This window comes from Marmota monax, unplaced genomic scaffold (genome assembly GCF_021218885.2).
Source record: "Marmota monax isolate L192 unplaced genomic scaffold, Marmota_monax_Labrador192_F-V1.1 WCK01_AAM20220418_F8-fsc00226, whole genome shotgun sequence".
Lineage (NCBI taxonomy): Eukaryota > Metazoa > Chordata > Mammalia > Rodentia > Sciuridae > Marmota > Marmota monax.
The window spans coordinates 1233543-1303867 of record NW_026693142.1 but is presented as its reverse complement, the minus strand read 5'-3'; the positions used below and the strand labels follow the sequence as shown (position 1 = coordinate 1303867).

The window sequence follows — 70325 nt, the reverse complement described above, 5'->3', positions numbered from 1 at the left end:
GACTCAGGGTTGGAAATAGCTTTCGGCTTCGATGCCCTCCGGGTGCTGCCCTTCATCCTGCTTACCTCCTGCCCAGACCTGCTTACCAGCCCTGCTTAGAGGCCCTGAAATCACTTGGTGTCCCCCGGGTAGCTGTTTCTGCCAGGACTCTGCTCCTCCCGTCCCTGGCTCAGGCCCCTGTCCAGCCCCTCACGCAGACAGCAGGCATGCACTGGGCACTGCCTCTCCCTGCAGCTCCCAGCCTCCACTCTCGCCCTCTCTGGTCCACACCAGTCCTGCTCTTCCTGTGTAGGCCTAGACAGGCTCCCGCTAAACACAGGCACCTCTTCTCGGTTTTCCTCGGGGGAGTACACTGTAGAGCATAGGGTGGGGCAGGGGGAAAGGGCACACAGGAGCGGCTGCCTCACCTTCCTTCCTCATCCGAGCTGCTGCCTAGGGCTTCCCTGGGGCTGTCCCTACACACACCCCACCACAGGGAGGCTGCCCGCCTCTTCTCAGCCAGGAGGGGAGGCTCTCTTCTCATGCTCAGCTGAGCTAACTGCCCAAGGCTCTTCTGCTCCCAGGGTCCCTTCTGGAATTGTGCAGGATGGGCATGCCAAGGACACATCCCCTCCATTCTTAGCTGACCCAGTTACCCCTTCTGCCTGAGGTCCCGTGGGAAAAGGGGGTCATTTTCCTGCATGGGGTGCAATGCTGTTTCCCCACATTGGTGTCCCTACATTCCAGGTGTTTGTGGATCTCTAGACACACAGGGCTCACACTTTTGTGCATTTATTTAAAGCAAGTGATTATAATTGGTTATGCTCGGGGCTGCAGGGTCACATGGTCACATTGGAAACCCACCCAGGCGGTTTCCAAATCTAAGTAAAAGAGACAAAACAATTCAACAAAAGGAAAATACATCTCCAGTAAGTGAGATGCTCCTTTCCACCTCAGAGGGCAAGGCTATTGGCTTTTTCTCTTTTTATTCATTCTTTCTTGCCTGGGGGGTAAGCTTTCTATGCTACCTGTGTGCGGTGCTATGTTGATACAAGATTCTGGAGGGAAAGGCCACCTAGCATTGAGAGACCCAAAGCCTCCCCATCTTTGTCGTTTCCAGGGCAGTAGCCCAGAACACAGAGTGGTGGGACCTGTCCTGGTGCCACCTGTGAGTCCAGGCCCCACGCCCTTGCTACCTGTTGCTGCAGGAAGGAGCAGAGGCACCAGGGTATTTGCCTTGGAAATTCCACCTTCCTCCCCAGTGGCCTTCCCAGAAACAGGTGCACACCTGCAGGGCAGCACCAGCATGTTGGGCTCCTCGGGTGGCCACAGACCAGGTTGTCCCAGTGATGGCCTTGAGCAGAAGGTGCAAGCCCTGTATGTACAAGGGCCTTAATCAAGGTTTGCTGAAGATGGATGGAGCCGGGGATGAACGGCGCCATCCCAGGATGCTTGGGTGACCACTGCTCTCACGGCCCCCTCATGCTGCCCGTTTCATGCCAGTCCTGGCATCCAAACCCTCCAGGGATGGAAACTCAGACTGCAGACCCCTCACGACCCTGGGACTCAGTCTTTCAGCTCTTCCTCTCTGAAGCCCCAAAGGCTCACAGCTTCCCCAGCACCTCCAGCCCCACCAAAAAATCTGGCCCAGTTCCCTGGGGTGCCCCTAAACACACCCCACCACAGGCTACTGTTCCCAGGCAGCATCTCACCCTCTCGGGAGAGGAGGCACCCAGGCCTGGCTGCCTTCCTAGGACTTGGAAAGGGGAAAGGACAGGGAGTAAATAAAACATCTGTTTTCTCTCAATGTAACTCTTCTGCTACTGGACTTAGTCCCTCGTCATGTTCTTTGGAAAGCCAACGCTTCATTTAATGCTATACAAAAACAAATTCGACTCAAAAGCACGTCAGGAACTGCAGAGCTGCCCGGGCAGGGGTCCCACGGAGAGCTGCCACCTCTGCTCCTGAAAGGAAGCTCCCTGTCCAAACACCTCTGGCCCTGCCCTGCCTCAACCTCTGCCCTCCTCCTGCTTCAAACAACTCTTCTGAAGTGGGCTGTTGTTCCAAATACCAGCACTGTTTCCTCAATTTGCCTTCACCATTGAGTAAAATGTAGGCCCAGAGACCCTCAGGCAAGCTCTGGGAAGTCTCTCTTATTCTGCCAAAACGAACCTCCCAACATCCATTGACGGAACACATTACACCATCATTAAAATCCTCAGCAGTGTTGGTGGCACGCTGACTCTGGGCGAGGGACTGGAGCCCTGCAGTCACAGCAGCACAGCCTGAGGGAGGGAGGGCATTCTTATTCCTGTGCATTCGTCAGGATTCTCCAGGGAGCAGAACCACTGGGCGCTCCATGGTGTAGACACAGAGACAGAACTGAGAGGGGTTACGAGGAGGATTGGCTCATGTGATCACAGAGGTGGGAAGTCCCACATCAAGCTGTCCATGAGCTGAAGGACCAGGGAAGCTGATGGTGTCCTTCTCAGTCGGAGGCTGAATGCCTGAGAAACTGGAGACTACTGGTGCTCAAAGGTCAGAGAACCTGGCATCTGATGTCCAAGAGCAGAAGAAGTGTGTCCCAGCTCCAGGACATCCAGAGAGAGAGAGAGAGAGAGAGAGAGAGAGAGAGAGAGAGAGAGAGAGACCCCCTTTCCTCGCCTCACCACTGTGTTTGGGCTTATGGCTGGCTGATGGGACAATGCCCACCCACAGCAGTGAGTGGGGGTCTTCTTTTGTCTAGTGATTCAAACACCAGTCTCTTCCGGAAACAGTGCTTTATCAGCTGTGCTCCTGCGTCAGGTTGGCACCTAAGAGACACCAGGCTAGGAAGCTGCCAAGCTGGGACAGGACAGGAGATACAAGATGCTGCTGGACAGTTTCCCTCCCTCCCTCCTTCCCTGTCCTTTTCTCTCTCCCTCTCACCACCCCCTATTTCCCCCTAAAGGACCCCCACACACTGTCACCTTCATTGGGCCAGCATGGCTTAAGGGACAAGGCACTCAAGCTAGACAGAGCTTGTGTCTTCCAGGCACTCACAGGAAACAAGGGTCAGGTGAGCCCGGAGGAAATGATTCAGATTTAAAAAGAATTTTCCTCAGTGCACAAATGCTTGTCCTCTCCTCTCCACCCGCCTCCGCCCCTTCAGCAGCCCCGACACCGGAAATGCACAGTGAGGTGCTGTATTTGGTGGCCAATGCAGGGGACCCACAGTGGCTTCCACCTGAGCAGTGGTCTCCAGAGCCCCGGGCAGCGGGCGTGGTGACCCCTAAACAGAGGGGCCTGATGGTCAGCGGTTTCCCCTGGTTTGGGGGCTGCTGATTCTTAAGGCAGTGGAGGGACAGGTGGGAAGGGAAGGGGGCTGATGGAAGGGGACAAGGGAGGGAAGGAGACAGGGGCTGCTTGGGGAGGGGGCAGGTTGTGGGAGGAGAACAGCCTTTCTGGCCTGAGGGTGCCAGGAGGCAGGCTGGGCGGAGAACACTGCCAGAGCTTCTCAGGAGGACCCCTCACAGAGCAGCCTGGGGACTAGGGGCCTTGGGGACATGGGGACTTAGGAATTCACACCTCTACCTGCAAGTCAGGGGCTCTGGACACCAGGGCCACTAGCAGGGCAGATGGTATCTCAGGACAGAGAAATGGGCATGGGGACCAGGGGACCCAGCTGAGTGGGGCTGGGTGTGGGGACAGTAGCAAAAGTAAAACCTGGGGGGCTGGGGGCAGGGGTGGGGATGGGCAGTGACCCACCTGAGGGGAAGTCCCCCACCCAGCATTAGGTCCCGCGGTAGGTGATGGGATAAGGGCTGGGGGCGGGTGCAGGGGGGTGGGGGGACCGGCCCCAGGGTGGAGGTTAGGAAGGAGGTGGGTGAGGCCTGGATTGGGGTGTGGAAGCCTGAGATAGTTGTGGAGACGCGGAAGTGTTAGAAGACCCAGGGATGGGGGACCAGGGGCGGGGACGTTGCAGCGTGAGGAGGTAGCAGCCTGCACCTGGGAGGGGCCCCAGGGCGGCACCTGCCGGGGCGGGCCTCGCAGGAGTGTCTCCAGGCACCGTGGGGACCTTTGCAAGCCATTTCCCTGCCTGAAGGTCATGGGACTCACGCCGCTGCCTGTGGCCCTGCTGCTCCTGCCCCCACTGCTGCTGCTGCTGCTGCTGGAGCCCGTGCCTTCCCGCAGCACCCAGGAGCCCTATGGGGTCTGCGGAGGTGAGTGCGCGACCCCTCCCCAAGCTCCTTCCCCATTGTCCCCGCCTCTGGGCACCCAGCCGAGAAGCCCTTTACATTTCCCATTCAGAACCTCCCAGCCCAGTTGGGTCCAGAGCCGGTTGGCAGCCCCTCTGGCGTCGTGTGGGGCTCCAGCCCCGCCTCTGCCTGCCCTGGCTCCCAGAAACTGGGGTCATCTCTCCTCTCTAGGCCGTTATGGGGTGGGCTTGGGCCCGAGTGAGCTGTGGGGTCAGAGGCAGGCACAAGGTGGCCCCTGGATCCTTGGTGGGTCTCCCACACTGTTGATTTGAAGGGGCGCCTCAGGCTTTCTGGGCGTAGGCTGCCCCGGGACTTAGAGGTTCAAGGTGGTCCAGTTGTTGAGAGGGCCTGAGGCAGAACAGGCCTTCTCTGAATTATTCTGGTACAAGAGCCTTGGGAGGATGAGGTGATCGGGAGGGAGGACCGGGCTGAAGAAGAAGGATGGAGCTTGGGGTCTCTCCGTTGTGGGAGGACACTGGCGCATGTGAAGAAGGGGTGGGCCCTGGGACAGGAGCATCTGGGTGCTTCCAGGTGCCTGTGGGCGTGGTTGAATTTGGGTCTTGGTGGACCTGTCTGCTTTTTGCCCTGCATGTCATGGGATGGGGATGGCCATTAGGTCTTTGGGTTGGGGCAGGTCAGCTGGCACTGGGAGGTTGAGTCTGGCTTTCTGACCATGCTGGCTTGCAGCCCAACTCTGGGGCCAGAAGGGGACAGAGTGGGAACAGGTGCAATGCACTGTGTGAGCACAGGGGCTGAGGATGGGGGAGGGGGATGCTGGGAACCTATGGGCACTGCCTGAACCAAAGATCCCAGGAGCAAGTAGAGAGGGGGGATTGGGGCCCGGGGCTGAGGAGAAGAGGGCGGGTGGGATGAGGAGGTGTGGTGTGCGAGTCAGGGGCTCTCCCAGGGGCCATGCCCCAGGGTGTCAGCTGAGCCTTTTCCAGTAGCCTTTCGGGATTGGCCCTCACCCACCCCAGGCCTGCCCCGAGGAGGCTCCCCTGAGAAGAGGTGGTCCAGATGAAGCAAGAGATCCCGCTCCCCAGAACATGTCCTCCTAAATCGTGACCCAGTGCTCTGCAAGTTCTGGCTCAAATGCAAATACTGTCCCACCGCTGTGTCCCTGCCCCAGTGGCCCTAGTGCCTGTGGAGAAGAGTCAAGTCCAGCTGGTCAGCTGACCGACAGAGCAGGGCTCCCAGGGAGCCCAGGAGGAGGCCGAGGCCGAGCTCCCCTGCTCCCCTGCGTCATCCCCACTCCTCAGGGAAGTCTTTCCCATTTAAAATCTCTTTCAGGGTTTGCTTCCATTTGGGGGAACCTGGGAGGGGATGCCTCCTCCAGTTTGACTGAACCCCCCCTCACTGCCCAAATGACCCTGAGCAGGACCGGGTGTAAGGGCGGCCCTGTGCCCAGCCCTGCTGTGTGCTCTCCAGGCCCCACTGGGACTGGCCCTCAGTTGCCCATGCCCATATGCTCTCTCCCATCTGCCTCCCCGCTCTCCCCTCCCACTCCTTTGACCTGAGGAACAGCCTCAGACAGGTAGCTGGGACCATCCTCATTTGTCAGCTGGAGAACCTGAGAGAGCCTCTTCCTAGGGTCGTGCAGCCGGGGAAGGACAGGCGGGGCCTGGGCCAGGGGTCCGGCTCCATGTCTGTGTTCTCGAGCCCGGTGCCGTCTTGCATCCTCAATGATTTATACAACCAACAAACACTGGTGCCTTGGAGCACCAAAACAAGGACCCACACAAGCCATTGGGAAAGTTTCAAATGTGGAGGGAGATGATTAAATTCACAGGAGGGAAGGATCCGCCCCCGTGGCTTCCACACTGCCAGCTGGTGGACCATCTCCGGAGCCCCGAGTCTCTCTTGGCCTCCACCCTGTGGATTTTCTCGGTGAAAATGTGGCTCCTCACTTTCCATTCTCCCTTGCTGGCTGTCCCCTGCTGACCCCTCTCCATGCTACAGCCTCAGGGCTCCCTGCAGGTGAGCCCCTCTGCTGCCCATGTGTTGGTGCCAGGTCCTCTTGGATAGCCTCATGGTGCCTGGGCCCCATAAGTGAAGTTGCTTTGGAGACGTGTTCCTTTGCTGGGCCAGAAGGTCCCCTGGCGTAGTGAGCCGTGGCTGTAGCCGTGGAGCTGGCCAGGGCGGTCTGAGCACAGTGCAGCTGGGTGGACTGTGGGCGGGTCTGAAGACCTGTTTCCCAGTCGGCCCACCTAGACACGCAGTGGCCTGATGTTCATGAGTTCCTGCCCCCATGGCTTGTCCTTCAGGACGAAAGGCAGACTGCACCCAGCTGGCCCTGCGGCTCTCTCAGGGGCAGCCTGGGGCAGCAGATCCCATGGACGTGAGTGCCATTCTGAGCTGCCCGTTGGCAGGCACTCTCTTCTCTCAGAGGCTGTGCGTTCCTCGCCGCCTGTCCTTTCTTCCCTGCTGGGCTCTGGGGACGAGAGGCAGAGTTAAAGGTGGCTGGTGCCATGCCTAAGGGTGAAGACGCCCTCACCCAGGGGCCAGGAGCCCTCTTCTCTCCCAGGAATGAGCAAACCCGTGCACTTGCCCAGGGAAGGGGGTCCCAGCCAGGTGTGACTCTGGACATCCCTCACAGGCCAAGGGCTCCGTGTCCTTCTCTAAGCCTGATCTTCCCTGGGACTTCCCACTTACATGCAGACATGCCCCAGCTACTCCCTGACGTCCAATATCGCCCAACCTCAGTATGTCCAGTGTGGGCCTCTGATGCCACTGCTCCCACCTGTGTCCCGTGGAGCACGGTCCTCTATTCCTTCCTCCACCTCCCCCAGGATTCACCCCATCAGTCCTTCCTGTTGGTTCTACTCCCAAGACACTAGCAAGGCTCACCCCTGCCACCCCAACCTAGAGAAGCTGTGTCCCCTGGAGTCCAGCCTCCACGTCCCTCCTGTTCCCCCAGTCCACTCTGCACACAGAAGGCAGAGTGGCTGTTAAAAAAACATACCTAGATCGGATCATTTATTCCCAATTTTGAAGTCATAGTGGAGCTCAGTGGTAGAGCATTTATCTAGCAAGGGAGAGGCCCTGGGCTCAAGGCCCAGCACAGAAAAAATAAATGAACAAAATAATAATAATCATAAACACAATGAAAGTTGTCAGCAGCTTGCCATTTTGAACACAATCCAGGGCCTCACCATGGCCTGCATGACCTGCGACCTGCCCACCACCTCTGTTCGGCCCTGACCCTGCGTGCTGCTCTCTAACGGCCAGGGCTGCCTGCCGGACCTTCCTGCTGCCAAACTCATCTGGCTCTCGGGAGGCTCTTCTCGGCTTTTGCCTTCTGTTTGGCTCCTGATAGCCCGCCAGTCCACATTTTCCTTTTGGTAATGGAAGCCCATCTGACCATCTGCTAAGGCTGAGGCTCCTCACCCCCGCCGTTACCTCACCGTGTGGTCTGGGGTCCAGCATGACGCCTGCAGCCCCCAGAGCTGCTCACTCTCCCATTCCGCTTCCTGCTCCCCTGGCTGGAGCAGCCGCCTCGGACCTGGAGGTGGAGGCCACCTGTCACATTGCAGAGCCATACCCCAGTCCCGGACCTCTCACCTCAGAACTCTGACCCTCTGGAACACCTTCCACTGTGTCCAGGTCATTCTATTTGGAGTCCCAAAGGCACTGTTGCTTGGCAGTGCCTCCGTCATATAAAAATCTTCCACAGTGACCTTCTCCAGGAGACACTGCCGGAATACTTTCACTCGCAAAACCCAGTTTCTTTAGAGCAACCACCACACTGTCGTCTTAATCTGTTTATGCAGTGGCTACTTAGTTGTAATTTCCCTGGCTTGATGCGAAGCTCGACGTGACCATGAACCTTGCCACACTCACTGCCATGCTCTGGGTACTGTGACACAGAACAACGGTGGCCCCAGGTGAACACTTACGGAAGGGATGAGTGGGCCAGATGTTCACCTAAGTCTCTGTGGGGGTGTGAGAAGGGGGACCAGAGGCCAGGCTGCAGTCGGGGTCAGGCCACCTCCCAAGCCTTGCCCCGCTGCTAGTGGCCTCTGCAGTGAATCGACCTGAGGCTGTCTTCAGCTTATAGTCTGCCAGGGTCTGGCAGGAAGGGACAGGGTGGAGCCCTGGACTCTGGGAGCCAGCAGCCCACCTCAGGATGGTGTGGACGACGCTCGCGGACTGCCCGCAGCGGCAGCTGCCCTCTCCCCTCACAACCTGCCCATTAGAGTGGCTTGTGTGATTGCCAGGAGGCAGCTGTCTCCCCTGAAGACTGGGGGTCCTGAGCAGCAGCGGCACCCCGTACCTGCCTGGCACTGTGTGTGGTGTGGATGGAGGAAGCATTATCAGGCCAGGAGGAGCGTTCAGGAAAACCCTGCCTGCAAGCCGAGAAGACAAGCTCAGGACCCCCAGGGCTTGGGAAGGGGCATCGCCTTCAGGAGGAGGCCGCAGGCCACCAAGGAGCCAGGGAGCAGGTGCAGACGAGGGGAGAAGCTGCACCTATCCAGAAGGGTGGTGGCTGCTCCAGGAGGGGGGCTGCCACCGGGAGAGTGGGGCGGTCACTGTCCAGCTCCTCTGCCCCAGAACGCGTCACCGCTGAGCACAGAGCCTGGTTCCCACTGGTCTCTTGGATTCCAGGCACATTTTCCTCCCGGATAATTACATATGGCTGTGGAGGCTGCTAAGGCCTCGCCTCGGTACCCCTCCCAGCCCGGCCTCCCAAGGCAGGCTGACTCTTGGCAGAGCCTGGCGCAGCACAGGCGTGTGATGGGTAGGTCTGTTCCTGACCCACACGCGAAGCTGACGTCTTGCCATGTGAGGGGGCATGGTCACCCCTGTCCTCCTCCAGGACCGGCCATCCTGTGAACTGAGGCTCTGGCCCCTGCCCCCACCCCCACCCCCACCCCTGCCAGTGGCACTTGACTTGCTGCCTCTGAATCCGCCTGCTCCAGAGCCTTGCCTGAATGGGGGCACTGGGTGTCTGTCCCTTTGTGATGGGTTTATTTCACTTTGCACAGCACCCTCTGGGTTCATGACACAAGTCAGATTCCCTTCCTGGGGTGGGTCATGTGACCTTGCACGGAAACCACGTTTGTTCACATGCCCACCTGCCCTGGGCCCTGGGGGGCAGCAGCCTGGGCCCGAGGGCTTGCAGTTTCCTCTGAGCTCCTGCCCCCAGCTTGTGCACATGCCCTGACGTGGAACTGCTGGGCCAGGTGGCTTCTCCAGACAGCAAGCTGTTTCCCAGGAGCTGGATCTTTGCGTTCCCTACGGTGTTCAGGATTCTGACCCCTCCGCGCCCTCACCAATGTTTATTATTTTCTGCTATTTCAGTAGAGGCCATTGTCCTAATGGTAGGCTGTGATTTGCAGGGTATTTGGGGTTTCGTTGGTTATTTTTTGTGGTACTGGGGATTGAACCCAGCATGCCACATCCTCAGTACTTTTTATGTTTTATTTTCAGATGGCGCCTCACTAAGTGGCTGAGGCTGGCCTCAAACTTGTGACTCTCCTTCCTTGGCCTCCTGAGCCCCTGGGATTACAGGTGTGCGCCGTCAGGCCGGGCTCTACATAGAAGTCTTTGACTTGTGCTTTTCACTAACTAGGTCTTAGAGATTTTTTTCTTGACTGTTTTTGTGAATCTTTCAAAGTTCATACAAGCTTACATATCTCAAATTCAGTATGACAGTTAGTTGCGCATTACTGTCTACTCACTTTAAATTGTCCGCACTCTGAGTGGAACTAGTACCTCACTCTCCTTTGCCGCTCTTAGGTCATGGCAAGGTTGGACATGGTCTCCCCTGCGGAGGCCTGTTTGCTAGTTCTTCCCTAAGATCAACCTGGCTTTGCCCACTTCTTTATTGGGCTGTTATTTTTTTCCTCAATGATTTAGAGAAGTCTTGGGAAAATTTTAAAGTAGTTTTTTTCCGTATATATTACAAGCTTTCTTTTACTTTTTCAGTTATCTTTCAAATTTTGCACTACAAATTAAAAAAAAAAAAAATCCATTGCAATGCAGTCATACATAACAGTGGGGCTCATTTTGACCTATTCGTAAATGCATATAATACAGTTTTTCCACTTGCTCCCTGTGCTATCCCTTCCCTCCCCCTCCCTCCCACTGGCCCTTGTCCTCTACTCTGTTGGTCTTCCTTCTATTTACCTTTTATTTATTTTTAATTCTTTTGGCTGTAGATGGAGACCTTTATTTATTTATTTATTTCTATCTGGCGCTGAGGCTCCAGCCCAGTGCCTCATACATACTGGGCAAGTGCTCTGCCCCCGAGCTGCAGCCCCAGCCCCATTCATCTTCACCTGGTGTGTTTAGTTGGGCGTTATAATCGGAGTGAACTGTGGTAGAGGTTTACACGCACTTCATTCCCCAGTCCTTCCCTTCTCCCCTGCTTTTTTGTTTTAGAATTTTTTATTCTAGTTTGTCGCATATGACAGTAGAATGCATTACAGTTCATAGTGTACATACAGAGCACGATTTTTCATATCTCCAGTTGTATACAAAGTGTATCACACCACTCGTGTCTTCATACATGCACTTAGGGAAATGACGTCCGTCTCACTCCACCATCATTCCTACCCCCCTGCCCCCTCCCTTACCCTCCCACCATTTACCCTATCTAGAGTTGGTCTAATCCTCCCTTGCTCCCCCTCCCAACCCAACTGTGAATCAACCTCCTTATATCAGAGGAAACATTCAGCATTTGGTTTTTGGAATTGGCTAATTTATCATTATCTTCTCCAACTCCATTTACCTGAAAATGACATAATTTTATTATTCTTTAAGGCTGAGTAGTATTCCATTTGTGCATATATACCACAATTTCTTTATCCATTCATCCTACTGAAGGGCATCTAGGTTGGTTCCATAGTTTAGCTATTGTGAATTATGCTGCTATAAACATTGATGTGCCTATGTCCCTTTAGTATGTTATTTTTAAGTCCTTTTAGTATAGACTGAGGAGTGAGATAGCTGGGTCAAATGCTGGTTCCATTCCCAGTTTTCCAAGGAGTCTCCATATTGGCTGCACCATTTTGCAGTCCCACCAGCAGTGTATGAGTGTGCCTTTTCCCCCACATCCTCACCAGCACTTACTGTGGTTTGTATTCTTATTAGCTGCCATTCTGACTGCAGTGAGATGAAATCTCACAGTAGTTTTGATTTGCATTTCTCTAATTGCTAGAGATGTTGAACATTTTTTCATATATTTGTTGACTGATTGTATGTCACCTTCTGAGAAGTGTCTGTCCAGTACCTTGGCCCATTTATTGATTGGGTTATTTGTTTTTTTGGTGTTTAGCTTTTTGAGTTCTTGATATATCCTAGAGATTAGTGCTCTATCTGATGTGTGAGGGGTAAAAATTTGCTCCCAAGATGTAGGCTCTCTATTCACATCACTGATTGTTTCTTTTGCTAAGAAGAGGCTTTTTAGTTTGAATCCATCCCATTTATTAATTCTTGATTTTAATTATTACACTATAAGATTCTTATTAAGAAAGTAGGGGCCTAATCTGATATGATGGAGATTTGGGCCTACTTTTTCTTCTATTAGATGCAGTGTCTCTGGTTTGATTCCTAGGTCCTTGATACACTTTGAGTTGAGTTTTGTGCATGGTGAGAGATAGGGATTTAATTTCATTTTGTTGTATATGGATTTTCAGTTTTCCCAGCACCATTTGTTCTCCAACATATATTTTCTGGTACCTTTGTTCAGTATGAGATAAAGGTAATTATTTGGGTTAGTCTGTGTCCTCTATTCTGTACCATTGGTCTACCATTCTATTTTGCTGCCAATACCATGCTGTTTTTGTTATTATTGCTCTGTAGTGTAGTTTAAGGCCTGGTACTGTGATGCCACCTGCTTCACTCTTCTTGCTAAGGATTAGCAATCCTTCTTCTTAGCAATCCTTCTTGCTAAGGATTGCTTTAGCTATTCTGAGTCTCTTATTTTTCCAGATGAATTTCATGAATGAGTTTTCTACTTCTATAAGGAATGTCATTGGGATTTTGATTGGAATTGCATTAAATCTGTATAATTCTTTTGGTAGTATAGTTATTTTGACAATATTAATTCTGCCTATTCAAGAACAAGGTAGATCTTTCCATCTTCTAAGGTCTTATATAATTTCTTTCTTTAGCATTCTGTAGTTTTTGTTGTAGAGGTCTTTCACCTCTTTTGTTAGGTTAATTCCAAAGTTGTTTTTTTTTTTTCAGGCTATTGTAAATGGGGTAGTTTTCCTTGTTTCCCTTTCAGAGGATTTGTCACTGATGTACAGGAATGCCTTTGATTTATGAGTGTTGATTTTGTATCCTGCTACTTTGTTGAATTCATCTACTAGTTCTAGAAGTTTTCTGGTGGGATTTTTTTGGATCTTCTAGGTATAGAATCATATCATCAGCAAATAGTGCTAAGTTGAATTCTTCTTTTCCTATTTGGACACCTTTAATTTCTTTCATCTGTCTAATTTCTCTGGCCATTGTTTCAAGAACTGTGCTAAATACAAGTGGTGAAAGAGGGCATCCCTGTCTTGTTCCAGTTTCTAGAGGGAATGCCTTCATTTTTTCTCCATTTAGAACGACATAGGCCTGGGGCTTAGCATAGATAGCTTTTTACCATGTTGAGGGAAGTTCCTGTTATCCCTAGTTTTTCTAGAGTTTTGAACATGAAGTCTCCCCTGCTTTTACTTTACTGCTCTCCCTTCTATTTTCACAAAGATCCCCCTTTTATCATTTCTTTTTTCCCTTTAGCTTCCACATCTGAGAGAAAACATTCAATTCTTGGCTTTCCGAATTGCTTGTTTCACTCAACGTGTTCCCCAGTTCCATCCATTTACCAGAAAACCAGATAATTGCATTCTTCTTTGTGATGGAGGAGACCTCATTGTGTATATGTACCGCTTTGTCTCTGTCCATCATTTGTTGATGGGTAGCTGGCCTTGTTCCACAGCGTGGCTATTGTAGATTGCCCTGCTATAGTCACTGTCATACATGTAGCACTAGAGTGACCCAACTATGACACCCCTTGCTATTTACCCAAAAGATATAAAATCAGCATACTGTCATCTACATAATTTATTAGTGTTTTTCCTTATGATGTTTTTGTTTCATCTCATGCTTATAAAGACTTGACCCACTTGAAGATTGCTTTTAAAATCATTTTGGTTCCACCTGGCATTAATTTTGGTGTTGAGTTACAGCAGAAATTGAGGCTAATGAGTTGGCCTTTGGCATATAATTTATGCTCAGAGTTTGCTTCTTACCACTGCTATTATTTAAAATATCATAATTAATCCCCTTATATATTAGGATCTATTGCTGGACTCTGCTGCTTTTTAACTGCTTTTTAACTTTTTAACTGCAGAGTTATTTCTCATTGTTATATTATTTTTCTTATCATAGCCTTATGATATGTGTGCATGTATGTGTTGTGTTTGGCATTGGGATAGAGCCCAGGGCCTCATGCATGCTAAGTGCTCTGCCATTGACCTACATCCCAGCCCTGCTTTATGTTTCAATATCCCATGTTACACTTACATTTTCTATTAACTTTGTGTGCATGGTGCTGGGGATTGAACACAGGGCCATGCATGTGCTAGGCAGGTCTCTACCACTGGGCAATAGCCTCCAGGAACTCTTTACTTATTTTGCAAAGGTCATAAAATCCTTATTATTGTGATCTCATTGAATGAATATAGACTAATTTGCAGAGAATTTACATTTCCACGGTACTTATTCTTCCTATCCAAGTACAAATTACTTTACCTGAATCTTTTCACTGTCTCCCATTCAAGTTACAGGTTTTCTTGGCATACGTCCTGCACATTTTTCTTTTATGTAGACTTTATTCTTAGAGCGATTTTAGGCTCATATAAAAATCAAGTGGAGAATGGAGTGTTCCCATACCACAGTCCCCACTGTCGACGTCCCAGCAGAGTGACATTCTTTATAGCCGTGGCTCTGCCTGACTCACTGCTAGCCCTGGAGCCCAGCTGGCAGCAGGGGGTCGCACCTTTCCTTGCTTGGGTTTGGACAAGGTAGATGGGCCGTGGCACAGTGGCTCCACTGCCTGGAACTGGTAGGGGTTTTTTTTGTGGGGGGAGCAGATAACCAGGAATCGAACTCAGGGGCACTTGGCCACTGAGCTGCATCCCCAGCCCTGTTTTGTATTTTATTTAGAGACAGGGTCTCACTGAGTTGCTTAGTGCCTCGCTTTTGCTGAGGCTGACTTTGAACCCACCATCCTCCTGCCTCAGCCTCCTGAGCCTCTGGGATTACAGGTGTGCGCCACCACGCCCGGCTCTTGGAGCAGGCTGTTTCTAAGTGTCTTCTGGCTGCTTAGTCTTGCCAACACCAGTGAGGCCTCCTTCCTCGTGTTTTCCGGTTTGCCAGCACGTGCCTGGAGGAGGATCGTGTTTTTACCTGTGTGTGTGGAGTTCTCAGTGTCCGACACCCTTTCCAGGTCAGTTTGCTCACAACTTGTGACACCTTTGCCCTTCTGGCTTGTTCCACTCCCCAGCCAGCTCTTTCCCCACTCTGCCTTAGACTCCAGACTTTCACACCCTCATCTGGCAGTCTCTGTGGGGCTCAGAATTACTGGGGTCCCTAGGCTCACGCAGACGCCTGTTCTGCTGAGCTCTGGCTCCACATTCTCCGTGCTTCTGTCTTCATCCCACGGCGAACTTGATGCCATCCCAGGTGCTGTCTGCAGATCGCGTGGGCATGTGCAGGAGCATGTGTGAGCATGTACCAGTCTGTGCATGTATGTGGGGGGTTGTGTGGGCATATATATAACTGGGTGGTTATGGGGCAGCTCGCCTGCATGCTCTGGTGTGCTGGAAAACAAACAGGCTTGTCCTCCCAGCCTGTCCCTTCCTCTTGGGAACAGATCCTTTCTTAGAAAGCCCCAAACGTGCAGCTTCTGGGTGCAGCCGGATGGTTCCTGAACCCCTGCTTCCTGGTGGACATATCGGGCTGCTGCTGGAGGAGGCCCTGCCTGTGGACAGTGAGCCCGCCCTGTGGGGGACCTCGTGCTCACCTCAGCCCACGTTGGTGGGCTGGTTCCTGCCTTTCCCGTCCTGCTCTCCTCTGGTCTGTGTGACGCATTTGGAGAGAAGGCAAATAGGGCACGTGGTGTGAGGTCCTTGCAAGTGCAGCCTCTGCACCCCACGGAAAGCCAGGCAGCTGCCCCCCGCCAGGCAGCCCAGAGAGGCAGCCCCACCCCTGTCCTGGGGAGCTGAGGACGCCGGCACCTATAGAAGACCCACCTGCTTCTCCCTCTCAGCCTTCCACACCGCCACCCGGGCAGGTTTCCATCTCTGCCCCTCCGCGGTCGCTCCAAGGAGGCCACTTCTGCGGTCCTGCTGTTGGCAGGCCCCTGCACGTCAGCCCTCAGCCTGACGGCTCCACAGGCTATTGATTTAGTGACACCGCCCCTGCTAGGAGTTGATCTAATGTTTTCATTACACTAAAAACGCTTTAACAAGTTCATTCGGAATTAGGCGGCAGGAAGGATCTTCTTGGTTTGGATGGTGTCCCTTAAAGGAGGGTGACTTTTTGGAGACCTGGACAAGAGCCACCCGTGATGCTGTGCTGTGCAACCTAAGCTGAAGAGGCCAGAGGTCTGGGAGCTCGGCTTGGCCTCTCCTCAGTCAGCACTTCTGATTGAGAGACAGCAGCTGAGACCCGAGCCCTCGTCTCTGGCCCTGTCCTTCCCTACACCGTCTCCTGTACCACTCAGCCTCCTCGTAGGGCCTTCTCCACCTGTTCTCTGCCCCTCCCAGCCCTGGAGGGGATTCATGCTGGGCTGGGGCTGGGGCTCAGTGGTAGAGAACCTGCCCAGCATGTATGAGGCCCTGGGTTCGAGTCTCAGCACTGCATATAAATAAAATAAAGGTCCATTGACAACTAAAAAAAAAAATATTTGGAGGAAAAAAGGATTCGTGCTTACAATAAAAGCCCCGTGTGGCCCTCAGCCCTCCCACTATCTGAGGACATGTCAGGAAACTTTATCTGTGAGCCAGGAAGTGGGCCTGTCAGACTGAACCTGCCAATACGGGGCCTTGGGCTTTCAACCTCCAGAACCAGAAGTCCAATTCTACTGCCTTCAAGCCACACAGCTTGGGGTTTTGCTGCAGCAGCCTGAGTAGACCGACTCTAGCCCTGTCCTGGCTGGAGGTCTGCTGTGGGTCACTCAGCACCCCTGTGACGGACTGGCTGTATGGTTTGTGGGGCCCAAGGCTCTTGTTCAACACCCAGTGAGAACTCACGACCCCGCAGCAGTGAGCATGTCAAGGGGAACACAGGGCGCTCCTCCCGCTGCCAGGTCTGGAGGCTCCTTGGAAACCTGCATCCCAGGGAGCTGGCTGTGGATATGGACAGCAGGACTTCCAGGAGTGTCCCCCCCAGGTGCCCTAGCCACACACTACTTCTGGGGACCCTTAATTTTCCCAACCAGGCCTGCAGAGCCCTGGATTCTGCGCCTGGTGGGTCTGATGGACTTGCTCCATCTGCTTCCCACCAGGTCCTGTCAATTGGCAGGGCTGAACATGAGACCCCGCGTGCCTGCCCACGTCACACCAAGCTGAGTCACATGTCGTGCTGTTTACCTCTGTCTCAGAAGAGTAGTTCTCAACATTGCCTCCCATGCCACAGATGCAGTTCATGCGTCTCAGTAGGCAGTAGGGGCCCGCCTCCTCAGGGCCCATGAGGTCAGTGAGGACGCTCTTGTCTGTTGAAGGGAGTGAGGTCCATTCTGGTGTCTGGGTACAGGTGCCCCCTGTCACACAGGTTGCTGGATCTGAAAAGCTAAAATGAAGGCAAACCAGCATCTGGCAGCTCTCCCCAGCCTCCTGTTTCCAATGCTCAGCTGCTTTGGTCATACGATTCCAAAGAGGGTTTCCCAGTGAGTCCAGTAACATGTCTGAGGTTATGAGGCAGCAATGCAGTAAACGCCCCAGCCAGTTCCTTCTGTGACACCCCCCAGCCCCGCTACTCACACACTCATTTCTTTCCTTAGCACGGTGTCCCTCTGCTGTTGCTGCGTAACAAGCAGCACAAAGACCTCAGTGGCACTGTCCTCCCATTCTGTCAGTTGGTGGGGGATCAGTGTCTAGCTGGCTCATCTGGGCTGCTCTACGCTGTCCCTCATGTGACTTGTCCCCTCTGACTGGTGGGCCAGAGTGGGGGTGTTCTTCTCATGGCAGAAGCAGAGGTGCAGGAGGGCAGTGGAGACCTGGGGCTCTGAGGAGGCTCTGGCTCAGAGCCAGTGGGTCACCACTTCTCTAAGAAGCATCCCTGGGTGCCATGGGGGCTCAGATCCAGGACTCCAACCTCCACCTCAAAGTCTGCATGTGCTCAGGTCCCTCTGTTGAGTGGCGAAGGATTTGCATCAGCCCCCCACATCCTCCCACGTACTGTAAGTCATCTCTGGATCACTTACCATGTGCGTAGCCATGTGAACACTGTGTAAATATTTGCTGTCCTGTACTGTTGGGAGAACAGGAGCGTGAGGGGGATGCTGTGCGTGTTCAGTACACATGCAGATTCCCCAGGTACCTCCCATCTGCTGTTGACTGAATTTGAGGACATGGAACCCAAGGATGAGGAAGGCTACTGTGTCCCCTGAAGTCACATGGCTGAGCCCAACATCAGGCAAGGGCTGAGGACTGAAGATTTACATAGCACAGGGCTTGGAACCTTTTTTTTTTTTTTTTTTTTTGGTACCAGGGATTGAACCCGGAGGTGCTTAACCAATAAGCCACATCCCTAGACCTTTGTGGTCTTAGGGTCTCGCTAAGTTGCTTAGAGCCTCTCTAATTTGCTGAGGATGATTTTGAATTCATGATCCTCCTGCCTCAGACTCCTGAGCCTCTAGAATGACAGGTGTGCTCCACCACGCCCGGCTTCTAACTTCTTTTGACAGTTTAAGGATCAGCAACGGTTGGATAAAACAATGTGACGTGGTGCACTGTTCACCCCGGGTCTTAAACAACCCTGCATGATGTTTAGAATCCCTTTCCTGAGCCAGACCTTCAGCCTGTGTCTGCCTGACAGGTGAACCTGGGCTTCTCCAAACAAGGGTGGGGTCCTTCCTGTTGTCCCTTCCTTGGCGCTGTGCCTTTCCTGGGACCCCTAGCTCTACCCCCCCACACTTCACAAGGAATGCTTTGCTGAGAGTCCTGATCCCAGGCAGCCCTCAAGGGTGCTGCTGAGGGGGGTGGGTCTCGCTGCGCCCTCGTCTTTGGTTTTAAAATGCAAACCCTGCACAAGGCCTGCTCTGACAGCATCTGCTTCCCTGGAATTCAGATCCACACTCGAAAGCCTAGCAATGGCATGTTAACAACGGAGGCCTCGCCATGGCATAGCCCCTTCCTTGATTTGTTTTGTTTGTGGTTGTTGATGGGCGCTGTCCGGGGAGGCTCTGGACCCAAGTGAGCCTTGCGGGAGTGCTGGCTTAGTGAAACCAGGATTGGCCCTGGCCTGACAGGCTCCTCTCTTTTGCGCTGCCCTGTCCTCCCTGCATCCCTCCCTCAGTTCTGAGTGATCTGAAGTGATCAATTTTTCCATTCCAAAGGCAGGCTTTGGAATGCCTGGGGTGTTGACTTCCACTGTAAATTCTGATCAGAATCGCATTTTTCCCAGCCTCAGCCTCCATGGGCATGGTCTACGGGTCCTGAGCATCCTCAGCAAGTCGGGTCAGGAGGTGACTGGGAATTGAGGGGTTCATCTACGGAGGCAGCAGGTGCTTGCGGGCGCCCCCTGTGTGTCCACACCAGAACGGTCGCCTTGCTAGAGGCCCCAGGGAGGGATGGCCTTCTGCAAATCCTTCTGCAGTAGTCTGTCTCCACAGAGATAACCAAGCTGCTCTCCCAGAGCCAGCGACAGTGGGCCACCTCACCACGGCGTGGGGTTACCTCGCCAAACGCTGGGCCCAGCGGTCCTAGCCAGCGCCTCACTCAGGCAGGGGAGCCACGATCTCAGTTGGACTGACTTGAAATCAGGACATCATTTTCCTCCTCATGGCAGGGCAGGTATGGGAGTCCCTGGAGGAGGTGAACTACCTCTGGACGGGTCGGAAGGCGTCCCACCTGCAGGGGACTGTTGCTGATCTGTTGGACGAGGCACCTGGTGGTGTGGTGGTGTCCGCACTGGCTTTCCCAGCCGAGGTACGCTGCAGGACTGCTGCTAACCAGGCTCTTCTGCTGGCCTGAGTCTCCACGGGACCCAGTGTTAACAGGATTTGGTTTTAGGAGCATGCTCTCCCACAGACTTGGAGGAGCCCCGAGAAGCCGACCCCGTTGGCAGCCTGGACACCTTTCTGCCTGCACAGAAGGGGCCTGGGTGGAGAGCGGGCAGGTTCTGGGGCACCTGGTGTAGATCTGGGGTCTGCAGCCAGGTATGGGGCCAGCGACAGCCCCCCTGCTCTAAGCCTCAGTTTCCCCTCCTTGAGATGGGCATAACAATTGCTGCGGGGCAATCTTCCCAGGGTGTTGGTGCGAGGACTCGCTTAGAGGGTGCGTGGGGTCCACCGGATCCACCGCACTAGCTGTTGTACCGGTGGAACCCCAGCTCCCAGGCCTCCGTGGCACTGGTGATCTGAGAGTGCCTTTAATCACACGGTGGGTGGTTTAACTGACCCAGGTGGAGGGACAGGAGCCAACGTGAGATAGCCACTGATAAACAGTCTGCGCAGAAGAGAAGCTCTGTCCTCAAGTGCCGCAGTCTGGCTGGGCACAAACGCCGCAGTCTGGCTGGGCACACAATCACGAGCCACCACACAGCTTGTAGATTCAAACAGCAACTCTTTATTCCCGAACTCACACCAGCCGTCTACAATCACGTTCTGGGGAAATCCACGTTCTCTGCCCAAATCCCCGTTCTCTGCCCAAATCCACCTCCACTGGGCTTCTATCTCCAAAATATACTGTCTGAATCCCGTGAGAACTCAAGGGGAACTCAGGCAGCAGGATACGCCCTATTCCCAGCAGGAATAATCTTAAACCTTAAACCTGGAACCTAAACTGGGAACGCCCTAAACAAGATTATCTTAAAACCGGGAACACCCTAATCTGCCTTGGTCCTTGAGCAAGGTCACGTACATTCAATGTCACTGCAACATGGGGTACGCTGGCAAGGAAATTGTCATACCTACTTGGCTAATGGCTCCCAGCACTCAAGAGCCGTAGAATAAGTACTTTTAAAAAAATCATTCAAATGAGAAGTATCTATTCAAAAGACATTGAAGAAGTGAGACGTAAACGGGATGCTCGGCAGATTGCACTCCGGGTTCCCTAAGGCTGGTCAGACATCCTTTTTGTTTTTTTAACCTGTTAGGATCAGGGGAAAAAAAAGAAGAAGAAAGAAAGAAAAAAAAAGAAAACTCACAACACTTTTCCATGTTTCTGACCAAGTAATCAGGGTTTTCTCAGAACGATCTCTCCCCTTAACAACGCACAGCCATTGTCCTGAACTTAAACATGATTAGGGCTGGAGGTAAACAGAACTGTGATGACGCGAGAATATCCCCTAGAAAACAGACGTGCCATCCCCAAATCCTGATCTTGCTTCTCCTTCCTGCTGGGTTCTGGGTACCAGGTACACCTGTTCCTTTTAAAACAGTGTTTATAAGATGTCTCCCTCTCTGCCACCCAGCCCCCCTCTTTGACTCACAGCCAGAGCGTCCTAAAGTTGTGAAAACAGTTCTTCTTTTCACAGTAGCTCTGATTTTAGACCTGGGAAATATAATTTGGGTTAAAACTCGATGGGGAGTCCCTCGCGCGCATGGGTTGCCGTGGAGATGTGTTGGGGGGACGCATGGCCTGCCGCTTCGGCAGGAGCCTCCGGGCCTGGTTTTGTCTGCACCAGCTGGCGGAGCCTCCTCTTTGCAGCCCCCCCTCCCACCTGCTGCTCCCTGAATCGCTGCCCAGTGCTTGGACTCTCACAGGGGAAGACGGGTCCTGGTCTCGGCCAGGCATGTCCTTGTAAAGGCAGCCCTGATTTTGTTCAGCTGAGGCGAGGCTGCATGCTGCAGGGGATGGTCCTTCCTAGCCCAAGGTTTGCCTGCCTCAGTTGAACCTATGTGCCAGTGACAGGGCTGGGCCAGGTCATAGGACAGTCCTGCCCAGGGACACTCCCAGAAAATGAATTTGGGAGCACTTTCCCTACAAGTGGAAGTTGACAGGTGAGGAGAGACCCCCTAGAGTCTCCAGATGAGGGGTATGAGGCCTGAGGCCAGAACCATGGGTGACAGTCTGCATCCTGCGGGGAAGGCCAACGGCACAGGGAACATGCAGAGCCAGCTGGGGTGGGCCTCCCAAGGCCCAGCTGCACACTCCCCCCCAGGTGGAATACACTTTCCCCTCTTGCTTGTTATGGTGGGATTGCATCCCCCCAAATCCACAGGCTGAAGCCTTGAAGTTGATTTGGAGATGGGGCCTTGGACGACTTCACTGAAGTAAAACGCAGTCTCAGAGGAGAGCCTGACGTCATCTCATTGGGACACAGACACAGAGGAGAAGATGGTGTCCACAAGCCAAGGAGAGGGGCCACGGAGGAGCGAGCGCTGGGACACCCTGACCTCACATGTCCACCCCCTAAACTGTGAGAAAGGAATCTTTGTGTTTTAAGCCTCAGTCTGTGGTATTTGTTACAGCAGCCCTGGGAAACTAATACATTACGAAGCAGATCCAGGTTTCAGAAGCAAATAACATAATCCCTGATCAAAACGGCTTCCACAATGAGGAGGAGATGAGTAAACTCACGTACATGGATTCAGGAAGTGAAAGCTTCTTCCGTCTCCCCTACCTGCCCTGCTCGGCTTGTTGGTCCGAGTCTTAGACCAATGACTGCCAGGCTTCCGACTATCGCCTGCAGAGGGCAGGCCCAGAGGCAGGAATAAGCTGTTGAGGTGTTCCCAGACGTCGGTTTGGCAGAAGAGGGAAAGCCATCCAGCGGGCTGCTAGCGGCCCTTGCCCACCCCGGTGCCTCATCACCATGGTGACGAGGCATGCCTGTCCCAAACCCACGATGGCAGGATGCACAGAATGTCTGTGGTGCAGCGCACTGGGGAGAGGCCAATCTCTCTCCAGATGCCAGGAGCTGGGTGTGAGAGGTGACTTATTAACAGAGAAGCAGCCGTGGGAAGGAGTGGCGGCTGGAGACAACGGGTCTGGCCCACCCTGTGCACCCCATCCTCCTGAGAGCTCTTGGGTGCCTCGACCTTCCTGGTCTCCCCCTCCACACCACTGTAATCAAACCACACTCGTCTGCCTCCTGGCCCCTGGCCCCGAGCAGCAGCCCACCAGCCGCTGGACCCCGCACTTGCCGTCCTCCCTCATCTCCTCTCCTGACTGCGGTCTGACCATCCTGGAAATGAGCTCCCATCAACCGCACTTACTCGGACTCTGCAGGGGCCCCACTCAGCCCGCCTAGCCTGCGGCCCCGCCACAGCAGCCTCAGCAGGTACACAGACCCCTCTCCTGCTCTGCAGGCAGGGCTCCTGTTTCTCTTGACCCAGGCTCCCCTTGCTCTTCCATGTGGTGCCTTACACCTGCAGCTCCCTCTCTTCTTCACCTGCCCAGGTGGACCCATCCTTCAGGTCTTACCGTGGCCTGCGGGGCCTGCCTGGAGGCCCTCCCGGGCTGCAGAGAGGACTGTCCTGTGGGGAGTCTGCTTCGGGTCCTGGCTTGCAGTGGGGCTGCTTGGCTCTCTGCTTCTGTGGTCAGAGCATCCTGGGTCTCCCGCACGCTTCCCTCCCTGTGCCCCTGTCGGCCTGGCTCCTGTCTTCTCACAGGGACACCCAGTACTGGACTTGAGGCCTGAGCATACCTGCCAAGACCCTATTTCCAAATAAGGCCATAGTAGCAGAAGCTTGGGGTCAGGGGACACGGTCAGCCATGATAGAGGGAGGGAGGAGGGAGGAGAGAAGGACAGAGCTGCTCCATCTGGCACAGTGCAGACCAGATCCCATTCCAAAGACCAGCCCCTTCCTGCCCCTGCTGAGGCCTGGACGCTGCGTCAGCTCCCTGCACAGCACCGCGGGCCCGGACTTTCCTGTGGGAGGTCTGAAATGCCCCTGAGTCAACTCCTGAGAGGATCAGTAAACTGCTCGTGGCCACGTCCAAGCCCCTCAGGTCTCAGAACAGACGCATGTCTTCCTGCCCCTCAGCTTGATACCCACCTACCCCTGCCCTCTGTTGGAGGCTGCCACGCCTGGGGTGTCTAGTGACCAGAACTCTGAAGAAGGACTCCGGAATCCGCCATTCCACTTACAGGAAAAAGTGTCTACTAAGGAAGTGGAAGGTGGGATGACCCCTCAGGACGCCCATGTGGCTGGCCTCCTGCCTCCCCGTGGGTCCAGGGCCCCTTCTGTGTTCCTGCCAAGGAGCTTGGGCACACTAACCAGGAGACACATGCTGGACAGTGGAGTCCTGTAGAGCCTTTAGCTGCTATCACTGTAGGGCTACCCCTCGCCGTACCTAACATAGAAAGTTCTAGAAAATGATTTGTTTTAGAAATAAGACATGCTCTCTGAGGCACCAGAAAAGGCATCTTTTCCAGAGAGGTCGGAGAGGGGGAAGACAGCTCTGGTGGTGGCTATCGCGGGGTGAGGCAGTCCTGGGATAGGGTGACCTCTTTGCCAGTGGAAGGGGCCAGCCCAGCGCCCTGGTGCAGAGCTGTGTTTTTAGCAGCTCCATGTAGTGCTGGCTGTCAGCTGCACTTGTGGCCGAGAGCACCCTAGGAGACCCTTCCCAGAGCCTATGCCCAGAGGCGACAGGAACCTAAGCCCCGTTGAGGTACCCTAGATGCCTCTTCCTCATGGGCCTGGGCACTGGAGTGAGCTGGACCGTCTCTCCTGAGTGCCAGCTCCTTGAAGGCTCAGGCTGTGACCCGCACGCACACCAGGACTCTCGTACCTTCCTGGGAACCTTGGAGACAGACAGCAGGTGCTCAAGCTTTTGTGGATTCCTCAACCTCCGGCAGGGTGCAGTCCCCCTGGGCGGGAGGGCAGCTCCCAGCAGGCGCTGTGCCAGTGCTTTCAGCAGGCAGGGATGTCCGCTGCAGAGCGGGGACCACCACGGCCACTGCTGCCCCGCACCTGCGCCCTCGGGGATCGGAGTCGGCTTCCACATCTCCCCGCCTCTCCCCCATTTCCGAATCCTTCTCAAAGGGAGAAAAGGGGAGGGAGGAGGAGGCTGGGGGATGGAGGAGCTGACGGCCCAGCTGGGAGGGGCGTGCCCTCTGGCAGGCAGCGTGACCTGCCAACGCCCCCCTGAGGCTGCAGCCGCCGCCTGCTCTAATAAACTCTAAACTCCAGTGATTTAAGTGAAGATTTCAGATTAACATTTAAATTAATGCCGGACTAGAAATCTGGAGCCCAGGTCGCTGATGTGACTCTCCGTTAACTTGTTCTGTGACCTGGGGCGAAAATTTAAAATGATCATTTCTCATGGAGCTGCCCCTCCGTGGGGAGGTCAGGGATGGCAGAGCTGGAGCCCCCACCCCACTCTGTCCAGAAGTTGGCGCCTTCGGGGATGATGGGGTCGCCTTGACCCTGAGAATCTGCACCTTGAGATCCCAGCAGCTGGCACTGGAGGCAAAGAAAGGTGGGCACCATGGCTTTACTTGGAAGTCCTGTGCTGCGCCAGGCCAGGTGGCCGAGCCCTGGGCTCCCTCCCCAGGCCTGTCCAGGCCGCTGTGGAAGATCTTACGGGTCAATTCCTGTGGAAAGGAGGGGGAGGGCACAGGGTCAGTCAGGAGACGTGGCGTACACCTAGGGACAGTCCTGTGGGCCCCACAGTGGCCCGCCAGAGTGGCTCCCACTGGCCCCAGACAGCAGGTGTCCTGTCCTGCCTTGCCCAGTTCTGGGTGTAGACTGCACCAGGGAGGGTGATCATGACCCCAAGGCCTACATCTGGAAGGATCCCTGGGCCTGGGGACAGACCCTTTCCAGGAGGGACATGGGCAATGCAAACCACTCCGCGCTGCTCTGCCCTCCTCTCCCCTGCCTCCTGGGGACACAGTCCCCTCTCCTCTGATGGTGCTGTGTCCCAATCCTGCCCCATCTCCCATGTGGGGGTGCTCCATAACAGAGTCCTCACCCCCCCCCCCAGGAGGCCTGTGCTTCATACCAGTCCTGTTGCCCCTGAAATGGGGCTGAGAGGAGGGAGGGTGTTGGGACACAAGCCCAGAAGTCCCCAGGACTGTACCTACCCAGGGAGCTCCTGTGGACTTCAGCAGCCAGGGATGGCCCCACAGGCTTTCCAGCACCAGGGGCCCTCAAACAAACCCCGTGAAACAAACGTGCAGGCTTGGAGGGCCGCAGCCAGGCCCGAGCAGGGGCCTGGTTCGCAGATGCAGTCAGTAGAGAGATGGCAGGGCATGGGGTCCCACGCTTGTCACCACGCCCAGTCAGGGTCTCCAACCAGAATCCAGAGGGGCAGGAAAGGACAGCAGTGACCAAGCCGCTGTGTGTGCCAGGAGCTTAGAGAGCCTTGCACCCTCTCCTGTGAGAGGTGGCCTATCCCACACTAAGTGGGGTCTGAAGTCAGGGGCAGCTCAGGACAAGGCCATGGTCTTCTGTCCCACCACTCTCACCTCTACTACCTGGAGGAAGGCACACAGCTCCCTGAAAGTCACCTGCCCTGAAGTTCTTCACCTGATGTACCCCAGAGTGCCCTGCGAGCCCCAGCCAGTGTCCACAATTCAGGAGGGGAGTGGAGGGACCAAGGGCAAGCTGTTCTGCAGGGAGGTCTGAACGGGGCAGGGCCTTGCCTAGCTGTGAAGGGGGTGCTTGCTCTCGGGCCTGGGGAACGTGAGAGGGCCATGGGTGGCAGCATTCCACCTCTGCCTGCTGTGGCCAGCAGAGGGTAGAGGCCAGCTCAGTCAGTCTTCAACGCCTCTGACCATGGGCCAAGCAGAGCTGCCATCCCCTGCTGACCAGGACCTGGGAGAGACCTTGAGCGCCAGAAGGACGGAGTCCCAGAAGTCCCCAGGGCTGCACCTACCCAGGGAGCTCCTGGGTTTACCAGAGATGGCAGTTCACACTGGTCAGGGGGCACTTGGCCGTCAGGGCAGCAGGCTCAGGATGATGGCCCCGGCCTGTGCAGCCTGCGTCTGAGCTTCGGGTCCGGGTGCTCAGAGGGTAGCTCGGAGCTGCAGACCTGGGTGTGCCTCTCCCTCCCTCCCAGCCATGTCTGCAAGACGGGCAGCCCAGGGCCACCATCACAGTGCCACGGCCAGGCACTATGCAGGGCTGGGCCACTGGAAAGACCTGGAGGGCAGCCAGCCTCCCTGGCCACAGTTGGCCTTGTCACAATCAGCACAGGCCATGCCGCCAGCAGCCACGCTCTGAAGAGAGTACCAAATGCAGGGTCAGGTCAACGGCATGTAAAGTAACCAACCCTTTCTAACAAGGAGACTCCAAATATAGGGCTCCAATAAGACATGCAGCCCCAGACGGGCTGTTGGTGCAGGACCACGGCTCCCTGCGCTCGGGGCGCTGACCCACCGTCGTTTCTCCAGCGCCCCTCGGCTGGCGTGCTGTGCTAGCTCCTGGCCACAGGTAGGGCAGGGGCACTTGGTCTGCTTTTCACTTGCAAGGTCTCAGTCCCAGTGCTGCGCCTGGGGGGTCTCCAGTTGGGCAGTTTTGCCCTGGAAGGGGAAAAGGAATTTTAGGGGGACAAAGTGCTACGTAGCCTAGAATAAAAAAGTTTCAGAGGGTCCCCTGCAACTTCAATTCCAGCAAGAGTCAATCTACAGAAACAGGATGCATTTTGGACTGAGTGATGCAGAGGGAGATTGGGTCTGATAGATGCAGCCAGAGGGCTTTGGGGTGTCCAACGGGCTGGGGGTACAAGCACCTTCACTCTGTAAAGATGGTTCTACTGTGAATGCAAAGTAGGGGCTGTGAGCACAGCTCTGTGGCAGATGCAAAAGTAAAACGTGGTTTTCAAAATACAAAGAGTACAGAAGGGAATACAAAGAAAACGGGTCTCCAAGTCTACGTCTGATGGCGTCTGAGGCTGTGAGGAGGGAAGCCCCCATTCCTAGCAGAGTCCCCGTTGCTGGGTCCGAGCAGAGGGGCCTTCCACTGCCCTTCCGAGGCCACTCCCTGGTCACAGCTGTCTGTGTCTTGTTTAGCATGCAGGGCCCTGATGGACGAGGTGGAGTATGACATCACCAAAGCTCGGCAGAAGAAGACCAAGGTGGGCTCCTTCCGAATCAACCCTGACGGGACGCAGGAGAGGAGAAAGGTAGCGGAAAAGAAATTATATGCCAGTGTATAATTGCGGATATGGGCAATTACCAACCATTTATCCAAACAGCAGTTGGTCTTAATCTCCTAACCTTTCTCTTGTTCAGGGTATCAGCTCTAAATTGCTTCTGAGTCCTGAGGGACCCAAAGTAATCTTTAAGCTTGAAATTGAAGTATCTCTCTCAGCACCTAAATTTTGTGTCTTGTCGAGTTGGAAGGCATCGCAGCACTGTTGTTCATCAGAATCAAACACAATGCTGCCATGGTTCCTGGGCAAGGCCAGCGGGGGGCCGAGGAAGGTGGAGGGGTGGGCACCACGCTCTCGGGCACCTCCTCCTCCCTCCGAGATCTGCAAGTTTCTAGTTGGGGGTGCAGGATGCACGTCCCACCCCCCGGGACAGACTCGGATCCTTGGCCAACAGGAAAGAAGAACCGTTTCTGCTCCAAAACAACTCAAGGGGGGCTCACCCGAGGGTCTAATGTGGTGAGAGGGCTGCCACAGGGGAATTGCAGGGGTCAGCAGGGGCCTGCAGACAGGGTCTCGGGGCTCCAGCATGTCTTGGGAGATACCAACCCCTCTGCAAGGCGAGGAGTGTCCAGCACACACTGCCCATCTCAGAGCCATCAGAGAGAAGCAGCATTCAAAGGGTCCTTCTACAATGCCACACGAAGCTGAATGGATGTGGGTCAGGCTCCTGAAGTTTGTCCTGTCCTGCCTGGCTCACACAGCTGCCTCAGAGCAAGCAGAAGGGAGTTGTGCGTGTGTGTGTGCGTGTGTTTCCACTTTCCTGGAAGGTGTCCCTGTCCAGAGAGGACGGGAGCAGGGGTGGAGAAGATCCGCGGGGCTGCGGAGGGTTGAATAGTGGTGGAGACAGGGGTTCCTTGCTCTGTGTGTTTAGTTTGTGTGAGTTATGAAGGGGGGATTCACCCTCAGGTCAGTGCCCCCATGGGGCTCAGGTGCAGGGGTCCTCCTGGGGTCCATCGCCTCCCCAAAGGCATACAGGAGAACAGAACTGGAGAGGCACCTCTGAGGGTGTCGTCAGCAGGACCTTGGACAGATCCCTGGCAGCCCCCTCGCAGGTCTGACTCCTGCATTCAGGAGACCCAAGGTCCTACGAGGCCACCCAAGTGTGGGACATGTCCTTGGCACCAGCTGCAGCTGGCTTCCACCATCCAGCATAGCCAGGAAAGGTGTGTGTGTGTGTGTGAGTGTGTGTGCGTGTGCATGTGTGTGTGAATGTGTGAGAGTGTGTGTGTGTGAGTATATGTGAGCATATGTGTGTGTGTGTGAGCATGTGTGGGGGGTGAGTGTGTGAGTGTGTGTGAGTGTGCGTGCGTGTGCATGTGTGTGTGAATGTGTGAGAGTGTGTGTGTGAGTGTATGTGAGCATGTGTGTGTGAGCATGTGTGTGTGTGTGAGCATGTGTGTGTGAGCATGTGTGTGGGGTGTGTGTGTGTGTGAGTGAGTGTGAGTGTGTGTGAGTGTGTGTGCGTGTGCATGTGTGTGTGAATGTGTGAGAGTGTGTGTGTGTGAGTATATGTGAGCATGTGTGTGTGAGCATGTGTGGGGGGGGTGAGTGTGTGTGAGTGTGTGTGTGTGTGCATGTGTGTGTGAATGTGTGAGAGTGTGTGTGTGTGTGAGTGTATGTGAGCATGTGTGTGTGAGCATGTGTGTAGGGGGTGAGTGTGTGTGTGTGAGTGAGTGTGAGTGTGTGAGAGTGTGTGTGCGTGTGCATGTGTGTGTGAATGTGTGAGAGTGTGTGTGTGAGTGTATGTGAGCATGTGTGTGAGCATGTGTGTGTGTGAGCATGTGTGTGTGTGTGTGTGAGCATGTGTGTGTGAGTGTGTGTGTGTGTAGATGCCAGCTTGACTTGGGGGTAAGCGAGTCTGTGTGTTCTAGTGACCTGCCAGGTCAGGAGGCCGTCTGGCCTGTTGTCAGTACAATGGACCAAGAGAAAGGGGCCTCTCTCTCGAGGGAGAAGGGCACAGGGGCGACCTGGGAGAGGGAAGGACACTAGCACAGGTGCTTGGGAGGAGGGAGGAGCGCCTGGAGCTGGGGGCCGGGAGGGAGCCTGGTGGTCCTGCTGGGAGCACCTGCACCAAGGCCTTTGAGTGATGGCGATCCTGATGATGAGATTACCTTTCCTGTCTCACTGATGAGAACATGCACAGCCCAGGGTGCGTGTGTTGCAAGTGCCTTGGGAGAGTAGGCTGGTGGGATCAGGACAGTGCCAACCTTCCTGTCCCCTCCTCAGCGCTCTTGGGCTGTGTCCTTGGGTAACTTGACCCAGGACCCCACACTTAGGAGGCCTGAACTTTCTCGGGGTGTTTAACCCCAAAAGTGGTTTTAATTTACTTGAAGAAAATGGGCCACCAGCTCCTTTGCTGGTTGTGGTCTTTCCGGTGCTCCACTTTGACATGATCAAGTGAAAAGAACTTTCCAAATTTGCCAAAAACACTCTGCAAAGTAACCGGATGGCACTGGTAGTCTCAAAGGAGCCGAATATGGCCAGACCCGCCTCTCATGGGCCCTCATCCCTGCGGAGCCCCAGGCACCCTGTGGACATGAGGTGGGCGGCTCCCTTCCCTGAGCCCCAGCGACTTCCCTGGCCAGACCCTGTCCCCTGCCCGGCGGCTCCTTCAGGGTGCGGAAGGGGCCACACTGGCTCTGCAGCACTAGGAAAGGGCTCCTCAGGGACTGCCCAGCAGGATACCTTGGATGTGTGTCCTGTGCCTGCCTCAGTGTCCCCAGAATCACGCTGCGTTTCCCCCGGAGACAGTGGCTTGAAACTGCAACCTCTTGGGCTCCTTCCTGAAGGTCTCCCCTTCTCTTCAAGTTTCCGGAGCCTCCCAACAACGGGCCTGGGAAAAGGTATCTGAGATGGTGCCAAAGGTCCCCGGCCGACTGCCCGCGGTGAGATGTGGTTCCAAGTGCCAGGATCCTTGCCTCCTCTAAGTTGATTGTGGAGACCACCTGGAGCGCCAGCGGCACCTGGGAAGGACACAGAGACGTGGCTCCATCAGCATCTATTCCTGGCCTGGGTGGGCGGCAAGACCCTGGGGGCAGGCAGTCCCCGCTCTTCCTGAGCTACCACCAAGCAGGACCCCCACAGCTGCTCCACACTGGGGCTTGGGGGCCAAAAGTGGCGGTCTCCTCCCCTGACCTAAGGCCGACTCACAGAGCAGGCAAGAAGGGTGGAAGGAGAGGTCCTGTGGTTCTGGGAATTATTAGGAATAAGTCTCATTTATTTTAATTGACAGCATCCTCAAGATAGCTCAAAGGTCTTCAATGTTATTGATTTTATGGGGCAGCCCATAAAAACAGAGTTGATGAGGACAGCAGATTGTTTAGTGATACCCTAGGACGCTGCCCTCAATTCCCAGAGACCCCCTGCCTGGCGTCGGTCGGTGGACATGCTCTCCTTGGCCCCGGCTCTCGTGCTGTTCTCTTTTTAAAAGAAGAAATGGAATAGTCATGGAGTACTCGTCCTCTGCTTGCGAATATCACTCTGCAGTGGAGTGGGCAGGGCTTCTGCAGGTGCCCAAAGTCGGGGTTCCCGGGGGTCGGTGAGAGGAAGTGCTCACATGGCTGTGTGGAGTGGGGTGTCCCAGCTGGCTAGCTTTGCAGCGTCCTGGTGATGTCTCTGGGCTTTTTAAACAACAGACTGGAGAAGGGTGTGGTGTTGCACACCTATGATCCCAGCAGCAAGAGAGGCTGAGTGTGAGTTCAAAGCCAGCCTCAGCAACTTAGCAAGCTCCTGAGCAACTTAGCCAGACCCTGTCTCTAAATAAAACACAGAAAGGGCTGGGGATGTGGCTTGGTGTTCAAGCATCCCTGGGCTCAATACCCAGGACCCCCCCCCAAAAAAACCCCAGCCCAGATGGGATTAGTGGCCATTTTAGCAAAACACAAGTGGCAGCCCGCCCCAAGCCTCCTGGAGGTGGTGGTTCATGTTTGCTCTTGGAGCCAGCCCCCTCTTCTGGTCTGGAAGTCAGACCTCCAGGGAGGCAGGTGCAGAGGAGCTGCCCTTGTCAGCTGGACCAGAGCCTGGGAGCTGAGCGTGGCTCAGGTCTGCTGAATACAGGGTCCCCAGCTCACGTGCTGGGCACCCAGTGGGGCCTGGGTGCAGGCCGGGGGCCCGTGGATAGCATGGTGTGAACGAGGCTGGCCCCTGTGACTGCAGGGACAAGGCCCATCTGGAAAACTTGGGGAGTTTAAACACAGGAGGCACCACCAGCCGAGAGGAGTGCTGAGACTGAGGTCTTGTCTAGATTGGCGCCTGACGCCCTTCATTCCATTCTTAAAACAACTACCCGAGGCAAACAGAGCCACTTCAAATTGGCTTCATCTTAGAAATGCAAAAGATGGGCTCAGGGACCACTAGTGACTCGGTTTTGACAAACTGGCGTTAATTTCATTTGTTTGATAGCTCAATTAAGACAAATTCCAGTGTCACTTGCTATCACCAGAGCTACTCATCCTGTGGGTACTGTGGACCACCAGTATCCTATTGTATCCTTGAGTGTTGGTGCACAACCTGTACAACTGTATCTGAGCCCTGCTTGCTAATAAAAAGAGACAGGTGGGCCATTGTCACAGGCCAGTCAGGAGATGGAGGGGAATATGTCCATCAGGAAACTTGCCATTTACTAATGGACCATAAAATCAGTTTAGTGGGGTGTCACCAGCTTTAGGTAAGATGGATTTTATTTGAAAGAAGAGTATTGTTTCCTGACACTTCACATGAAAACAAAGTTTTGGGTGATTTTCTCTCCTGGGAAATGAACTCTGTGCTATGTAGAAATTCTAACCCCTAAAGCGCAGCATGATTCTCACTGAACAAGACGGAAAGCCACACGTGAACACAGGACTCTTTGTACGAAACCTTTGACACAGAGCTACGTGTGTCCCTGTCTCAATTTCCCGGCCTCAGCTCAGTGGCCAGCTGGCCTTTCTCATCCATCACCATGAGCTCGGGTGCTATTCTTCCATCGGCCTTTGGCGCTTCCAGAGTCCAGGAAGGAGGGTGGCGGTGGCCTTCACCCTTCCCTTGGGGCTACTCTCTCTTGCCATGGCTCCAGCCGGCCAAGTCCTCCTGTCCTGAGGCAGGCCGGTCCTCAGCCACCCACCAGGAGATGGCAGACGTCAGTAGCCACAGGAGCAGTGGCCGGTCTCCTCTACCCAGTCACTGCATCTCCCTTTCAAAGAAGAAAAGAAGGACAAATCCTTCCATCCATTCTCCATCCGTGCACCCTTGCTGTGGTCTCTGGGACGGCAAAACCATTATACACAATTTTCATTGTTTATTTTCCCAGTGGTTTTTATGTGCTCCACCTTCTGTTTCCTTCCGTCCCTGTTTATCTGAGAAGCACTGTCACCCACAACATGTGAGGAGGCTGGCCTCCATCTTCATGGACCATATTTGCCAGAAGAGGCCAACGGCTGCAGACCCTCCAGTGTCGGAGTTGGCCCACAGGGCAGCCGGCTTCTGGCTCTGATCACACTCCATCTGGCCATGCAGGGACCAGGCTCTGTGTCTCGGGCTCTACCTTCCTGTCCTCAGAGCCCTGTCCGTGCAGCGGGTGGGGAAGAGGCCTGGAGGACACCTTGGGAACTTCAGGGACAGACTTAAAAGTAAAATCCTGATGTCTGCCCACATTCCATGCTGCTGTTCTGCCACACACCCTCCCCAGCTGCAGGAAGAGCCGCAGACACCACTGTATGGCCAGGAGGAGGGGCCGAGTGTGGGGGCCACAGGGCAGGCCACGCTGTCCACAGGGCAAAGCAATAACATGGGACTAAGAAGCCACTCGCTGCGTCCCCGAGGCACCCCGTGGCCTGAGCGAAGCTTCCTCAGACCTGTTGGCACGGATCTCAGCTCAGGAGCCCCAGGCACGTGCACTGCAGCAGGCCGCTTCCTCGGCACATCCCAGCTGGCCACGGTGGCGGCCCAAGTCCCCATTGCTGTGCCGTGGTTCCCCGCTCTACCTGGCAGCCAGATCTCACTGTGTCCAAGAGACACAGGCCTGTCCGGCTCATCCTGAGGGACAGCCGCCTTTGCCCACTCTGTACCAAACCACCTGCAGCTGGGGCCCCTGGGAACACAGACCCACAGGAGCCCTCAGGTGCAGGAGGAGCTGGAGGAGGGGGTGGAGCTCACACACCTGGCCATTGGGCGGGCAGAATCCAGTGCCCACTGGAGAGCGGAGAGTGCAGAGGCAGTGACTGGTGCTGTCCAGAGCAGGAGGGTCCAGGCCCAGGACATCCGCTGCAGCCTTGAGCACAGCTGGCCACTTGCTCTGCACTTGCAAAAGACCAGACTAAAGGCTGCTCCCTGCCCCTTCACCCACCACACCCTTCCTGGGCACCAGCCACGATGGGCACTGGAGACGCTCCAGGACGAGCCAGGCACAGCCCATGCTGCCCAGAGGCAACAGCCAACTCAGGAAGACAGCTCCAGCCTCCCCAGACACAGGCATCGAGACCTGGGTGGCGCGGGCCCTGGAGCTGCAGGCGGTCTCAGGGCACAGGGCCGAGCTGCTGCCTGCCTCTGCCACCCGGGCGAGGCCACACTGTCACCTCCACATTCACCGGCTTTGCAGAGTCACACTGGCCTGCTGCAGGGAGGCCGGCCCTGGCCAGCGCTGTGTGGGGTCTGCACCGTGCCCGGCCCTCCACCATGCCCCCGGGCGCCCATGCCTGCCTCATCCTGCTCTGTCCTCCCCACAGGTGCTGCTCCCCATCCCTGGGAACTGTTCCCCCGTGGCTGGCGCCTCTGTCTCCCTCCAAAAGGCTCAAGCCCTGGGAACAGAGAAGGAAAAGGAGCGTCCCACACCACCCTGCCGGGGTGGCAGAGGTCCACCTCCCTGGGGGCTGGCGGTGGGAGAGAACGGTGGGGAGCAGCTCGCTGGCCACTGTGGCACCAGCACCGGGGCTGTCCTGGGATCTGGAGCTTGCCGGGAGGGAGGCCGTGTGCTCTACCCTTGCTCCCTGTGCTGAGTGGAGGCGCCCTGCACCCTTCTCAGGCACTGCCACCCACGGCCCTTCTGCTGAGACACAGCCCAGCTGTCACCCATCAGCCAGGCTGCCTGGCCTCCCGTGCCCAGGCCCAGGCCACGTGCCACTGGGTCCAGAGAATATTGACTCTTTGGTCACACCCTCCCATGAAGAGGCCCAGGGGACCCCTCCAGCTTCCCGTGCCTGCCCCTGGCTCACGAGCGGCCCAGCCGTGCTGCCACAACGCCCTCAGCCCTGTGAGTTAGTTGGGAGATTCATGACCGTCCTCACCTGAGGCTGCGGCCCATCTCCTTCCAGTTTCCTCGTCAGCCCCTTCCCACTCCCAGAGGGGTGACCTCGGAGGTGCCAGCCCGGCCACCAGGCTGCCTCGGGGTCGGTTCCGTGGCAGACTGCGCTCATGCTGGGTCAGGAGCTGGCTGATGGGTGCCCCGCAGTCCGCCCACCTTCCTGCTCAGCCCCACGCAGGAAGCCTCGAGTTCCCCGCAGGCCAGTGTGGGATGTGGCCCAGGCAGGAGCAAGGGCGTATCTAAGGGTGCCTGAGGATGTGTGTCTGAGCATGCACGTGTGTACAAGTGTGCCCGACACAACGCCAGAGCCTGAAGTCACCTCTCAGAGCAGAGAGAGCAGGAAATAGAGCCGTGCCTCTGAGGGGAGGGCATGGAGCCGTGTCTGCAGCTGGGCCAGTGGGCAGAGGGGACCTCAGGTGGGCAGGAGGCTGGCCCAGGGGCTGGGACAGGGAAGGCACTTGCCCACCTGCCTGGGCGTGCACACACAGGATGCCGTCCCCATACGACAGCCTGGGGACTTGTGCTCTTCCCGGTGGGGCCAGCAGGGGGACCTTTCTCGCAGGGCTTGTCCTCCTCCATAGCTACCTCAACAAGCCTGTCCCCATCCCCAAACCACAGGGGTTAGAAATTGAGAAGTCCCCAGGGGTGAGGGAGGAGAGTTAAAAGGGAAAGAGATGATTTCTAACCCTCTCAGGGGTGTCGAGGCCACGAAGGGAGCCAGGCCGGGAGGTCCCTGGACAGAGGCATGAGGAGGGCCATGGCCACCAGGCCTAGGTGATCACAAATGCACACGTTTCTCCTGGAGAGAGTCGCCTTCGTCTAGCCCCACAGACACTGCTCAGAGGTCCTCGCGCCTGGCACCGTGGGTTCCAACCTGATGCCAGCATTCACCTCGCAGTCCTGGAGGCCACTGTCGTGAGGGACCCTGCAGGAGCCTGGGGAGCGTGGCTGTGTTCTGAGCTGGCTGCCGCAGGGCTCCCCCCAGCCCAAGGCCCTCTCCCCACTGCTGGGAGCAGGGGCATTTTACAGACGTCCCAGACCCCCCCAGGGGGGCGTATAAGTGAGCACACAGTCACTTTGCCTTAAGGATTTTCTGAAAATGGCCCCCATTTGCTAATCCTCCCTCCCTCTTGGGCACCCTCCAAGATGGACATCAGGGCATTCAACACTATCACTTGGTCACTGGGCCCTTGACGTCCTCTCACACCCTCTGCCCCGGCACAAATGCTTGGGGGGCTGGAGGAGAGAAGCCCATTCGTTCTTCAGGGGCTCCGGGGTCTGCAGGATCTCGGCTGCCAGGGAGAGTCACCTGGAAGACCCTGCTTCTCAGCTACCTGGGCACCACATTTACCACCAGGCGGCTTGGTCTTAGTTATTCTGGCTGCAGCAGGAGAATCTCCGGAGATGTCCAGAATCTTACATGTAAACAAGGACCACGAAGAGCATCACCCGGGGACCTGAGGTAGTGAGTGACAAGACAAAGAACATACTCTGGTCCTGACAGCCGAGTGGAGGCAGGTGGTCCTTGAGGGAAATGGTTTTCCCACCTGCCTCCTGCGTGGGACTTGGGGGCATGTTTCCACAGCTGAACGGCCACAGCCAGGGGACAGCAGGACTTGTCTGTTGCGGACTGAGCCCACAGCTGGGCAACCTCTGCAGTCACGTGATGCAAAGACTTTGGCTTCCGGCAGGTCTTCTGGGGCTTCAAATGCACATTCTTTTCAGTCAAGTTTGATTGCAAAAAAGAAATCCTCCATCAACGTTACTGAGGAGGAGGCAGTGCAGTGAGATAAGACCTCCTCACGTGGCTTGCTGGGTCTGGCGAGATGGAGAGCCACTGTCCAGGGGGAGTTTAAAGGACCACACCCCAGAGACACAGCCCACTCGATGCCCAAGGCCCGTGCTCTTCCCCAAGTGGAATACATGGAACTTCCCTGGTCACAGATCAGCTACAATGATCATCTGAATTCTCAGAGCCAGCACTTTTCTCTGAAGGCCAGGGTCATCTTTGCCTGTGGAGCAGCCCACAGACAGGATCCGAGTGGGATCCTGTTGATCATCTTGAACAGATCTTCTTGCATGTTCTGTGGTGCGTGCTCTCACTGTCAGCCTGGAACCCAGCTGATCTCTTCCCAGACCGTCACCGTGGTGGTCGCTGCATGAGGAGGTGGCCAGATGGTAGTGGCCACAGGCTCACCGCAGTATATCCCTAAGGGACCAAGAAAGAGAATAATGCTCTCCCCCTCTGAGGCCATCCTTGGGCCTGTCCCGTGCTCCCCTCAGACCCTCACCTCCCTGACATTCTTGCCAGGATTTCCTGTTTGCTGTTGAGTCTCTGTGCAGTTGAAATCAGCCAGGGCTCCCAAGGGGTCAGCGCACAGCCCTTAGGAAACAGAAATACAAATGAGGAATTATCCCCTTGCCGAACGCTGGCTGTCACATCATGGGCCCCCATGGGTGGGGAAGTGCCGCATCCTAGACCTTGGAAGCAGGCACAGGGAGGGAGGAGGAGCCCCAGAAGGCGCCTCCACACACACCCCGGCTGCCTGAGTGCTGAGTGCCTCCTCTGCTGACCAGACACTTTCTTAAGCTTCTAACTTACTTACCCAACCCTTGGAATCCAACACTCACCACTGGCTTAATTACCTACATGCCCTCTCACTCAACTGGGCAGAGGTGTGGGGCAGTCCCTGAGTTGAGCTTAGTATCAGGTCACGAGCCTTGTACCAAATATGGATCAGATTCCTTGAATTCTGATTTTAAAAATACAGACATTTAGCATAGAAGGAAGAGAAAATTAATTGTCAAGAATTTGGGCACAGTATGGGCCCAATTTTTTTTCCCTTCAAAAAAGCCTAGACTGAGGCTGCACTGTGGCACACGCTTGTAATCCCAGTGACTCGAGAGGCTGAGGCAGAAGGATCACAAGTTCAAAGCCAGCCTCAGCAACTTATTGAGGCCCTAAGCAACTCAGCGAGACCCTGTCTCTAAATTTAAAAACTACAAAAAGGGCTGGGGATGAGGCTCAGTGGTTAATCACCCTGGGTTCAATCCCTGGTACCAAAAAAAAAAAACAAAAACCAAAAAACTCCAAACAAACAAAAAACCTCCTCGACTGAGAAGCCTGTTACAGATGGAGGGGAGAGTGAGGCCACGTGAGGGGCAGAGACCTGCTAGGACTAGGCACGTGCACAAGGGGACCCTGCAGTTTGTGTGGGGACAGTCAGGCTGCTCTGGACTGGGCTTGTAGGTGGAAGGCATCAAGACGCACAGCAGAGAGAGTCCAACCTGGACAAACTACACATAGACCAGTGCAGGGGGACCCTGGGCTTGCAGAAAGGCTTCGCCCATTGGAACCCCTGGGCACAGTGTTGGCCTTTGGACCAGGGTCCCCAGCAGTGGTTCTCCACTAGCTGCAGGGAAAGAGGCTGCTGGATCCTGTGGACAGAGGCCAGGGATGCCTCGACAGCCTGCCGTGCACAGGGCAGCTGCTCCTCAGAGACTCGTCAGATCTTTGCTGTCAACGGCGCCGAGATTGAGACACCCTCCTCTATGGAAATCAGGAACTTTCCCCCCTCAGATCCAGGGTTCTCATGTTTGGAGGAAGCTGTGGCTGTCGGTTTATGAAGCATGGCGCCGATGGGGTTGCCTCTCTATCCTGCCTTTGGAAACCTTTACTGCCAGTTGGGGACCTCAACCACAGTTAGATCTGATTTGGAGAGAACAACATATCAGCGGGATATTAAAGGGTCAGAGCAAGGTAGGACCAGGCCTCCAATCTGCCAAGGCAGTGCCCTGGTCAAATGGTGTCCTCCAAATTTTCATCCACCCAGAATCTCAGAGCATGACCTACCTTGGGCAGAGGGTCTTTGCAAAAGCCAATAGTTATAATGAGACTGTGCTGAGTCTGGTGGCCCTGCTCCAGGGACTGGTGTCTCTAGAAAGATGAGACAGACACTCAGGGAAGAGACACGCGGCAACAGATGAGACTGGAGTGCGGCGTCTACAAGCCAGGGAAGCCAGCCAGTCCAGAGCTGCAGAAAGGGGAAGGGCCTTCCTCCGGAGAGCAAGGTCCTGCCCACATCTCAGCCATGGCGTTGCAGCCTCCAGAATCGGGAGAGAATGACTTTCTGTTTATAAACATCCTAATTTATGATGCTTTGTTACATCAGCTCTAAGAAAAAAATATAGGCCAGAAATCCACGAGGTGTGGAAGAGGCGACCGCTGCAGCACTGGGCCGCAAGGGGAAATGGGCGGCTGAGGTCGACCCAGGGCAGAAGGGCCATGCACGTAGGCATGTGTGTGCATGTGCATGCGTGAGACTGCATGGGCATTGGTGTGTGCGTGTGTATATGCACGTGTGTGAGTGCACGTGCCTGTGCATGTGTGCAGGTGCAGGTGTGTGAGAGTTTGTGTGGGTATATGTACAGTGTGAGGAATGGGCATGTGTGTGCGTGCACACATGCATGGGAGTGTGCATGGGTGTGAGTGAGCATGCATTCGTGTGAGTGTGTGCAGGAGGTATGAGGACGTGTGTGCACCTTTTTGTGTGGGTGCTCAAGAGTGTGTGTACTACGGGTGCAGGCATATATATGTGTGAGCACATAGGTGTGAGTACGTGCACATGTGAGTGTATATGTATGTGTGTCATGAGAGATTTCCTAAAAAAGCTGTATTTCCAGGTTGTGGCTCAGTGATAGTGCACTTGTCTGGCACATGTGAGGCACTGGGTTAGATCCTCAGCACCACATAAAAATAAATAAAAATAAAACAAAGGTATTGTGTCCATCTACAACTAAAAGAGAAGGACTGTATTTCTAGTTTCTCACAAAGAGTCAGAAGCCTCTCTCATTCCTCTGGTCATCCTGGGCCTCAAGCCAGTGCCCCTTGTGGTGGTCTCCCAGCTCTGGAGACCTGGAATACCCATTGCTGGCCAGGTGTGTTCACACAGGTGGAGAATCTCTATGCATAACCAGGCATCTAACAAAAGGAGGAAGTTTAACGTCTGAAGTGGTCTTCCAAACCCCGGGGGCCGTGCATGGCTTGCGGAGGTAGCCAGGCCACCTCTCGTTCTCTGGACTGTGCTGGAGGAGCAGTTGTAGTGGGGACTGCGGGAGGGTAGGGCCTACTGTGGTCTGAGGGCTGCCTGCCCCTCCTGCTGGGCCGAGCCCCCGCTCTCCAGGAACTCAGAGGCAGCTCCAGTGTGGCCGCCCTTGGTGGCAGCAGCTAGTTTCCTTTGCCTGATGTGTGTGGGGAAGGAGGAGCGACTTGTGAGCAAGGGAAACGCTGGCAGAACCATGTGAACCCAGACGCCCAGGATGGATGGGTCTGGGCCAGGCCTGGGCCCTGGGCAGCGGTCTTGCAAGTCCAATAAGATGAATTCTAAGCAATTAAAGGAATCTGGTGAGGACCAGGCTCCAAAGGAGGGATTTAAGACTTAATATTAAAAGGGGCCTTATTCTCCTGCCCACTGCTTAAGTGCAGTGAAAACATAATTAGGCTCTTTGGGCCCTACTCATGCCCTTTCTGCTGAACTTTCTGAACATCAGAGGGAAATAGTCCTCTCCAACCACGTCGGAACTATCGGAGCCGGCGTGCTGGAGAGCTCTCCTCTCTTTCTGTATGGAAAGGTAGAACTAAGGGTCGGCTCTGCAACCTTAGAGGGTTCCCGGCTCCACTGTCAGGGCCTCTGACCCCGCAAGGCAGGTCCCCAGCTGTCCAGGCAGGGACTTCCCGACCAGGGTCAAGGCACACCTGTAGAGCTGGGTCTCTGCTCTGGGTTGGGTAAGTGTCCCCCAAACACCCGTGCTGAAGACTTGGTCCCCACCTGTGCTGCTGTTGGGGGTGGTGAACCTGTAGGAGGCAGGGCCTGCGGGGGGTAGTCTGGCCATGGGGATTGTGTCCTTCAGGGGGCACTGGCGCCCTGCCCCTTCCTGTCTCCCTTGGCCCCCGGCCACCGTGAGCTGGGCAGTTTCCTCTGCCACATGCTCCTCTCATGGTGGTCCACCTCACCACAAGCCCAGAAGCAATAGGGCAGATGACCATCGGCCGAGACCTCTCAAACTCTTTCCTCAGGTATTTCCCACAGTGAGGGAACCCTGACTAACAGCTCCTCGGGCTCCAGCAAATCTCCAGGCAGGGCCCACGGGGCAGGGCTCTTGTCTGGGGTGCGATTGGGGGGGTCCAGGTCGTACACATGATGGATTAAGTGAATCCTCAAGCATCTCATGACTCCACTTTGTATTTTCAAGTGCTCCTTCTTTAAAAAGCTTTAAGGGACAAGAGTAACGCATGATGATTTTTAACTAGAGATAAGAGTCCTCATTATCTGTGGCTTCAGTTTCTTCAGTTCAGTTGCCCACAGTCAATCAAGGTCCAAAAACTTTAAGCGGAAAATTCCAGAATAGATCCTGGAGAAGTGTTTCATACAGTACTGTCACAACAGAACTTCACACCTAGAATTCATTTTAAAAAAGACCCCAAAAGTTGTCATTTTCAAATCTTGATGTTTGGCAATCATTGATAATTATTTTGACAGGGTATTTGTTTAGCTTATGTAGAGTCAAAATTACAGGGATTTATCTTAAAAACATTCTTGTAGATTCTATGGTTTTGAAGTTTGGAGGTGAGGACAAAATGAGCTCTAATTTTCTCATTTGTCATTGTGCTGATTTACCGTGGAGAGTGCTGTGAGCCTGCGGTTTTCCTTCCCAAGCATCTGCAATGCAAAAATCACCTTTTGACTTTTAATTCATGTCCACATTGTAAGAAAATTAAAGGTCATCATAGGCATGTATGAGTAGGAGCAAACACAGTGTAGACAGCGTTTGGTTCCATCTGTGGGGTCTTGGGATGCAGGGTGGGTCCTACGGAGGGGGGACGGCTGTCCATAGGGAAGGGGCCTGTGACCTGCCCTTGCGCCACCCTGCTCCCCACCCTCAGGTCGTCAATAGCCGTCCTGCTGTCCCCACACTCACTCTAGCACACATAACTGTTCTGTATTTTTTGGCTTGGGCCATTTTTAAATAGTAAAACCATACTACGTGTATATTTTCTCCTTTGAAGAGGGTGGAAAAGTTAAATAAGCTTAAGGTCAAGTATAAATGCTTTCCTCATGAACTGGGCTGAGTCTTGACCCCAGATTCATGTGATGAAGCTGTCACCCTCCCATGTGACTCTTCTTGGAGAGAGACCCTGTGAAGAGGTGACAGTCCAAATAAGATAGGGGTTGAGTCCTGACCCAACAGGACCCATGGCTTGACAAAGAGACCCCAGAGTGAGTGCACTCTGCCGCATGAACACAGCATTCAAGAGCACCCTCACCCTGACCTTGGACCCTGCCTCCAGAGGAGGGGAGCTAAATTGCTGTGTGAGCCCCTGGTCTGCAGTGTTTCTCTGCAGCAGCCCCAACTGGCAAAGATGCCTGGCCTAACAGATGGGTGCCGGGCAGCCCCCGAGCAGCAGCGGAGGTGTAAGCCCCCTTAAGCCATCTGCAGAACACCCTGCGCCCAGCTCCTCGGACCCTCCCCTGCAGGTGAGCTTCCTGCTCTGTTCAGGTTGTTACCATTGCAGGGCAGTAGACCCGACCGTAGCTCCTGTTCTGATTTTCTTTTCTTCCCTCCCTGCCTGCAGTGCTGGAGATGGAGCTCAGGGCCCCACCAGTGAGGCAAATGCTCCACCACGGAGCCCTGCTCAGCCCTGGTCCTCTGATTTCTGTAGGACACAGAAAGGGCACCGGTGTCTAAAGTCATGAGCACTTTAACTTGAGTCCCTGCTGCTGGGTTACTTCCCCAAGCCTGCATATCTCACATGCTTAACAGAAGCTGCCTTCTTGCATTTTCGTGTGCAATGGATAATATCATTCTTTGAATTTTTGGTAATAAAATAAGCAATAAAAAAAGTGCTTCACTACTGTGTGAATTTCCTAGTCATGACCTCCAGTGGATTCAGCATAGTTTCACAAGCTGCTGTTCGTGTTGGCGGCCTGCTTCAGGTTGCTTACTTGTACCAAGTTTTCGGTTGGTTTGTTCATCTTTGATGTTATTATGATTTTGAAGGTCTCCCATGGGGACAGGGACCCTGCCTGCGGCCTGCTGTGCGATTGGCCTGTGGCTGGGCTCCTTTTCCGCAGACTCCTCCCCTTCCACCTTGTGCCGGGGCCCAGCCTCCAGGAGGCACATGTTCTTCTGGATTTTCTCCCCAGCGCTGCAGCTCTCCTTCCTGCCTGCGTGGTGGATCTGCGGGAGCTGTTTTTGGATAAAGCATGCAGAGCACGTCCAGCTCTCTGTCCTTCCAGATGAACAGCAGGTCCAGCGCTGGCACTGTTTGCTGAACAAACCTCACTCCCCCTCCGAATTGGAATGACACTCTGTCATCTTCTTGAAAAGAATTGTGGGAAACACATCAGACATTGCCTCACACGCTCTGAACATCGGAAGTATTTTTCATAGCTTCTTTAGAGCCTATTACATCCAGGTTTTGTTCTAGTGCCTGTCCACTGCCGTCCACCTCTGTCCACCACCATCCATCTCTGCCCTTAGTTCTGCCTTCAGTGTATTCCTGTGCTCCCACTCAGCACCCTACGCGTACAACACCTGGCTCCGAGTGTGTTCTCAGCCTCTGGGAAGTAGAAGGAGGGCATCAGAGGTTGCCTGTAGCTGTCCTGTGAGGTGTCTGAGGAAAGCACAGAACCCGTCAAGGAAGAGCGAAGAGCTGGCTACCTGTCCACCTGCTGGGTATTTAATTTGAAGCCAGGTGTCTCCATCTCAGGGTTTAGCTGATCACATCCAGCAGGACGTAAAAGGAGGCTCTGGGAGCAGAGCTGGCGTTTCATGAGCAGGTCACTTGAAAAATGGCCTTGTGATCCTGGAAGCTCTTTGCCCTGAGAGGGGTTCACTGGCACAGGGAGCCCTGCTGGGGAGAAGTGTGGACTGGGAAGACATCCCGGTTACCGCGCACTGCCTCTTTGCTCTTCCATGGGGCTCTGACACCACTGGTAATGGCCAGGACAAGCTTGAAGACTGGTGACAATGTCTGCAGCAGGGTGCACCGCCATGCTCCTCCTACCCGAGCACTAGGGTTAGGAGACAAACTGTGCAGTCGGCGTTCGGCATATAGAGTCTATGCTCCCGCGTCCTTGGGGAGAAGAAATGGAACAGATGATTCAGTACTCCTGAGCAGATAAAAATAATAATTATCAGAGGGTCTGCGGTGATGAGAGAGAATTAAAGATTATGGTAGCTTAGCTCAGAATTAGGGTTAATTAAGCAAATGCTGGCCAAGCAGGCGCTTCATTTCATAAATATAAACAAAGGCTGCGATGGGGCGCGGGGCGCTGCTCGCTGCCGCACCGGATGCTGCGTAACTGGCCCAACCTTCCCTTGGGCCCGGGAAAGCACAGAAACCCTTCTTTTGTCACTGCTGTCTTGGGGGAAGTAAATGAATCCCGCCTGTGACCTTCCAGTGTCTCCTTGGTGGCTCCACCGCCAGCCCTGGTCAGGGGACGTGGCCCCTGGACTTCAGCCACTGGCTCTTTATCTCTAAAGTGCTTTCTGTCTCCTGGGGTTGCCTAACACGCTGCAGGCTGGAACCAAAACGTTCATTCTCGTCCTCGCAGTGCCAGAGGCGGAGTCCAAAGCCCAGGTGTTCCAGGGCTGGCTCTTTCTTGGGAGCCTGGAAGGGAATCTACCCTTGCAGACCTTCCAGGTCCTGGAGGTGACCAGCCCTTGAGCTGTTGCATTGGGAATGTCACTGCCTCTGTGGTTCCACGGCCACCTTGCTTCTACCTGTCTGTGCCTCTCTCTTGTTCTAGGACACTGGTCACTTTGGGTTAGAACCCATCCTGACACAGGTCCTCATCTTACCATGTACAATTGCCGAGAGCCTTTTTCCAACAGAGGCGCAGCACAGGTGTGAAGGTTAGGGCTTGATCATCTCTCTTCGGGGAGGAAATTTGACCCACTATGGGCTTTAGAGCTGTGTGACCCCAGGGACCCCACTGTGACTCCACAGGGATGAGGGGCTCCTCTCCCCATCATGCCTTCCCCGCGGTGTCCCTGGGAGTGGGGTGGGCAAGAAACTCAGTCTCCATTGCTGCTCCAGTCATTCTGTGGCCTCTGAGCAGCGCAGGGAAGGAGCCACCTCCCGGGGGCTGGTGCCTCCACCCTACCACTCAGCCGCGTGGCTGTGGCATCTCTCCCCCCAGATCCATGATGAGGATGTTCTGGGAAACAGACCCTAACATCGACCTCTGTGGCCTCTCATGCAACTGCTGTCCCCACCATTGCTGGCCCCATCTGGTGCGTGGCGGTGTTCTGTGCCCTTTGTCTCGGATCTCCCGGTCAGTTTCTGATGCCTGCGACTCCTCATCCACGCGGTTCCGACGCCTTGGCAGGGATGATTTCACAAGCCTGGAGTTAGATGCTGCACAAGTGTAAGCACATAATGCCTCCAACCTCGGGTTCTGTGATTCTGTCACACTCAGAACAAGCTGTCAAAACTGTCTGGCATGACTTATCCTTAATAAATCCCTCGCCTGTTAATTGCTCCTTATTCCACTGAATAAGAATTGTTGGAATCCACAAATCGGGTGAAGAATGGGGATAATGGGGATGCGTTTAGAGGATTGCCACTGTTCTCCCCCAGGACAAAGGGAGCCACAGGCAGTGGGCACCACGGCTGGCGTAGGGGGAGGGTGGATTTAATATGCTTAGGCTTCGAGTCTGGTTATTTGCAAATAGATCTTTCCATGGAAACTCTGGCAGAAATGGTGCATTGATGGTCTGGAGGAAGGTCTCTGAGAGGGGTCCGTGGGTCTGATTGTTCTAGAACCCTGATTCTGGGCTGGCTGGGATGGGTTCTTGTGAGGGCTTCCCTATGCAGGGTGCAGGGCAGTGTGGACACGTGCAGGAGCTCTCTTAGGACTGCAGAGGTATCTGGGTGCCCTCCACCAAGGCCAGAAAGGTGCCACACCCCCACCCCCCGCCCCTGGGCTTGGAGAGGGCCTTTGGCATCACACCCCGCTTGTCTTCTGCATGAGCATGTAAAGCAGTCTTGTGACCTCAGGCAAGAGACTTTCCTCTTGGAGGCCGCACCCCACGCCCTACTGCGAGGCAGGTGAATGGGTGGGAGAGAGGCCCTGGCAGGCACTGGGTGCCGTTATCAGGCCTTGCCATGGCCAAAGACACAGTCAATAACATCTCAGGGTATTGCCGGGGCAGGGACAGGAATGTTAACTGAGTGTCCACCACGGAGCTGGCTGAGTCACGGGCCGGGGCATGGCCTGAGCTGTCAGTCACATCCAGACTCCCCTATGGCCTTGGCTTCCTGGCCCACCACATGAGTGGTACTGCCCACCTCCCCAGATGTAGTCCAGAGGTAATGAGGACTGGTAACCACGGGGCTCTCCTCGTGTGTGTGTGTGTGTGTGTGTGTGTGCGCGCGCGCGCAACATGTACAGGAACTACAGGTGAGTCCTCCAGGACAGAAGGGCCACTGGCAACCAGAGAATAGAAGAGGGGTGGCAGGCAGGAGGAGTTGCCAGGGAGTACCTGCAGGCAGGGGACAGCTCACATAGGATGCACCCACAGGGGAGGCCACCTGCAGCAGGGTGGGCAATGGGGTGGGTGTGTCTGCAAAGCCTAAGAGCACAGCCTCTGGGACACCGTCCCCCTGCACCTTCAGCATGGACGATATGCAAATGAACAAAACTCTATTCATGGGTCAGAAATGTGAATGTCATGTGATTTTCACAAAAGAGTGTTTTTCACCTGACTTTTCCCCACCCTGTCTAAATCTAAGAACAAGCATGTTCCTAGCATGTGGTTGGAGCTCAGGCAACACTCTTTATTCGAGGCCAGATGTTTGTACATCACTCTTTAATCCCTGCACCAGAAGAAGCTGGTCTTGGCCATGAGAATACACCACTTGTCTTTGTCTCCATCATCTCTAGCACAGAGCTCCTGAGCACTTGGCCTCTACATCAGAGCATGTGGTCAGCGGTGACCAGGGAGCTCATTCCACACACAGCCAAACTTTGCATACCGGGAGGACACCAAGAGATCTCTTCTGGAGTTCTCAGAGCAGTAGACCTCTTCTGAGGTCAGGCATTAACTGGCAGAAAGAAAACACGTATCCAAATACACTTGAGTCTCAAGACAAAGAGATTAATGTTATCTCTTGGGATTAATTCTTAAATAGTGAAAAAGTAATTGAAATTGAGTAGAATAAAATCATCTCATATCTATCAACTTTTAAAAAATGAGCAGGCTCAAGTGATAAGAGGTGATGTGAAGGATAAAGTGGAGTGACAGCTGGCCACTGCCCAAAGCACCAATCAGGCCACTGGGTGGTGCCTGGCTCCCCCTGGCCAGCACCCGAAGGTTCCCACTCTGGGGCCTTCCAGGGTCTGCTCTGCGGTCTGCGTGGAAGGAGGCATGGCCCTGGAGGTTCCTGAGGTCCCCTAGTCAGTGAGCTGCCCTGCCCCAGAGTGGGGGAAAAGCACTAAGGAACCCGGTCCTGGGATCTGGTGTGTGTCCTGAATTCACAGGTGTCTGTTAGCCAAGTTCCATTTCCTGTGCCATCCACAAACACAAGCAGATCAAGAATGATCGCCCCGGGCACCCACAGCCAGCAACCTGCCCTGAGACAGTAACCCAACCGGAAAAACACAGGGACTCAGCACACCGCCGAGTGACAGGAGCAGCGGCTCAGCAGGACTAGACAGTTCCGAGGAAGCAGTCGCCTGTCATGTCACAAGGTCTTAAGACAGAGCCGGAATGCTGGGGTTCCCACATGTCCTTTTCTGCCCCCGTTTCCCTCAAGCACCGTGAAGCTCCTCCCTCACCCCCATGTCTTTCTTAAGTTCCTGATTTCTCTTCTCTCTGGTGCTGGGGATGGGCCCAGGCCCTTGCACACATGCCAGGCAAGTGCTGTACCCTGAACTGCACCCAGCCACACTCTCTGCTCTGAATGCTCCGCCTACCTGGTGCTGTGGTGTCAGCATTCACGGTCCCCAGGTCTGAGCATGGAGGCGTCTTTCCTGGCTCACCCCAACACTGTGGTCCAAGCCCGAGCCTTTGGGTCATGTCTTCCTAAGTGGCCCTTCCTCTGGGCTCTGCTGGCCCGATCTTTCTAGAGAAAGCGGATAATAAAAAGGTTGCTCCCTGCTCCTCCTTCATCCTTAGCACCCAAACCTGCGCTGCTCACGCCTGACTGTACACAGCCACCTGGGGGCTCCACAGGCCTGGGGTCCCAGGGGAAGACAGACCTGCTGGTCCATGGACCACACTTGGGGTACCAAAGGCCTTGACACACACCCTGGCAGCTCTGGGTCCTGAGAACAGGGGAGGCAGAGAAGTGGTGGACAGAGAGAGCTTCTGGGGAGGCTCAGGTGGCCCACCGACGTAGGCTGACGGCCACCTTGCTTCTGGGCCTGCAGAGGACATCTCCTCTCCCCCCACCCATCTGTGCTCCTTAGCTTGGTGTCACTAAAGACGTGCAGATCTAAAACAATGTGGCCACACTCCTCCTGTCACATCAAACCCTCTGCAGGATTCTCCCCTCAGTGACTCGACTTGAGAAATGTGTGAGGACTGCATTATGCCCCCCACCACCCAGTTCACAGAAGACACTGACCCACGGAGGTCACAGGGAGGTCACTGACTGTCCAGCACTGGCCACAGAAGTGAAGCCAGCTAGGATTCAGGTGCGTGGGCTAACACTAGACCCTGCTCCTGTCCCCACTACGCTGCCCTGAGGAGAGCCGATGGCCAGGCTCTGTGCGAGTGCGCAGGCACAGGCGTAGGCCCCTTCTAGGGTTGGGTGTCTGGGGCTGACCTCACCCTGCGAGAGCTCCCCGTGGCCCACAGTCACCCACTCTGTGAACTTCAGTCTGATGGGCCTGGGCTGCGTCTAGCCGGCGGGAGGCTGCACACTTACATGTGGTGACTGTGTGCACTAGCTGGGGCCACCAAAGTCCCACAGATGGCCCCACAGACAGGAGTGGCAGGCAGTTTGAGGTCTAGGCGAGGCAGGGCTGGTTCCTCCGCTGCCTCTCTCCTAGGCTTGCCATCGGAGGGACCCTAAGGGCCTCCTTCTGAGTGTGTCCTCATCTCTACTTCAAAGACACCAGTCAGGTGGGGAAGGACCCACCCCAGTGACCTCATTTAGTGGTGGTCCCCTTTTAAGGCCCTGTCTCGAGGTGCGTCACGTCTGAAGTCTGGTGTTAGGACTTTCTCCTGTGGACCTGGGGGGCGAGTTCGGCCCAGCACTAGCCCCTGTCGGCTGGTGGAGAGCCGGCGAGCAGCTGCTGTAACTGGGTTGGGTAGGAAACAGACGTCTCAGGACAAATGGGCCACATCTTAGCACTCTAAGCAAGGGTGACAGGCACCTCTGTGTGGCAGGGACCTCGGCCTGGCCCTGAGGAAGCCAAGGCCTGCCTTCCTCGGGCAAGCCTACAGTGGCTCCAGCCCCAGCTTCCCTGGGACCTGAGGCTCCGGGGGAGCGAGACGCAGCCAGGACTCGGCGCTGAAGATGGGCGGCCCCAGGACGAGGGGCCTCCTGGAGACCACACTGTGGCCCTGTGGTTTGAGGGAGAGGACGCCTCCTGGTCATCAGGAGTTCCCAGCCAGCTGCAGACAGTCAGCTGCTCCAGTGAAGTCACAGAGCATTCTAGAGGCCCCAGAAAGCCCCAGGCTGGGGGCAGGAGCCGGCAGAGCTGGGTCCCATCTGTCCACCTATGACTCCTTCTCCTCTCCGGGCTTCCATCTCCCCATCTGAAAAGCAAGGGTTTGCTACAGGTTCTCCGGGGTCCTGTCCAGCACCCACACTGAGTTGCTGAGGTGGGGCAGAAGCAGAGACAGCCAGGTAAACAGGGGCCACGGAGGAGGGGGCCGGTCAGCTGCAGTGGGAACCCGCCCCTCCAGGAGACTTCTGGAAGAGGGGTTGAGCCCTGCCTCACCAGGACTGTTGCTCCAGGAGAGAGAAGGCAAGGTTTATCCACAAACACCTGGGAGAGCCTCGAACCTCACGGCTGGTTTTAACGAGCACCGCAGCACCCTGGCACCACACTCCCAGGTTGGGGGCCTCCCTGCGGCACACCTGAAGCTGCCTCCCGAGGACCGCTTTTGACTTCTGAGCCTTCCTTCAGCCAGCGTCCCAGGTGTGAGGTGAGAAAGAAACAGCTCACCAGAGCACACCCTGCACCCTGACCCCTGTGAGACAGAAGACAGACGAGGGACATGTGCACAAACACAGGACACGCAGGAACACGTGCAAGTTCATGCACACACGTGCAGAATGCACACGTGTGCATCCACGTGTACACACACACCTGGCTATTTCATGGGAGGAGATCTGGGGCCTGAGGGGTCTGGGGTAGGGGTGAGCTATATTCTTTACCCTTTTGTGCCTTTGGGCTTTTTAAAAAAGAAATCAAGTTTGTTTGTTTTTAAGCGATCAAGAAATGTGTTACCTTTTCCCTACAAAAATGTTTTTAGAGGAAGAGATGTCTTTCTGGTGGCTGGGACCCAGGAGAGGGGGGCTGTCCTGGGAAGAGGCTCTGCCCGAGTGCTGGAGAATGGCCCTTGGTGCATCCTTCTCTTTTTCCCACTGTCTTGGTTACGCAAACCTGCTGAGGAAGGCCGGACCTGGAGGCCAGCTTGGTGGCCCTGGCTTCCTGGAGGAACTCTCAGCAGTTGAGTCTCTGTTCCCCTCCCACCTCCCTGCTTAGTGAAGGCCATCAGGACCCAAGTCCCAGAATGTACAGAAGCCCTGCTGCCTCTGGACCCTTGGGCAGGATGTGAATGGTGTCCTTCCTAGGAATGGGGGGACGGCTCATGTGGTGGCACCCAGGGCCCTGCGCCAGCTTTCCAGGGGTGACCTTTGATTCCGCCCGGGTCTGGGAGGTGGGCTGGTCCTCAGTCATGTCATACAGGTCTTTTCTCAACAACGTGGAATGGCCTGGGAGTTGGGGACAGACCAGGACAAGTGTGGAGGCCTGGTGGGCAGGGACTGTCCTGAGGTGGGAGCCACTGCTCCTGCAGACCCTCTGAGAGCCAGGTTGAGCAGGGGCCGGGAACCCTGCAGGCCCTCTGCTTGCAGCTGTCTGGCCACACCCAGAAGCACGCAGTGTCCTCTGCTTTGTCTGTCAGCTGTGGGGCAGTGGGCACTTTCTGCATAGTCTGTGCATGCGTGTTTGCACAGAGACATGTGTGCGTGTGTGCCCCCCTCACCCTGTGAAGATGAAACTCATAACCCAGCCCCCTTGCCCTCTCCTCTAATGTTGAACAGGGAGATCCTGCCATTTCCTTGCTTTGCCTGCAGAACCGAGAAGACAAGATGGGAAGTGCCACAGATTCCCAGAGTGTGACTTTGTAAAATATCTATACTGTGGAGGTGTTTTAAAGAGGTGGCCCTTGACAGACAGCTATGCATCCACCACAGTGGTTCAGTACCAATATGCTGGAAGACTGAATTATGTTGGTTAGGAAACAGATATTGACTTACGTAATCTTGAGCTCAGTTGACAGAGTCCTGTTATTATGGATTAATGTTCTCGGGCCTCCCCCTGTCACACATTCTTTTTAAAGAAATCTGTTGCAATTTTCATTCACAATCGTGGAGAAGTCCTCTTTCACAAAGTCTGAGTTAGAGACATCTAACGTGATAGAGTCAGTAATGATTTGTAAGTGAATAAACAAGTTTATATTTACCACTAATGCAGCGATATTGTGGCTTGCCCGTTCAGGTGCTCTCTCTTTTTTCTATTAGTCATTTTTGGAAGAGCAAAAGAGCTTGGGAGGCTGAGGCAGGGAGATGGCAGGTTCAAAGCAACTTAGTGAGGCTGTAAGTAACCTAGTGAGACCGCGACTCAAAATTTTAAAAAATGAAATAAAAAGGGCTGGGGTGAGGAAAACTGCCGGAGCCTCACCAGGCCGGGGCAAAGCCAGACGGAGGGCAAAGCAGGTACCCAGGTCCTAGGCCAATGATTCTTAACAGAGGCTGAAATATGGTGCCATTTTTCATGTCCATAGATATATTTCTTTTCTTTTACCTAACATGCTTGAAATTTAAAAAGCTTTTAGGAAGACTAGCAGAATACTATTTTAAAATTGGAAAACAATGGCTTTACTGTTCTTACATTTAATAATGAGAGGAAGGCACGTTTTTGACTTCAAGGAAAAGTTGGATTCTATTAGGCGACTCCTATCTGGTGACCGTTCAACGCTGGCCCATCATGGGATTTTTTTTCCATTTTGTCCCTGAGTGGAAAGAGCTTCCAGAATAAAAATGACACTGAATCCCAGGAAAAATTTACCCCAAATCACATAGTTCTCATCTTTTTTATAATTTTTTTTGAGAGAGAGAGAGAGAATTTTTTTAATATTTATTTTTTAGTTTTCGGTGGACACAACATCTTAATTTTTATGTGATGCTAAGGATTGATCCCAGCGCCCCGTGCATGCCAGGCGAGCGCGTTACCGTTTGAGCCACATCCCCAGCCCTAGTTCTCATCTTATTAGCACTTTTTAAACAACCTGAGTTTTTGCTATTGATGCTATTGATATGTCTATGAATAGTAATGGCAGGAAATACGGGCAGAATATTTTATTTTAAATAAGAATGACTAGTTTCCATTATTCAAATTTTAGAAAGCAAAAATTAGATGCTGTGTTCACCACTATATTGTGATGTGTGGTACATGGTCCCCAAGTCCTCCCACTTTTCCTCCCAGACCTTATGATGGCCCAGCATCACCTGCTCAAAAGGACTTCCTGGCGCTTGGGGCACTGTGAGGTCAGCTGCCTGTCGCAATCTCTCTCTAAAGAAAGGTCATCCAAAACCTCCTCGGACTCTGCCCAGACACCGTTCAGTGTTTCTGATATACAGAAAACTGCAAATGTGTCAGCCTTCATTGTTCTTCATCAGAATGAGCTCTGGAGCTCTCCTTCAGATTTCTAATTATATTGTCTAATAAAACTAAGCAGTCAATGCCATTTGCATATTATATGAAGAAGTGTCAGACAACAAACTCATAGCAGTCAATTAACATAAAGGCTAATTATATATCTCATCAGCTTACAAGAGTTTCTGAATTCATGCTTCTGTTGTAGCCTAAAGCAAGGGCTTGGAATTTTCATTTCTAAATATTGACTTTTAACTAATATCAGGAATGATTCCATTTTTTATGGATGAAAAGTTAGTGATTAAACTAGATGCGATATTTGCTATAATGCAATTAAAATTTCTACATTAACTAACCCTGTAGAAAGGAAATCTTTGCAACAATGTGAAATTAATTATCAGTGCCTAAACAGGTTAAGTGCTGGTTTCGTATCTGAAGGCAACTCCAAAAGAATGATCAAAATGAGTGAAATTTGTTGGTGACTGTCAGACTGTAATGGCAGAGAGACACCCCACACAACGATTTTCAGGTCTAATTGTGCACTGTGACATAATTGTATTCCTCCCTGATTGTGATAGCTATCAAGCAAGAAATTTACTACAAGATTAACAGGGACACAGTAATGAAAAAACACGGGCAGCATCCTGTAATTGACTGTTATTAAAGTGTGTCACAGTGGCCGGTAATAAACTCCCTAGCTGCAGTGTTCTAGAGAAACCAAAGCCAGAACTTTTGCCGACTTTTTCGGTTGTAAAGTTGGGATAAGGAGATTCCCCAGCCCCCAATCCAGTGCTCACTTACTGAGCACACGGTCAATGGAAGCCTAAATGGGGGCGGGGGTGGGGGACAGACACTGCATGTACAACGTATGATTTAAGTTGTAGGTGGCTTTCCAAAGTGAGAGAAGTTAGGATTTACTTTGGGGTACTCCAAGATAGCGATGAAATTATCACGGATCATTTTTTAATTTCTGACTTGTACCAAATGGGCCCACGTGCAAAAGAAATGGCAGATAAGAAAACTGCGCCAGTGAATCCTCTTCCGCCACTTCGGTAGCGATGGCGGCCTTTTCATTCATATTTTAATGAGGCTAGTATCTCCGAGGCGTCCAGGGAGGGCGGAGGCAAGGTTCCGGGAGGTTACAATAGGAGTCGCTTTATTGACAAGTACCATTCAAAATCTTCGCAGCACAGAGAGAAAGACTCAGTCTCACCCTCTTGTCCCAGTCCTTCCTGTGCTCTCAGAATCCAAAGGATCCAAGGGGAAAGAGGCTCACTCTAAGGACACTCTTTAAATTTACTGAAGGAGGTTCTGCTAAGTAGAATCATTGAAAACTCTATTCATGTACATTTAAATACTTGTATAAAGAGCCACAATGATGAGCATTTTTTTCTTAAATATTTTCTGGGGAAAAAAGCTGATGCTTTGGTATTTTAAGAGCGAAATATTTTTAATATTCAGTAAAACGACTTCTGCTAGTGTCAGGTTGGATGTGCTCCCTTTCCTGCTTACAGGACTCGGTTACATGGAGTCTTTTGAGCTAGCTGCCAGCAACCATTTCCTGCTTTTAGAGGATCTGTACTTGGCAGGGCCATCAGCCTCCCTGGACTTGGAGCATTATAGAAATCCACTATGATCCCTGGCCATCACATACGTGTGCTGAAATAGGCACAATGTTGCTTGACTCCAATATATAAAATTATACTTTAAAAAAAAAAGGAAAAACAACCCACTGCGAAGTGGAAAGATTATTTTCAAAAAGTGCAACCCAGGACACAAAAGGGCTCTCAAAGACCAGTGGTGGCAGGCCTCTCACACACCAACATCGTGGTTTTGCCTAAAATGTATGGGCTCAATAATTTTTGAGCAGCTCAGAGTGTTAGGTTAGTTTAAAAATCAGGTTCTAGAGTGACCTGTACTCCACAGGCCAGGCCGGGTGTGTGAGGGGCCTGTTGGCACCCCGGGGTTAGGGGCTGGGCTTCTCACAGGCTCCAGCCCCCAGACCGGTCCCCATCCCCCCAACCATCAAGTCTGTTTGCTTTCCCGTTGGGCGAAGAGGGGGAAGTGGGAGGGAGAGAGAATGGATTTCTTGATTACAGTTAGATTTTTTTTAAATCAAAGAGTCCACTCTTCACTTTCAAGTAAAATGCTGCTTCTTACACCCAGGAAGTATGAATATATAGGTATGCGTCAGATAAGGAAGGATACTCGGAACACGTGCGCTGCAGGAAAACCCGCCCACGATCATTCTGACTTGGTGTGATTTAAGAATTCACCTCTGCATTGTGTAACTTTCCCAGTGAAGGATACATGTTTGCTCCTTGGTTTCCGTCAGTCATAAAGCAGATTTAGATAGGTTTGTGGGCCTACGTATATCTTGTTACAACTTGCAAAGTTCGAAGGGCATGGTAAAGGCGTGAGTAAAACACCGGCATGCACCAGTTTTTGACAGCAGAGATGTTTAACAATTAAGGCAGTTAGGAGTTAAAAACTTGGTATTTGAGCGAGAACCAGGGGCTGCGGCGTGTCCTAGCACAACCAACTCTTGGACTGCAAACGAGGACGCACGGGCCTGCGAGCAGCTCGCGCTGCCTCCCGCCGCCGGGGACGTTACCTGTGCACGCGAGGTGCAGCTGGTGGGTGGTGGCGGTTTCCTCTTAGGCTCTCCTCTTCCCGTGTTCCTTTCAGAATGTTTGTACAGGGCTGATTCCTTATTGAAACGGGGGCCGACGGTGGCGACAACGGGGTGGTTTATAATCGCCCGGGTCTGCGCCACACAAACCCCCTCGCCCTGCGCTTTCATGTTAATTCCGCCGCTCTGGCTGATGAGATTTGCGGCCAGATGGCGGTGAAGCGCGGAGACCCTTTGTGCGCCCCGAGCGCGCCTGTGAATGTCGCGCGGTCGCTGGCACCGGAAGGGTTCACACTGCGTGTGAAAGGGGACAAAGGAGCCTGGATATATCAACACTGCAGAGACCGAGTTCATTTGTGATGCAGTCCCTTTCACCGCGGTTGTCATGCAAACTTCCTACTTTGATCAGCGGAGGGTGGAGAGGGAGAAAGCCCGCAAAGCCGCGGGCCGGGCGCGGGCCGGGCGCCCTTGGCGGCTCCACGCCCCCTTCCGGAAGGAGCCGCGGGGACGCAGCCTCCTGCACCTTGACCTGTCTAGACGGCCCGAAGGGTTTTGTCTTGGTTACCAAGGGCGCGGGGTGCTCTTTGACCCACGCCCAGGGCGGAGGTGGCGGCCAGAGGGCCCCGGGACCCTCGCCGCACCCCGGAGGGAGAGGGGCGCCAGCGTTCCCAGCCCGCGCACTCCGCGCACCCCGCGCACCCCGAGCACCCCGCGGGCTGCAGCCGAGCGCGCTGACGCGGAGCGCGAAACTTCTGGTTTCCCCTGCGAGCGGGTGCAGAGTTCCCGGGCAGGAGCGCGTCTCTCTCTCTCTCTCTCTCTCTCTCTCTCTCTCTCTCTCTCTCTCTCTCTCTCTCCCTCCGTCCCCCGCCCCACTCCCTCTCTAGATAGATAGATAAACAACTGTCTTCTGTGCTTCAAGCTTTTTTTCTGCATGTTCAATGACTTTTTTTTTTTTAGGAATTATATGCGTAGGTATAGTTTCCAGATCTTTTTTTTCTGTCCTCTTTTGAATATACTTTTCCCTACTAAAATTTAAGCTGACCTTAAATTATGTAAATAACGGAGCTGAGACGCTGTGTTCAGACGTGGACGCTTTGCAGCAGCGGGGTCATGCATTCCCGCGCGCCCGCTGGACCATCTTCACTTGGGTCAGCGTGAAGGCGAGTGACCTGCACGCCGTGCTTCTCTTCACAGGTCCCCCTGGCCCAGTCCGAGGCATTCCTGACGGACCTTCTGGATAAAGTGTGTGAGCGAATGAACGATTACCAGCTAGAGGAAGACCCGGTAACTAAAAAGAAAACTTTCAAGAGATACGCGCCAAGGAAAGGAGAAAAAATATACAAAGAATATAAAAAGTTCTATTTTTATTCTGATGCCTACAGACCTTTGAAATTTGCGGTAAGCTCTCTTCTTTTAAGAAGAATTATTTAATGCGTGAGCCTGTTTTTGGTACTTTTTTTTTTTTTTTTTTTGTCTTTCCCACTCTTTAGCTGTGGCTGAGTTTCAAGACACTGAACAGCAAGGTACACATTGAAACGTCACCCTGCCACACTTGGTGTCCTGCTCTGAGAAGTGTTAAGTGTGCACTCCCCAACTTGCCTTTCACGGGAGGGCTTGTGGTCTCTGGCAGTCAGTGGACAGACTGAGTGATATCTTACATCAGCTGCTGTCCCCCAACCCCTGTGACTGTAAGACAGTTTGCAGTGTTTGCCTAGGACCACTCTGCTGTGTAGGGGGACCTTAGCCTGCCCTGTTGGAAGCGGGGGTCTCACAGATGAGCACATAAGGAGTCGGGAGCTGTGGGTTCTAGGTTAAAATCCAAATGAAAACAAATATTGTTTTCAAATATTTTATAGCCACGTGATAAAGGAGAGTAATGTAATCATCCCCCACTCAAGGCTTCAACGAAGAGTTATTTTCCTGAGGTAGCACAAGTATTCCAGCACAAACTGAGTTAAATAAAAGCTTAGGTATGATATTTGGCATAATGCCAAATTTCCTTCCAGTATAATATTTATTTTACATAAATGCTGGCCTGTCTTGCAAGAATGTGCCTGGCAAAATATTATGGCAGTATATTTCCCTTTACTTAATACGGTTGAATCCCACAGTGATGGGCAAGCCTGCTTTAAAAAATGTATTAAGTTTACGCATTGGCCAAAATGTCAGGCTCGCCGAAACCCTGAAGTGAGGGAAGTAGCTGACATTTGAAGATTTCATTTTAATTAAAAGATGAGGACAATAATTCAGAGTTAAACATATTGTGGAATAGGAATGACAGGTTCTTAATAAACACATTATGGTGAAATTTAAATATTTTAACTGCTGTTTAAAAATTTTAGAAACTTGTTTAGTGAACTCAGAAAATGATTTCCAAGACTACTGAATGCCCTTCAGTAATGTCACCATTCCTAAAATTGTCACCTGGTCATTCTTTAATGAAGGAACATACCTCAGTAGAAATTTAAGATTTTCAGTTGCAGAGGCAAATTTGAGCTCCTTCTTCTCTGAAATGTCATTCTCTCTCTCTCTCTCTCTCTCTCTCTCTCTCTCTCTCTCTCTCTCTCTCCCTTCTTTCATTTCTTTCTGGAACCCTAAATGAGATTTCAGGTGGATCTATAAATGCTCTGAAAAGACCCTTCCCTCAGTAAAGCCAGCAGGTTCTCCAAAGTGAAACCGAAGAAGTGTTTGTTCTGATGGCTGAGAAGCCCTCATAGTTTCTACACTTTCAAACCACAAAATGGATTATCATGTTGAATTGGAAGGAAACTGGTTTCACCATTTCAAGGAGTTGTGTTCTTTAAAATGTGTTTAAAAATAGAGTTCCCAGATCTCAGCGCCTTAGCTAGGAAGCCCACCTCTTCCTGTGCCTGGCCTTCTGACTTTAGGAAGAGAAATAAATAGGAAGAAGTTGTTTCCTTCTTCAAGTCCCATGTCTTTCAGCTCCACTAATCATTTAGTTAAGTCCCAGGAAAATGATGCCATTAATGTTCTGGGAAGAGGGTTAATCCAACGCAATGATGTATTAAACCCAAGGACCAAGAGAAGGGGCCCACCTTGGCCACAGCTTTCCTGTGTGTCGCTAATACTGTGGAGCTAAGCCCTTCCTGGGCAGCAGCCCCGCCAGTGTGTGTACACATGTGCTGTTATTATGTTTCTGCAGTGCGAAACCATAATAGAAGAGTACGAAGATGAAATACTCTCACTTATCGCCCAGGAGGCACACTCTCTAGCTGACAAGCTGTGCAGTGAGGAATCAGGTACTGTGTCTGATGGAACATGTGTGCGCAGCCGCTCACCCCCGCTCGACAAACGTCTTGTTTGTCGACTGAGCCTCGCTGCCTCCCTGTGAGCCGGGCTCTGACATGGGCTTCTGGGGTCTCCGCTGCATCAGACACCCGGGAGGGAAACATGTCCCTGGAAATCGAGGGTTTGCCTTCCTTTGAACGCAGGGGAGGGAGGACGAGGAAAGCGGCACAGCCCCGTGGTTTCCAGGGACATTCAGACTTAGATGTCTGGCTTCAAAGCATTTGGTTAAAAAAAATTAAAAATTGGATTTTCCATCCTGTCTCTGGAAAGGAGAATCTCTTTGTGACTGAAGTATTTGCTTCAGCAGAAGTTGGGATTCCTTATTTTGTAGGAAAAATTTTAAAGTTTTTGTTTGTTTGTTGGGGGGGGGCTGGATTCTTTTTTTCCAGATTCCTTTTCCAGAGTTATCTTCATCTTAAAAGTGTTTTTCTGGATCAGAGGGTGGCAAATAATAAGCCTCGTCTTCTTAGACATCACCCCAACACTCTCCTCCAGTCAGAAGCTGGAGGAGAGGGAGCAGATGGCCATTTGCTGTGTACCAAGGCGAAGCCTGTTGCCCCTGGCCCTGTCGTAGGTGGCTGGCCACTCACCCGGTCAGATCACTTTGACATTCGTCTAACATGGTTCAGGGATGTGGTTCAAGTTGTGCATTCTTTTCAGATATCTTTGGGAAGGAAATGAACGGACATATAGGAAGACAGCAATTTAAAACCAGTGGAGTGCTTTCTAAGATGTGGGAGTGTGAGACGTTTAGCATTTAGCCACGTTTACAGGAAAGCCTGACATACACGTGTCCATTCTATCAAGTTTAGGGCCAACTCTTAAAATGATAGTTATTGCACATTTGGAGATAAATATTGCTGTTGTCAAAAGTTACTAGGCAAGGTCACAAATCCCCTACTAACATGAAACTTTCCTTACTAAGTAGACAATTGGGTTGTCTTCTGTTTAAAAGTCCAGTTTCAGTACAAGTTTGCAGATGAATGCAGTGAAATGACATGGTGATTCTTCAGCAGTCTGAGTTTCCTCATTGACATTAGACATTTAATGTGCAGTGTAGGAACTTCACATAAGTCCATAGCCTGCCTTCCCAGAGAAAGTTTCTTTCAAGATTCTCAGACAATCCAGCCACACAGATTTGCACTAAGATGCCAGCACAGATGGGGTGAGGAGTGCTCAAAATTCTTGTTTTCCTGTTGCCCCTCTGAAGGGTCTGGACTTATCAGAATTGTCTGTAACAAACGCAAGTAATTCCCCCCCCCCCCCATGAAGTCCTACTCAGACCTTCCAGGGAGTCTGGAGAGTGTCACCCTCTGTCTACTGCAGTTGTCTCCCCCAAGTCCATATTCTGGGGAAAACAGTGGTCCCAAGTGCAGCAGCTGGACTTGGTTTCAATAACATTAACAATCTCTCTTTGTTCCTTCTACATAATTTAAATTGGAAATCAAAATTAATATCAACCTTGAAAAAAGCAGAAGCTTATGGAATAAACCTAAGCTACACAGTATTGCTGGTGTGAGATAAAACACCAGATAATTCTTGATTTGCATTTGTTTTTTATAAAGCCACTTCCTCCTACAAGCGGGAGTATTGAGAGGAAGAGGTGCCACTCAGCAGTGGGAGCCTCCCAGCACTGCTGATGAGGCAGAGAGGGTCCTCTCAGGCCATGTCCCCGTGAAGCGCTCTGTCAGTGTTGAAAACCATCCCTAAGTTAAAAATGGAGGATGTCCTCACCTTAAAAACAGACTAGAAACCTACTGCCGATGTCAATACCACAAGTGCAAGGTGGAGAGTGTTTTCAGACGTGAACCTTCTCACAGGAAAAATTAAAGGCACACCCCAATGATACAAATTCCAAGGGAGGACGCGGTGGCAATAGAGAAGTGAGTCCTGTCAACTCACTGGGGTGGTTTCCTTGACTGTGTGAAGGGTGAGGCTTCCCATCACAGAACTCCAGGTGTACTGGCCCCCCACCTGCAGTACAGGTGCAGTGAGTCTCCCCCGAGTAGGCTGTACCTGCTATTTGGGAAAGGGCTTCCTCTGCCACAGCTTCACCATGCCTTGCTCTCCGTGGCTGGAATGGCATTTTAAAGAGGTGAATGTGTGTGTTGGAAGTCATAGAAACTGCATTAACAAATAACTCTTTACTGAGCGTGTACTACATGCCAGACACTATACCAAGAGTGGGTAAAATGCTCACTTGCTGTTTTTAGGGAGATCAGTAATTATTAGAAAATAGATGCTTCTAAAACTCAAGAGTGGATGGAAGTTTACTGTCTGTATTTAATAGGCACTTTGCATATATGTGAATTTTGCCTTTTTCAATTTACCGTAGATTGTTTAACTTCTCTTGTTAAGAGTTATATGTGAGCAAATGGGGCCACATCCACAGATTCTCCAAATGTTAAGGTCTGAACATTCACCCCCCCCAACACAAAAATAAATGGGGAATAATGGAGAAAACAGGTGTCTAAGATGGCCACGTTTGAATGAAGAAACAGCAAACAGTGAGATTTCATAAACGTGTGTCAGCTTTGATGATAAGACGAGTCTCAGAGAAGGCTGCAGATTGCATGGCCCGTGCATGCCCCTGCAGTTAGGACTGGGTAGAACGTGGGTTGCCCTTGGGGTGAGAGTAACAGGGGTTCTTCCTCACAGTCTCTCTTTTTTCTAGGCAAAATTAAAAGTAAGTTCACTAGATTTTCTGGGTGGAATGTTCTGTGGCATTTAACCCAGGCTTCACCAGATGGTCATTTTGATGTCTTGAAGTGGAAATGATTCAAATCTTAATATGATCTAGGGTGCAATTTAAAGTACAACTGCATCCACTGGAGGTGGAAAGCAGACTGCTACAGAGCCCGTGTGGCTGGTTCCTCTTAGGTCTGTGCAGGTATTTGTCAGACAGACTGTGTGGAGAGTTGAAAGAGAAATGCATAAATATATTCTGAATATATTACTTTTACTTTGAGAGCAAATCTTAAACACTGAAAAATATAATAACTGTAGAATTCGCCACATGCCCATCTTTAATGTAATATATGAAATAAGATATCAAGAATGTAGAACTGTTTAGCTTACAATTAACTTAAAAGTATTCTCACTTTGTTGTCTAGTCTTCCTAACCTAAATGGCAAGACCTTAAAATATAAAATAATTACCTTTAAAGGCTAGCACATTTCCAACAAACTCTGTGGCTAACAGAATCCACAGTCTTTCTTTTTTCAAAAAAAATTTTATTTGCTCTTTTTAGTTATACATGACAATAGGATGTATTTTGACATATCACACATACATAGAATATAACTTCCCATTCTTGTGGTTGTATACATGATGTGGAGTTACACTGGTCGTGTATTCACATATGAACATAGAATCCATAGCCTTTCTAAATGGAATCGGCATTAATCGCTTTCAATTGCAAAAGCAGTAGGAATCACGATACCTAACTGGCTCTCACATTACATGCCCAGGGCACTGCGGCCCTTCCCAGCTGTGGACACGGTCTAAATGGTCTTCTTTAAACACTCCCTTGCTCCTGGGTGAGTTGCACAATACCTGGCCTTGCTTTAGAGTACTCCAGCCAAGACAGATGGGAAGACGAGCGGAGCACAGCACCGATCGGCCGCTGTGGAAGCCGGGCTTGGGGTGTGGGGAATAGATTATGCTCTACTTTTGTGCACAGAGACAAAATTAAAAGTAACTTCACTAGATTTTTTCTGGGTGGAATGTTCTGTGGTATTCCCACAATAAAAGTTCAAAAATGCACTCCCACCATCATGTAGTGTTTGTGGGATGTAAATGACTAAATTGCTGGTATCTAATTGATAGTGATGGTTTCTAATTATTTTTTCAGGTATTTGTGGAACTTCTGCTAATCATACAGAACTCTAGGCATGACATAACCACTGGTAGAGAAGAGCAGAGTCCCAGTAAAAGGTCAATGTCTGCGTTCGTGTCTGCATGTCTCTCGTGCTGAGAAGTTTCGTCTTGTTCGTACCGTGCTTGATTTTGCTTTGAAAATCTGTTGTTTGGCATCATGACAAACCCAAGTCTTCTTGTAGGTGAAGCTGAGGACTTCAGAAAACCTCAATTCCTTGCAGATCTGCATGCAACAACCTTGGCAATAAAGCATTAGATCTGGCTATGGGAAAGAACTGAGGCCACTTCATAAACTAAAAAGGGATTTAATGATCTCTACTGTGATTTCTAGTAAATGCATGCACACATAGACAGGCACAGTATGCTATTTGGTAAGAACTTGGTTTCTCAAATACTTGATTGGCAACAAATTTAGGGAAACCTATTGCAAACTTACCTAAAATTTGATATTCTGGAGGGTTCCATATGGTGTTCAAAGGAACAAACCCACTTTTATCATGAATGAAATTTTAATGTCTAGAAATACATTTTAAAACATTGGCTCTAAAATTTAATGGAATGCAAAAAAATGTATACTTTTTATAGTGAATGGTTATTACATTGGTCTCTCTTGACCATGTATTCTGAGTCCAAATGGCTTGAAAAGTGCACATATGATGACATCGTGTATTTAAAGATGGTGCAGTGACCATGCCTCGTGCTGTGGACTCTCCCAGGCTTCATTCCTCAGGCTTCTCTGCTAACATTCAGAGTGTGGCTTTTACTACGGGACATCCCACCATTCTCCTGCCAGGGATCCTTTTGTTTGGCGGTGTGGAGATGGAAGGGTGGTGGGATGTGGTGGGAAGTTACCTTTGACTGAATTTGATATAACACAAAATGTAATGTTCTTGGGTATTTTGTTGTCCCTGTTAAATCTACCTTCACTGGAATCCAACTTTATTCTGCCTGTTAGGGTGTAATCTACACCTGTTTTAGTCAATAAATCCTCATGGTTGTCAGTGAGAATTGAGTGGGCAGCATGATGCAAATTCTGTACCAAGAAGGTGGAAACTGTATCGCCACGCTGTTACATAGTTCCCTAGAAAGTACACGGTTCACACTTCAACCAGCTCTTCAGCAGGAAACAATACTTCAATTTAGTAGAATTTACCAAAATGAGGAGAAGAGGTTTCCATTTTCTCGCCCATCTCCAGTCTTATTAAAAGGCAGATTCTTAAGTTACTGTGACTTGTTTATCTGGGATCCGAGGAAGTGGGTGCTGTCTTGCTGGGCCTGCCCGTGGAGTCTGCACAGCCCACGTAACCACTGACCTGCTCTCCGCTGACTCGCAGTGGAACCGAGTTTAAGAGCAGCTGCTTGCACCATCTCTCAGCAAGGTGTAAGAAGCTGTGGTTTAAAACAGTCTGTCCCGTTCCGAAGCCTACCTCTGAGGTTAATGAGGCTTCTGAAGCAGGGAGTTGCAGCCCTGGCCTACGTGGTTCTCTTGGTGTGTGCACTGAACAGAAAGTGATTTCTTACATACAAGGGTCGTCATGGGAGCAGGCTGGTGACGGCAGTTAAGTCAGCCTTGGTGAAACAGGTGACGTTGTAATTGCAGAAGTGCCACAGCCCTGACTTCCACCCTCAGTAATCACTAAAAGTTCTCAAATATGGGAGTTAAGAAAGGGCAGGCTCCTGCTCCAGCTAGACACTGTGGTCAGCTTTTCCTCCCAGGGGCTGTTCCACTGATGCTGATGCTTTGAGCAGAGAGAACAGGGGAGCCTCGACTCTAACAAATAGCCAAGTTTCGCCAAATATGGCTTTCCAGATTTTTTTCTTGGACTTCCCAGTAAAACAGTCTTGTAGCCTACAATATTTTTGATATCTGGTGACCTGCATATTTTTTCTTTCCAGAAGCTTTTTCCAATGCAGGTCTAACCTGCATTGCTGGTTAGACCGAGTGATAGCACCCACAGCGCTGCACTCCCTACGTGCGCAGGTCTCTCTGGGTCCTCTGGGTGCTGGGAGGCTGTGCTGCTTTTGCTGATGAGCGAGACTGGCTGTTCTCCCTAGCACCCTCCTAACCACATTCCTGCCTTTTAAGTGACAAAGTAAATTAAAAAGCCAGGGTGGATGAAAACCTCAAAACAAAACCAAAGGAAAGGCAGTAACACCTAGGGTGTGAGAGGAGAGTTTCTCAGAATCCATGGGAACAAACCTAAAAAAAAAAAAGGAGAGAGAAAAAGAGAAAAGAAAGAAAAAACAAAAAGACAGAATCCCTGGAGAAGCAAGAAGCACATTGCTGGGGGCTGGGGATGTGGCTCAAGCGGTAGCGCGGTCGCCTGGCCTGCGTGCAGCCCGGGTTCGATCCTCAGCACCACATACAAACAAAGATGTTGTGTCTGCCGAAAACTTAAAAAATAAATAAATAAATATTAAAAAAAAATTCTCTCTCTCTTTAAAAAAAAAAAAAGCACATTGCTGGAAGCTCTTATGAAGACAGTGAGAGGAGGAGGCATGTTTGGGCCAGTGGCTTCAAGCGGGGCTTCCAAGGGATGGTTTGCTTGGGTCTCTGTGAAGACTCACGTGGACCTGTCCTCAAAGGCCACAGCGCAGAGGGAGGCAGCACACCTTTGTGGACCACTAGACGCTGGGAATCAGCAGAGACCAGCCAGTCCATGTCCCTAAGGAGTGGACGTGGACTCAAGTCCACACCCCAAATAGGAAGGAACAATGCTTTATTTACGAAGATAAGCCCTGAAAACCAGAGAGCGCCAGTCACTAGCTCCTGTAACTTTATACCTGTTTCTCAGCTTAGGTTGATGTTTAGTCACATGTGTGATAGCTTTACCTAAATAGAAAAGTTCAGACTACATCTCACTCTTAAAATTCAGAATGTAATGAGATATGAGGAGAAATCATTCTTTGGTGTGATTCTGTGGTCTGGTTTTAAAGTTCACACAGTGGGCTGGGGATGTGGCTCAAGCGGTAGCGCGCTCGCCTGGCATGCGTGCGGCCCGGGGTTCGGTACTCAGCACCACATACCAACAAAGATGTTGTGTCCGCTGAGAACTAAAAATAAATAAATAAATAAATTAAAAAAAAAAAAATAAAGTTCACACAGTTCTGTGAGCTGATCTTGAATGTGTGGAAGCTCACTCGATAGATACTGCCTAGTTTGGTACCAAGAAGCATGAACATTGACACTAGGTCCCCACAGGACAGATGCACCTGTTAGATACAGTGTGTTTTTGCTGATTCTCCACCTACACTTCAATTCCTCTTTATAAGGTCCTTTTCTTTTCTTCTGTACTGGTCTTGGAACCCAGGGAGGCTCTGCCATCAAGCTACACCCCAGTCCTTTTTATTTTGACAAGGTCTCCCTAAGTTGCTGAGGCTGGCCTTGAACTTGCGATCCTCCTGCCTTAGCCTCTGGAGTGGCCAGGATTACAGGTGTGGGCCGCTGTGCTTGGCTCCCTTAATAAGTTTCTTATGATCCTCAGGTTATTTGCTTTTAAGAGCAAAGAACCAAGTGGATAAAAAGATCAAACTCCATAAATGAGATTTAAATATGGAAATCATAGAAGCTATTTGTCCTTAAGCCCTCCAGGAAAGAATAACTACACTGTAGGGTCCCCTCCCAGAGCTGTACTGGTGGCCCCTCCCTGCCCCTGCACTTGCTGAGGAGAAAAGGACCACTCTGTCATCCATTCTCTTGATTTGAGCAAAGGAGATGTGGATCGCGCTTGATACAGAACTGGCTCATTCGCCGGCAAGGTCATCGCCAGAAGGGTGGGCTTTTGTGAAGAAGGCTATGAACATGGAGTCTGAGACGCAGGCAGCCCTTACCTTTTGGGTCCTCCAGGAAAGTCCAGAAATGGATGGTGGATGGACGGTAGGTGGAAAGAAGACTAGATACCCTGGCCTACAAATACACACACATCTAGGTAAAGGAAATCCCGGCCAAGGAAGCCAGCCAGGCTCTGAAGCCTGAGGCTGGAGACTCGAGAGAAATGGTGCTTGGAAAGTTCTTCGGTTCCTTACAGAAAACACAACATTTCTACACTCCTTGTTATCACAAGATTCCAACTAAGGGGAAAAATCTGTCCTGTAAATTGCAGTAGAAATAGAAAACATTCTACCCCACAACAACAAGATATTTGCAAACAGTCTATTAGGCATTTTCTGGAAAGCAAAAATGCTCCCAGTCTACAGTGAAAGGGCACCAGCACCTTATCGTCCGTGTTGTCATCGTAGAGCAGGGACTTCCAGGACCCGGGCAGACAAGCTGTATCCCCAAACACAAGAGCACAAAGCCAGAGCCCAAACAATGGACAGGCAATTAAATAGGCCCCGGGTGGGGAGGCCTGTGTCCAGGCTTGGTCCACCATTGCTGCACCTCAGGGGCCCACGCAGCCTGCCCCGGGAGCTGTCGGGGTCCTGGGGCTCCTCTCGGATGTTGACTCACGGCTACCAGAGGAAGGCGGGCTTGGCAGCCGAGCCCTGGGTGCCAGTGTCAGGCGGTGGGGCAGGCCTGGGGCGCAGGAAGACCCAGGAGCGACAAGTAACAGGGTGACACCAGGTTCAGCCTGCACAGCCAGCAAGGCTGGCACCTGGACTGGCAGCTGGCTCCCGACACCTGACCCCTAGGGAAAGGGTTTGCCTGCACCGCGTGGCGTGCGTTTTGAACAAGTGGGAATTCCTCCACAGCAGGCTGTCTGAAAGGGCCAGCAAAGGAAGACCGTAGCCCCCAGGTGACGCCACCAGAGCAGAAATGGAGGTCTTGACGAGGTGATCTCCATCGTCTGTAGAAACCATCCTCGTGGCCCAGCCGCCCCTCATCACAGGGCCCCAAAGCACCTCGGAGCCCCCTGGCTTGGAGAGGAGAGCAGAGCACCAAAGAATGGATGATTCAATGTGTTCTGAAATGGACCCTATTTAAAGCAACATGGTGGAAAGACGGCAAATTCTCATACAAATGCTGGTCCTCAAGTGTTGAGTTTCTAGACCTTCAGGTGGACACAGCCTCACACTGCCTCTAAATGCGACCGAAGCCCTGATGACGTAGTAAGGCCTCAGTGCCCGGGCGGCAGGTGTGGGGGAATCCTTGTGTCTTTCACGACAGGGGCTGCTCCTGGTGGTGCCAGCCCTGGGCCGACTCTGAGAGCCAAAGGCCCCTGGAAAGCCCCTTGACCCCAGCCCAGGCTGCAGAGCCTAGCGGCTCAGGCTGGCGCGTGGCCCTTCTCTGCTACCCGACCAGGCTGCTCACGGCCTTCACAGGCACCCACAGCGCTGCCTGGAGTCCTGCAGAGGGGCAGCCCTGACGGGGTAGGCCGGCTGCCGCACCCTGAGAGCTGCGCAGGTGACTCCTGCGGCCTGAGAAGGAACGCACCTGGGTCTGGCCTATAAGAAACGGTTTCCTTCTACCTGAGGAGCGAGTCTCACGTCCAAGAAAACCTTCTGATTACTGGTGACTTACTCCCGAGGAAGGCAGGTTCCTCTGGTGTACAGTTAAGTACCTCACCACCTCCTCCACCTCCAGGCAGGAGGCAGGGACCAGGGAGCCGCCTGCCTACAGCAAGCAAAGCCGGGGGCCCGCTGGAGCCTGGCAGGACCCGGGCAGCCCTTTGCTGCTGTGCTGCTGGGCGCCCTACTGCCCGCTTCCCGCTCTGAGCTGTTCTCAAGGGCGCGGGCTGTCCTTGCAGGTCAGTGTGGTCTCAGAGGAGCGAGCGCAGTGGCAGGCTCACAAAGCCTGTCTGAGGAGGAGCGAGGGCCGCCTCCTCTCCTCCCGTTTGTTCTCTCATTGATCTGCACCTCGGAAAAGCCCTGAGCACAGCTTTGGGCGCTCCTCGTAGGTCGTAGATCCGAGCCTCATATTCAGATCCGAGTTATCACTGGGCCGCAGCCGGAGAAGGCTTCCCTGGAAGTCGTGTGGGTGTGGCCGGCCCTGAACAGCCTGCCAGAGGGCAGCCCACAGCAGCCGGCCCAGGCCCTGAGGTGGTCGGGGTCTTCCTGCAGCACTGGGTAGCAGTCGAAGGCTCAGTGACAGTCGCCAATAAGGTCCCGCTTTGTTTAATTCTTCGCTTGAAGAACTTAAACGCCCCACAGCTCTGGGTGCCCACGCCCAGGAATCTGAGACAAGGCCTCTCCTACGCACACTGTCCCTTTGTCCTGCTTGGCTCTGTGCTCACGTGGGTCCATGTTCACCAGGTGTGGAAAGACCGGTGCTGGGTCCAGGAAGGATGTGAAGAACCACAGACTGGGCCAGGAAGTCCTTTCGGGGCAGGAACCTCCTAGGTCATACTGGGTGTGATGACCTCAGCAGCCGGGCACACGCAGGGGTGGGACAGCACAGAGAGACCGAGCAAGGATTTAACACGAAGGAGGGAGCTCTCCCCACACTGGACAGCCACCCCTGCTGTAGCAGAGTCATGTGGAGGAGGGTGGAGGCCGGAGGAGGCCCAGGCTGCAGAACAGGGACAGCATTGCCAGCACCTGGCTGGGAGTCTCGGGGGCGATGGTGCCTGTGGTCAGGGCCAGCAGGAGGAACTGAGACCTGTCTCCAGGAGAGGCAGTGCTGGATCCCTCTAAGTCTCCTGTTCTGTGGAGGAAAGAGCCATGTCAGAAAGCCCAGGGACGGACGTGCAGGAGGGAGAGGAGGGACACCCTCTCCTCGGCTGCCACCCTGACCGCTTTGCTCCTGGGCTTCTCCCTGGTCAGACGTCGTCCTGAACCCCACACTAAGGTATTTCCCTGTGCTGTGTGACCCGCTCTCCTGACTCCAGGTCGGTTCTTGGCTTTTCAGAGGACTGGGAGAGGGGGGCGGGGGGCGTGCCGCCCCCAGGAAGCCGCGTTCACTGCAGGGGCCGTGCGTGCAGCTGGATGTGCCTGGGCAGTGCCTCCTGAGGGCTCCTGGGCGAGGAGCTTGGGGAAGGGTTCCACGTGCCTTTGCTGATGTCAGTAGAGGGGAACACTTCACTGTTTTCCAGCCGGTCCCCGCAGTCCCCAGTGAAGGTGCGGAGGAGCCTGAGCCCTGCTCCGGGGTTGCACGTTTTCCGCCGCTGTCTCCTCCAGGCATGGCCCTGTTCTCCCTCCCGAGGACCACGTGGGCGAGTCCATCGCGGCCAGTGGGCGCTCTTTTGTTGGGGAATATGTTTTAATACTGGCTCCTTCTCTTCCATTCATCCAGAGGACTCACGCTCTGTCACCTAAGGGTCTCCCTCGCCTGGATGGGGACGTCCAAGGACACTCTCAAAGGCCCTTCCTGGGCTCCTTCCAGGACCTGGCTGTGGGTGTGGGGCCTTGGGTCCTCTGAATACCTTGGAGGCCTGGACATGCCAGAGGCCCTCCACTGCTCCGTCTGTGCCTTGCAGACCTGCGAGGAAGGACCAACCTCCTCATCTTGGATTTCTTTCTTTAAAATCTGATCCAACAAAACAAAAAATGCAAAAAACCCTCTATTTTTCTTATAAGTAAAAAGGAATATGTGTATTTAGAAAATGCAGATTCAGAAAATAATGAAACAACTTGTCTGCAGCCCATGTCCAGGTGACTGCCTGCGTCCTGTGCATGTGGGTTCCCAGGCTGTGTCAGTGTGAGCGGCGCCACTTGCCGACTGTGTGGGGCTGGGCCACTTCACTCAGCATGTGGTGGGCTCCTCAGAGCTCTTCTAAACATGTCTCCCTGGCTGCGAAGTATTTATTTCACATATTACAGGCCACATTTCAAAAACTGATCTCCTACATTAGTCACTTTTTACTACTGAGAACAGTGGAGGGTTCACTTTCGAGCTGATTCTTAGCAAACTCAGGAAGCTGCCCTGGTCTGGCATTGCCCCTGAGGGAGAGCTGCCCCGTGTTGTCA

At 52.9% G+C, this 70325-nt stretch overlaps 1 protein-coding gene across 1 annotated transcript; it reads left to right on the top strand.

Moving 5' to 3' along the window:
* Positions 1-27349: 27349 nt before the first annotated feature.
* Positions 27350-63488, top strand: Cnpy1 (canopy FGF signaling regulator 1). The gene is made up of 4 exons (XM_046455132.1): positions 27350-27448; positions 56487-56690; positions 58456-58552; positions 62455-63488. The coding sequence occupies exons 1-4, from the start codon at positions 27350-27352 to the stop codon at positions 62490-62492; spliced, it is 438 nt and encodes a 145-aa protein (XP_046311088.1). The 3' UTR covers positions 62493-63488.
* Positions 63489-70325: the final 6837 nt, after the last annotated feature.

Bases quoted from the DNA above. Each gene is read 5' to 3' on its own strand.
- Cnpy1 (XM_046455132.1), top strand. From the start codon at position 27,350: ATGGACGAGGTGGAGTATGACATCACCAAAGCTCGGCAGAAGAAGACC. The intron at 56,691-58,455 runs GTAAGCTCTCTT...ATGTTTCTGCAG, and splicing joins ACAGACCTTTGAAATTTGCG to TGCGAAACCATAATAGAAGA. The intron at 58,553-62,454 runs GTACTGTGTCTG...TTATTTTTTCAG, and splicing joins GCTGTGCAGTGAGGAATCAG to GTATTTGTGGAACTTCTGCT.